Genomic DNA, 72,089 nt, shown 5'->3' on the forward strand with positions numbered 1-72,089 from the left:
CACACAGGAAAGTTGTTCAGGATGCTCAACTTGGTCGATTTGCACCGTCAAAACGCGATTTCCAGAGTTGACTATTAGAAAAACAAGATGGCCGCTCTTCCCTTTTCCCTGCCCGGGGAATAAACTTTTAAATTTTCGAGCTCCCAAAAAGCCAAATTAGCGTGATTACTTCTTGCGGATACCCCAACCGAGTGTGCCTGTGCAAATTTGAACCCCATCAATGTTTTACTTTGGCGGTAATCGACGATTTTTTGTCAAATTATGACGTCACTTTTGCACCAAAAAGTTGTAATTCCCAAGGTTTTACGAATTTTGCATGACTCCACACAGGAAAGTTGTTCAGGATGCTCAACTTGGTCGATTTGCACCGTCAAAACGCGATTTCCAGAGTTGACTCTTAGAAAAACAAGATGGCCGCTCTTCCCTTTTCCCTGCCCGGGGAATAAACTTTTTAATTTTCGAGCTCCCGAAAAGCCGAATTAGCGTGATTACTTCTTGCGGATACCCCACCCGAGTGTGCCTGTGCAAATTTGAACCCCATCAATGTTTTACTTTGGCGGTAATCGACGATTTTTTGTCAAACTATGACGTCACTTTTGCACCAAAAAGTTGTAATTCCCAAGGTTTTGCGAATTTTGCATGACTCCACACAGGAAAGTTGTTCAGGATGCTCAACTTGGTCGATTTGCACCGTCAAAACGCGATTTCCAGAGTTGACTATTAGAAAAACAAGATGGCCGCTCTTCCCTTTTCCCTGCCCGGGGAATAAACTTTTAAATTTTCGAGCTCCCAAAAAGCCAAATTAGCGTGATTACTTCTTGCGGATACCCCAACCGAGTGTGCCTGTGCAAATTTGAACCCCATCAATGTTTTACTTTGGCGGTAATCGACGATTTTTTGTCAAATTATGACGTCACTTTTGCACCAAAAAGTTGTAATTCCCAAGGTTTTACGAATTTTGCATGACTCCACACAGGAAAGTTGTTCAGGATGCTCAACTTGGTCGATTTGCACCGTCAAAACGCGATTTCCAGAGTTGACTATTAGAAAAACAAGATGGCCGCTCTTCCCTTTTCCCTGCACGGGGAATAAACTTTTTAATTTTCGAGCTCCCGAAAAGCCGAATTAGCATGATTACTTCTTGCGGATACCCCACCCGAGTGTGCCGGTGCAAATCTGAACCCCGTCAAAGTTTTACTTTGGCGGTAATCGACGATTTTTGGTCAAATAATGACGTCACTTTTGCACCAAAAAGTTGTAATTCCCTAGGTTTTGCGAATTTTGCATGACTCCACACAGGAAAGTTGTTCAGGATGCTCAACTTGGTCGATTTGCACCGTCAAAACGCGATTTCCAGAGTTGACTATTAGAAAACAAGATGGCCGCTCTTCCCTTTCCCTGCCCGGGGAATAAACTTTTTAATTTTCGAGCCACCCCGAAAAGCCGAATTAGCGTGATTACTTCTTGCGGATACCCCACCCGAGTGTGCCAATGCAAATCTGAAACCCGTCAATGTTTTACTTTGGCGGTAATCGGCGATTTTTGGACAAATTATGACGTCACTTTTGCACCAAAAAGTTGTAATTCCCAAGGTTTTACGAATTTTGCATGACTCCACACAGGAAAGTTGTTCAGGATGCTCAACTTGGTCGATTTGCACCGTCAAAACGCGATTTCCATAGTTGACTATTAGAAAAACAAGATGGCCGCTCTTCCCTTTTCCCTGCCCGGGGAATAAACTTTTTAATTTTCGAGCTCCCAAAAAGCCGAATTAGCGTGATTACTTCTTGCGGATACCCCACCCGAGTGTGCCTGTGCAAATTTGAACCCCGTCAATGTTTTACTTTGGCGGTAATCGACGAGTTTTGGTCAAATAATAACGTCACTTTTGCACCAAAAAGTTGTAATTCCCAAGGTTTTGCGAATTTTGCATGACTCCACACAGGAAAGTTGTTCAGGATGCTCAACTTGGTCGATTTGCACCGTCAAAACGCGATTTCCAGAGTTGACTTCTAGAAAAACAAGATGGCCGCACTTCCCTTTTCCCTTCCCAGGGAATAAACGTTTTAATTTTCGTGGCACCCCGAAAAGCCGAATAAGCGTGATTACTTCTTGCGAATACCCCACCCGAGTGTGCCGGTGCAAATCTGAACCCCGTCAATGTTTTACTTTGGCGGTAATCGACGATTTTTGGACAAATTATGACGTCACTTTTGCACCAAAAAGTTGTAATTCCCAAGGTTTTGCGAATTTTGCATGACTCCACACAGGAAAGTTGTTCAGGATGCTCAACTTGGTCGATTTGCACCGTCAAAACGCGATTTCCAGAGTTCAATATTTGACAAACAAGATGGGCGCTCTTCCCTTTTCCCTGCCGGGGAATAAACTTTTTAATTTTCGAGCTCCCGAAAAGCCGAAGTAGCGTGATTACTTCTTGCGGATACCCCACCCGAGTGTGCCTGTGCAAATTTGAACCCCATCAATGTTTTACTTTGTCGGTAATCGACGATTTTTGGTCAAACTATGACGTCACTTTTGCACCAAAAAGTTGTAATTCCCAAGGTTTTACGAATTTTGCATGACTCCACACAGGAAAGTTGTTCAGGATGCTCAACTTGGTCGATTTGCACCGTCAAAACGCGATTTCCAGAGTTGACTATTCGAAAAACAAGATGGCCGCTCTTCCCTTTTCCCTGCCCGGGGAATAAACTTTTTAATTTTCGAGCCATCCCGAAAAGCCGAATTAGCGTGATTACTTCTTGCGGATACCCCACCCGAGTGTGCCTGTGCAAATTTGAACCCCGTCAATGTTTTACTTTGGCGGTAATCGACGATTTTTGGTCAAATAATGACGTCACTTTTGCACCAAAAAGTTGTAATTCCCAAGGTTTTGCGAATTTTGCATGACTCCACACAGGAAAGTTGTTCAGGATGCTCAACTTGGTCGATTTGCACCGTCAAAACGCGATTTCCAGAGTTGACTATTAGAAAACAAGATGGCCGCTCTTCCCTTTTCCCTGCCCGGGGAATAAACTTTTTAATTTTCGAGCCACCCCGAAAAGCCGAATTAGCGTGATTACTTCTTGCGGATACCCCACCCGAGTGTGCCGGTGCAAATCTGAACCCCGTCAATGTTTTACTTTGGCGGTAATCGACGATTTTTGGACAAATTATGACGTCACTTTTGCACCAAAAAGTTGTAATTCCCAAGGTTTTACGAATTTTGCATGACTCCACACAGGAAAGTTGTTCAGGATGCTCAACTTGGTCGATTTGCACCGTCAAAACGCGATTTCCAGAGTTGACTATTAGAAAAACAAGATGGCCGCTCTTCCCTTTTCCCTGCCCGGGGAATAAACTTTTTAATTTTCGAGCTCCCGAAAAGCCGAATTAGCGTGATTACTTCTTGCGGATACCCCACCCGAGTGTGCCTGTGCAAATTTGAACCCCATCAATGTTTTACTTTGGCGGTAATCGACGATTTTTTGTCAAATTATGACGTCACTTTTGCACCAAAAAGTTGTAATTCCCAAGGTTTTGCGAATTTTGCATGACTCCACACAGGAAAGTTGTTCAGGATGCTCAACTTGGTCGATTTGCACCGTCAAAACGCGATTTCCAGAGTTGACTATTAGAAAACAAGATGGCCGCTCTTCCCTTTTCCCTGCCCGGGGAATAAACTTTTTAATTTTCGAGCCACCCCGAAAAGCCGAATTAGCGTGATTTCTTCTTGCGGATACCCCACCCGAGTGTGCCGGTGCAAATTTGAACCCCATCAATGTTTTACTTTGGCGGTAATCGACGATTTTTTGTCAAACTATGACGTCACTTTTGCACCAAAAAGTTGTAATTCCCAAGGTTTTGCGAGTTTTGCATGACTCCACACAGGAAAGTTGTTCAGGATGCTCAACTTGGTCGATTTGCACCGTCAAAACGCGATTTCCAGAGTTGACTATTAGAAAAACAAGATGGCCGCTCTTCCCTTTTCCCTGCCCGGGGAATAAACTTTTAAATTTTCGAGCTCCCAAAAAGCCAAATTAGCGTGATTACATCTTGCGGATACCCCAACCGAGTGTGCCTGTGCAAATTTGAACCCCATCAATGTTTTACTTTGGCGGTAATCGACGATTTTTTGTCAAATTATGACGTCACTTTTGCACCAAAAAGTTGTAATTCCCAAGGTTTTACGAATTTTGCATGACTCCACACAGGAAAGTTGTTCAGGATGCTCAACTTGGTCGATTTGCACCGTCAAAACGCGATTTCCAGAGTTGACTATTAGAAAAACAAGATGGCCGCTCTTCCCTTTTCCCTGCCCGGGGAATAAACTTTTTAATTTTCGAGCTCCCGAAAAGCCGAATTAGCGTGATTACTTCTTGCGGATACCCCACCCGAGTGTGCCTGTGCAAATTTGAACCCCATCAATGTTTTACTTTGGCGGTAATCGACGATTTTTTGTCAAATTATGACGTCACTTTTGCACCAAAAAGTTGTAATTCCCAAGGTTTTGCGAATTTTGCATGACTCCACACAGGAAAGTTGTTCAGGATGCTCAACTTGGTCGATTTGCACCGTCAAAACGCGATTTCCAGAGTTGACTATTAGAAAACAAGATGGCCGCTCTTCCCTTTTCCCTGCCCGGGGAATAAACTTTTTAATTTTCGAGCCACCCCGAAAAGCCGAATTAGCGTGATTTCTTCTTGCGGATACCCCACCCGAGTGTGCCGGTGCAAATTTGAACCCCATCAATGTTTTACTTTGGCGGTAATCGACGATTTTTTGTCAAACTATGACGTCACTTTTGCACCAAAAAGTTGTAATTCCCAAGGTTTTGCGAGTTTTGCATGACTCCACACAGGAAAGTTGTTCAGGATGCTCAACTTGGTCGATTTGCACCGTCAAAACGCGATTTCCAGAGTTGACTATTAGAAAAACAAGATGGCCGCTCTTCCCTTTTCCCTGCCCGGGGAATAAACTTTTAAATTTTGGAGCTCCCAAAAAGCCAAATTAGCGTGATTACTTCTTGCGGATACCCCAACCGAGTGTGCCTGTGCAAATTTGAACCCCATCAATGTTTTACTTTGGCGGTAATCGACGATTTTTTGTCAAATTATGACGTCACTTTTGCACCAAAAAGTTGTAATTCCCAAGGTATTACGAATTTTGCATGACTCCACACAGGAAAGTTGTTCAGGATGCTCAACTTGGTCGATTTGCACCGTCAAAACGCGATTTCCAGAGTTGACTATTAGAAAAACAAGATGGCCGCTCTTCCCTTTTCCCTGCACGGGGAATAAACTTTTTAATTTTCGAGCTCCCGAAAAGCCGAATTAGCGTGATTACTTCTTGCGGATACCCCCACCCGAATGTGCCTGTGCAAATTTGAACCCAGTCAATGATTTACTTTGGCGGTAATCGACGATTTTTGGTCAAATAATGACGTCACTTTTGCACCAAAAAGTTGTAATTCCCTAGGTTTTGCGAATTTTGCATGACTCCACACAGGAAAGTTGTTCAGGATGCTCAACTTGGTCGATTTGCACCGTCAAAACGCGATTTCCAGAGTTGACTATTAGAAAACAAGATGGCCGCTCTTCCCTTTTCCCTGCCCGGGGAATAAACTTTTTAATTTTCGAGCCACCCCGAAAAGCCGAATTAGCGTGATTACTTCTTGCGGATACCCCACCCGAGTGTGCCGGTGCAAATCTGAACCCCGTCAATGTTTTACTTTGGCGGTAATCGACGATTTTTTGGACAAATTATGACGTAACTTTTGCACCAAAAAGTTGTAATTCCCAAGGTTTTACGAATTTTGCATGACTCCACACAGGAAAGTTGTTCAGGATGCTCAACTTGGTCGATTTGCACCGTCAAAACGCGATTTCCAGAGTTGACTATTAGAAAAACAAGATGGCCGCTCTTCCCTTTTCCCTGCCCGGGGAATAAACTTTTTAATTTTCGAGCTCTCGAAAAGCCGAATTAGCATGATTACTTCTTGCGGATACCCCCACCCGAGTGTTCCTGTGCAAATTTGAACCCAGTCAATGTTTTACTTTGGCGGTAATCGACGATTTTTGGTCAAATAATGACGTCACTTTTGCACCAAAATGTTGTAATTCCCTAGGTTTTGCGAATTTTGCATGACTCCACACAGGAAAGTTGTTCAGGATGCTCAACTTGGTCGATTTGCACCGTCAAAACGCGATTTCCAGAGTTGAATATTAGAAAAACAAGATGGCCGCTCTTCCCTTTTCCCTGCCCGGGGAATAAACTTTTTAATTTTCGAGCTCCCGAAAAGCCGAATTAGCGTGATTACTTCTTGCGGATACCCCACCCGAGTGTGCCTGTGCAAATTTGAACCCCATCAATGTTTTACTTTGGCGGTAATCGACGATTTTTTGTCAAATTATGACGTCACTTTTGCACCAAAAAGTTGTAATTCCCAAGGTTTTGCGAATTTTGCATGACTCCACACAGGAAAGTTGTTCAGGATGCTCAACTTGGTCGATTTGCACCGTCAAAACGCGATTTCCAGAGTTGACTATTAGAAAACAAGATGGCCGCTCTTCCCTTTTCCCTGCCCGGGGAATAAACTTTTTAATTTTCGAGCCACCCCGAAAAGCCGAATTAGCGTGATTTCTTCTTGCGGATACCCCACCCGAGTGTGCCGGTGCAAATTTGAACCCCATCAATGTTTTACTTTGGCGGTAATCGACGATTTTTTGTCAAACTATGACGTCACTTTTGCACCAAAAAGTTGTAATTCCCAAGGTTTTGCGAGTTTTGCATGACTCCACACAGGAAAGTTGTTCAGGATGCTCAACTTGGTCGATTTGCACCGTCAAAACGCGATTTCCAGAGTTGACTATTAGAAAAACAAGATGGCCGCTCTTCCCTTTTCCCTGCCCGGGGAATAAACTTTTAAATTTTGGAGCTCCCAAAAAGCCAAATTAGCGTGATTACTTCTTGCGGATACCCCAACCGAGTGTGCCTGTGCAAATTTGAACCCCATCAATGTTTTACTTTGGCGGTAATCGACGATTTTTTGTCAAATTATGACGTCACTTTTGCACCAAAAAGTTGTAATTCCCAAGGTATTACGAATTTTGCATGACTCCACACAGGAAAGTTGTTCAGGATGCTCAACTTGGTCGATTTGCACCGTCAAAACGCGATTTCCAGAGTTGACTATTAGAAAAACAAGATGGCCGCTCTTCCCTTTTCCCTGCACGGGGAATAAACTTTTTAATTTTCGAGCTCCCGAAAAGCCGAATTAGCGTGATTACTTCTTGCGGATACCCCCACCCGAATGTGCCTGTGCAAATTTGAACCCAGTCAATGATTTACTTTGGCGGTAATCGACGATTTTTGGTCAAATAATGACGTCACTTTTGCACCAAAAAGTTGTAATTCCCTAGGTTTTGCGAATTTTGCATGACTCCACACAGGAAAGTTGTTCAGGATGCTCAACTTGGTCGATTTGCACCGTCAAAACGCGATTTCCAGAGTTGACTATTAGAAAACAAGATGGCCGCTCTTCCCTTTTCCCTGCCCGGGGAATAAACTTTTTAATTTTCGAGCCACCCCGAAAAGCCGAATTAGCGTGATTACTTCTTGCGGATACCCCACCCGAGTGTGCCGGTGCAAATCTGAACCCCGTCAATGTTTTACTTTGGCGGTAATCGACGATTTTTTGGACAAATTATGACGTAACTTTTGCACCAAAAAGTTGTAATTCCCAAGGTTTTACGAATTTTGCATGACTCCACACAGGAAAGTTGTTCAGGATGCTCAACTTGGTCGATTTGCACCGTCAAAACGCGATTTCCAGAGTTGACTATTAGAAAAACAAGATGGCCGCTCTTCCCTTTTCCCTGCCCGGGGAATAAACTTTTTAATTTTCGAGCTCTCGAAAAGCCGAATTAGCATGATTACTTCTTGCGGATACCCCCACCCGAGTGTTCCTGTGCAAATTTGAACCCAGTCAATGTTTTACTTTGGCGGTAATCGACGATTTTTGGTCAAATAATGACGTCACTTTTGCACCAAAATGTTGTAATTCCCTAGGTTTTGCGAATTTTGCATGACTCCACACAGGAAAGTTGTTCAGGATGCTCAACTTGGTCGATTTGCACCGTCAAAACGCGATTTCCAGAGTTGAATATTAGAAAAACAAGATGGCCGCTCTTCCATTTTCCCTGACCGGAGAATAACTTTTTAATTTTCAAACCACCCCGAAAAGCCGAATTAGCGTGATCACTTCTTGCGGATACCCCCACCCGAGTGTGCCGGTGCAAATCTGAACCCCGTCAATGTTTTACTTTGGCGGTAATCGACGATTTTTGGACAAATTATGACGTCACTTTTGCACCAAAAAGTTGTAATTCCCAAGGTTTTACGAATTTTGCATGACTCCACACAGGAAAGTTGTTCAGGATGCTCAACTTGGTCGATTTGCACCGTCAAAACGCGATTTCCAGAGTTGAATATTAGAAAAACAAGATGGCCGCTCTTCCATTTTCCCTGACCGGAGAATAACTTTTTAATTTTCAAACCACCCCGAAAAGCCGAATTAGCGTGATCACTTCTTGCGGATACCCCCACCCGAGTGTGCCGGTGCAAATCTGAACCCCGTCAATGCTTTAATTTGGCGGTAATCGACGATTTTTGGACAAATTATGACGTCACTTTTGCACCAAAAAGTTGTAATTCCCAAGGTTTTACGAATTTTGCATGACTCCACACAGGAAAGTTGTTCAGGATGCTCAACTTGGTCGATTTGCACCGTCAAAACGCGATTTCCAGAGTTGACTCTTAGAAAAACAAGATGGCCGCTCTTCCCTTTTCCCTGCCCGGGGAATAAACTTTTTAATTTTCGAGCTCCCGAAAAGCCGAATTAGCGTGATTACTTCTTGCGGATACCCCACCCGAGTGTGCCTGTGCAAATTTGAACCCCATCAATGTTTTACTTTGGCGGTAATCGACGATTTTTTGTCAAACTATGACGTCACTTTTGCACCAAAAAGTTGTAATTCCCAAGGTTTTGCGAGTTTTGCATGACTCCACACAGGAAAGTTGTTCAGGATGCTCAACTTGGTCGATTTGCACCGTCAAAACGCGATTTCCAGAGTTGACTATTAGAAAAACAAGATGGCCGCTCTTCCCTTTTCCCTGCCCGGGGAATAAACTTTTAAATTTTCGAGCTCCCAAAAAGCCAAATTAGCGTGATTACTTCTTGCGGATACCCCAACCGAGTGTGCCTGTGCAAATTTGAACCCCATCAATGTTTTACTTTGGCGGTAATCGACGATTTTTTGTCAAATTATGACGTCACTTTTGCACCAAAAAGTTGTAATTCCCAAGGTTTTACGAATTTTGCATGACTCCACACAGGAAAGTTGTTCAGGATGCTCAACTTGTTCGATTTGCACCGTCAAAACGCGATTTCCAGAGTTGACTATTAGAAAAACAAGATGGCCGCTCTTCCCTTTTCCCTGCCCGGGGAATAAACTTTTTAATTTTCGAGCTCTCGAAAAGCCGAATTAGCATGATTACTTCTTGCGGATACCCCCACCCGAGTGTTCCTGTGCAAATTTGAACCCCATCAATGTTTTACTTTGGCGGTAATCGACGATTTTTTGTCAAATTATGACGTCACTTTTGCACCAAAAAGTTGTAATTCCCAAGGTTTTGCGAATTTTGCATGACTCCACACAGGAAAGTTGTTCAGGATGCTCAACTTGGTCGATTTGCACCGTCAAAACGCGATTTCCAGAGTTGACTATTAGAAAACAAGATGGCCGCTCTTCCCTTTTCCCTGCCCGGGGAATAAACTTTTTAATTTTCGAGCCACCCCGAAAAGCCGAATTAGCGTGATTTCTTCTTGCGGATACCCCACCCGAGTGTGCCGGTGCAAATTTGAACCCCATCAATGTTTTACTTTGGCGGTAATCGACGATTTTTTGTCAAACTATGACGTCACTTTTGCACCAAAAAGTTGTAATTCCCAAGGTTTTGCGAGTTTTGCATGACTCCACACAGGAAAGTTGTTCAGGATGCTCAACTTGGTCGATTTGCACCGTCAAAACGCGATTTCCAGAGTTGACTATTAGAAAAACAAGATGGCCGCTCTTCCCTTTTCCCTGCCCGGGGAATAAACTTTTAAAATTTTGGAGCTCCCAAAAAGCCAAATTAGCGTGATTACTTCTTGCGGATACCCCAACCGAGTGTGCCTGTGCAAATTTGAACCCCATCAATGTTTTACTTTGGCGGTAATCGACGATTTTTTGTCAAATTATGACGTCACTTTTGCACCAAAAAGTTGTAATTCCCAAGGTATTACGAATTTTGCATGACTCCACACAGGAAAGTTGTTCAGGATGCTCAACTTGGTCGATTTGCACCGTCAAAACGCGATTTCCAGAGTTGACTATTAGAAAAACAAGATGGCCGCTCTTCCCTTTTCCCTGCACGGGGAATAAACTTTTTAATTTTCGAGCTCCCGAAAAGCCGAATTAGCGTGATTACTTCTTGCGGATACCCCCACCCGAATGTGCCTGTGCAAATTTGAACCCAGTCAATGATTTACTTTGGCGGTAATCGACGATTTTTGGTCAAATAATGACGTCACTTTTGCACCAAAAAGTTGTAATTCCCTAGGTTTTGCGAATTTTGCATGACTCCACACAGGAAAGTTGTTCAGGATGCTCAACTTGGTCGATTTGCACCGTCAAAACGCGATTTCCAGAGTTGACTATTAGAAAACAAGATGGCCGCTCTTCCCTTTTCCCTGCCCGGGGAATAAACTTTTTAATTTTCGAGCCACCCCGAAAAGCCGAATTAGCGTGATTACTTCTTGCGGATACCCCACCCGAGTGTGCCGGTGCAAATCTGAACCCCGTCAATGTTTTACTTTGGCGGTAATCGACGATTTTTTGGACAAATTATGACGTCACTTTTGCACCAAAAAGTTGTAATTCCCAAGGTTTTACGAATTTTGCATGACTCCACACAGGAAAGTTGTTCAGGATGCTCAACTTGGTCGATTTGCACCGTCAAAACGCGATTTCCAGAGTTGACTATTAGAAAAACAAGATGGCCGCTCTTCCCTTTTCCCTGCCCGGGGAATAAACTTTTTAATTTTCGAGCTCTCGAAAAGCCGAATTAGCATGATTACTTCTTGCGGATACCCCCACCCGAGTGTTCCTGTGCAAATTTGAACCCAGTCAATGTTTTACTTTGGCGGTAATCGACGATTTTTGGTCAAATAATGACGTCACTTTTGCACCAAAATGTTGTAATTCCCTAGGTTTTGCGAATTTTGCATGACTCCACACAGGAAAGTTGTTCAGGATGCTCAACTTGGTCGATTTGCACCGTCAAAACGCGATTTCCAGAGTTGAATATTAGAAAAACAAGATGGCCGCTCTTCCATTTTCCCTGACCGGAGAATAACTTTTTAATTTTCAAACCACCCCGAAAAGCCGAATTAGCGTGATCACTTCTTGCGGATACCCCCACCCGAGTGTGCCGGTGCAAATCTGAACCCCGTCAATGTTTTACTTTGGCGGTAATCGACGATTTTTGGACAAATTATGACGTCACTTTTGCACCAAAAAGTTGTAATTCCCAAGGTTTTACGAATTTTGCATGACTCCACACAGGAAAGTTGTTCAGGATGCTCAACTTGGTCGATTTGCACCGTCAAAACGCGATTTCCAGAGTTGAATATTAGAAAAACAAGATGGCCGCTCTTCCATTTTCCCTGACCGGAGAATAACTTTTTAATTTTCAAACCACCCCGAAAAGCCGAATTAGCGTGATCACTTCTTGCGGATACCCCCACCCGAGTGTGCCGGTGCAAATCTGAACCCCGTCAATGCTTTAATTTGGCGGTAATCGACGATTTTTGGACAAATTATGACGTCACTTTTGCACCAAAAAGTTGTAATTCCCAAGGTTTTACGAATTTTGCATGACTCCACACAGGAAAGTTGTTCAGGATGCTCAACTTGGTCGATTTGCACCGTCAAAACGCGATTTCCAGAGTTGACTCTTAGAAAAACAAGATGGCCGCTCTTCCCTTTTCCCTGCCCGGGGAATAAACTTTTTAATTTTCGAGCTCCCGAAAAGCCGAATTAGCGTGATTACTTCTTGCGGATACCCCACCCGAGTGTGCCTGTGCAAATTTGAACCCCATCAATGTTTTACTTTGGCGGTAATCGACGATTTTTTGTCAAACTATGACGTCACTTTTGCACCAAAAAGTTGTAATTCCCAAGGTTTTGCGAGTTTTGCATGACTCCACACAGGAAAGTTGTTCAGGATGCTCAACTTGGTCGATTTGCACCGTCAAAACGCGATTTCCAGAGTTGACTATTAGAAAAACAAGATGGCCGCTCTTCCCTTTTCCCTGCCCGGGGAATAAACTTTTAAATTTTCGAGCTCCCAAAAAGCCAAATTAGCGTGATTACTTCTTGCGGATACCCCAACCGAGTGTGCCTGTGCAAATTTGAACCCCATCAATGTTTTACTTTGGCGGTAATCGACGATTTTTTGTCAAATTATGACGTCACTTTTGCACCAAAAAGTTGTAATTCCCAAGGTTTTACGAATTTTGCATGACTCCACACAGGAAAGTTGTTCAGGATGCTCAACTTGTTCGATTTGCACCGTCAAAACGCGATTTCCAGAGTTGACTATTAGAAAAACAAGATGGCCGCTCTTCCCTTTTCCCTGCACGGGGAATAAACTTTTTAATTTTCGAGCTCCCGAAAAGCCGAATTAGCATGATTACTTCTTGCGGATACCCCACCCGAGTGTGCCGGTGCAAATCTGAACCCCGTCAATGTTTTACTTTGGCGGTAATCGACGATTTTTGGTCAAATAATGACGTCACTTTTGCACCAAAAAGTTGTAATTCCCTAGGTTTTGCGAATTTTGCATGACTCCACACAGGAAAGTTGTTCAGGATGCTCAACTTGGTCGATTTGCACCGTCAAAACGCGATTTCCAGAGTTGACTATTAGAAAACAAGATGGCCGCTCTTCCCTTTCCCTGCCCGGGGAATAAACTTTTTAATTTTCGAGCCACCCCGAAAAGCCGAATTAGCGTGATTACTTCTTGCGGATACCCCACCCGAGTGTGCCGGTGCAAATCTGAACCCCGTCAATGTTTTACTTTGGCGGTAATCGACGAGTTTTGGTCAAATAATGACGTCACTTTTGCACCAAAAAGTTGTAATTCCCAAGGTTTTGCGAATTTTGCATGACTCCACACAGGAAAGTTGTTCAGGATGCTCAACTTGGTCGATTTGCACCGTCAAAACGCGATTTCCAGAGTTGACTTCTAGAAAAACAAGATGGCCGCACTTCCCTTTTCCCTTCCCAGGGAATAAACGTTTTAATTTTCGTGGCACCCCGAAAAGCCGAATAAGCGTGATTACTTCTTGCGAATACCCCACCCGAGTGTGCCGGTGCAAATCTGAACCCCGTCAATGTTTTACTTTGGCGGTAATCGACGATTTTTGGACAAATTATGACGTCACTTTTGCACCAAAAAGTTGTAATTCCCAAGGTTTTGCGAATTTTGCATGACTCCACACAGGAAAGTTGTTCAGGATGCTCAACTTGGTCGATTTGCACCGTCAAAACGCGATTTCCATAGTTCAATATTTGACAAACAAGATGGGCGCTCTTCCCTTTTCCCTGCCGGGGAATAAACTTTTTAATTTTCGAGCTCCCGAAAAGCCGAATTAGCGTGATTACTTCTTGCGGATACCCCACCCGAGTGTGCCTGTGCAAATTTGAACCCCATCAATGTTTTACTTTGTCGGTAATCGACGATTTTTGGTCAAACTATGACGTCACTTTTGCACCAAAAAGTTGTAATTCCCAAGGTTTTACGAATTTTGCATGACTCCACACAGGAAAGTTGTTCAGGATGCTCAACTTGGTCGATTTGCACCGTCAAAACGCGATTTCCAGAGTTGACTATTCGAAAAACAAGATGGCCGCTCTTCCCTTTTCCCTGCCCGGGGAATAAACTTTTTAATTTTCGAGCCACCCCGAAAAGCCGAATTAGCGTGATTACTTCTTGCGGATACCCCACCCGAGTGTGCCTGTGCAAATCTGAACCCCGTCAATGTTTTACTTTGGCGGTAATCGACGATTTTTGGACAAATTATGACGTCACTTTTGCACCAAAAAGTTGTAATTCCCAAGGTTTTACGAATTTTGCATGACTCCACACAGGAAAGTTGTTCAGGATGCTAAACTTGGTCGATTTGCACCGTCAAAACGCGATTTCCAGAGTTGACTATTAGAAAAACAAGATGGCCGCTCTTCCCTTTTCCCTGCCCGGGGAATAAACTTTTTAATTTTCGAGCTCCCGAAAAGCCGAATTAGCGTGATTACTTCTTGCGGATACCCCACCCGAGTGTGCCTGTGCAAATTTGAACCCCGTCAATGTTTTACTTTGGCGGTAATCGACGAGTTTTGGTCAAATAATGACGTCACTTTTGCACCAAAAAGTTGTAATTCCCAAGGTTTTGCGAATTTTGCATGACTCCACACAGGAAAGTTGTTCAGGATGCTCAACTTGGTCGATTTGCACCGTCAAAACGCGATTTCCAGAGTTGACTTCTAGAAAAACAAGATGGCCGCACTTCCCTTTTCCCTTCCCAGGGAATAAACGTTTTAATTTTCGTGGCACCCCGAAAAGCCGAATAAGCGTGATTACTTCTTGCGAATACCCCACCCGAGTGTGCCGGTGCAAATCTGAACCCCGTCAATGTTTTACTTTGGCGGTAATCGACGATTTTTGGACAAATTATGACGTCACTTTTGCACCAAAAAGTTGTAATTCCCAAGGTTTTGCGAATTTTGCATGACTCCACACAGGAAAGTTGTTCAGGATGCTCAACTTGGTCGATTTGCACCGTCAAAACGCGATTTCCATAGTTCAATATTTGACAAACAAGATGGGCGCTCTTCCCTTTTCCCTGCCGGGGAATAAACTTTTTAATTTTCGAGCTCCCGAAAAGCCGAATTAGCGTGATTACTTCTTGCGGATACCCCACCCGAGTGTGCCTGTGCAAATTTGAACCCCATCAATGTTTTACTTTGTCGGTAATCGACGATTTTTGGTCAAACTATGACGTCACTTTTGCACCAAAAAGTTGTAATTCCCAAGGTTTTACGAATTTTGCATGACTCCACACAGGAAAGTTGTTCAGGATGCTCAACTTGGTCGATTTGCACCGTCAAAACGCGATTTCCAGAGTTGACTATTCGAAAAACAAGATGGCCGCTCTTCCCTTTTCCCTGCCCGGGGAATAAACTTTTTAATTTTCGAGCCATCCCGAAAAGCCGAATTAGCGTGATTACTTCTTGCGGATACCCCACCCGAGTGTGCCTGTGCAAATTTGAACCCCGTCAATGCTTTACTTTGGCGGTAATCGACGATTTTTGGTCAAATAATGACGTCACTTTTGCACCAAAAAGTTGTAATTCCCAAGGTTTTGCGAATTTTGCATGACTCCACACAGGAAAGTTGTTCAGGATGCTCAACTTGGTCGATTTGCACCGTCAAAACGCGATTTCCAGAGTTGACTATTAGAAAACAAGATGGCCGCTCTTCCCTTTTCCCTGCCCGGGGAATAAACTTTTTAATTTTCGAGCCACCCCGAAAAGCCGAATTAGCGTGATTACTTCTTGCGGATACCCCACCCGAGTGTGCCGGTGCAAATCTGAACCCCGTCAATGTTTTACTTTGGCGGTAATCGACGATTTTTGGACAAATTATGACGTCACTTTTGTACCAAAAAGTTGTAATTCCCAAGGTTTTACGAATTTTGCATGACTCCACACAGGAAAGTTGTTCAAGATGCTCAACTTGGTCGATTTGCACCGTCAAAACGCGATTTCCAGAGTTGACTATTAGAAAAACAAGATGGCCGCTCTTCCCTTTTCCCTGCCCGGGGAATAAACTTTTAAATTTTCGAGCTCCCGAAAAGCCGAATTAGCGTGATTACTTCTTGCGGATACCCCACCCGAGTGTGCCTGTGCAAATTTGAACCCCATCAATGTTTTACTTTGGCGGTAATCGACGATTTTTTGTCAAATTATGACGTCACTTTTGCACCAAAAAGTTGTAATTCCCAAGGTTTTGCGAATTTTGCATGACTCCACACAGGAAAGTTGTTCAGGATGCTCAACTTGGTCGATTTGCACCGTCAAAACGCGATTTCCAGAGTTGACTATTAGAAAACAAGATGGCCGCTCTTCCCTTTTCCCTGCCCGGGGAATAAACTTTTTAATTTTCGAGCCACCCCGAAAAGCCGAATTAGCGTGATTACTTCTTGCGGATACCCCACCCGAGTGTGCCGGTGCAAATCTGAACCCCGTCAATGTTTTACTTTGGCGGTAATCGACGATTTTTGGACAAATTATGACGTCACTTTTGCACCAAAAAGTTGTAATTCCCAAGGTTTTACGAATTTTGCATGACTCCACACAGGAAAGTTGTTCAGGATGCTCAACTTGGTCGACTTGCACCGTCAAAACGCGATTTCCAGAGTTGACTATTAGAAAAACAAGATGGCCGCTCTTCCCTTTTCCCTGCCCGGGGAATAAACTTTTTAATTTTCGAGCTCCCGAAAAGCCGAATTAGCATGATTACTTCTTGCGGATACCCCCACCCGAGTGTGCCTGTGCAAATTTGAACCCAGTCAATGTTTTACTTTGGCGGTAATCGACGATTTTTGGTCAAATAATGACGTCACTTTTGCACCAAAAAGTTGTAATTCCCTAGGTTTTGCGAATTTTGCATGACTCCACACAGGAAAGTTGTTCAGGATGCTCAACTTGGTCGATTTGCACCGTCAAAACGCGATTTCCAGAGTTGAATATTAGAAAAACAAGATGGCCGCTCTTCCATTTTCCCTGACCGGAGAATAACTTTTTAATTTTCAAACCACCCCGAAAAGCCGAATTAGCGTGATCACTTCTTGCGGATACCCCCACCCGAGTGTGCCGGTGCAAATCTGAACCCCGTCAATGTTTTACTTTGGCGGTAATCGACAATTTTTGGACAAATTATGACGTCACTTTTGCACCAAAAAGTTGTAATTCCCAAGGTTTTACGAATTTTGCATGACTCCACACAGGAAAGTTGTTCAGGATGCTCAACTTGGTCGATTTGCACCGTCAAAACGCGATTTCCAGAGTTGACTCTTAGAAAAACAAGATGGCCGCTCTTCCCTTTTCCCTGCCCGGGGAATAAACTTTTTAATTTTCGAGCTCCCGAAAAGCCGAATTAGCGTGATTACTTCTTGCGGATACCCCACCCGAGTGTGCCTGTGCAAATTTGAACCCCATCAATGTTTTACTTTGGCGGTAATCGACGATTTTTTGTCAAACTATGACGTCACTTTTGCACCAAAAAGTTGTAATTCCCAAGGTTTTGCGAGTTTTGCATGACTCCACACAGGAAAGTTGTTCAGGATGCTCAACTTGGTCGATTTGCACCGTCAAAACGCGATTTCCAGAGTTGACTATTAGAAAAACAAGATGGCCGCTCTTCCCTTTTCCCTGCCCGGGGAATAAACTTTTAAATTTTCGAGCTCCCAAAAAGCCAAATTAGCGTGATTACTTCTTGCGGATACCCCAACCGAGTGTGCCTGTGCAAATTTGAACCCCATCAATGTTTTACTTTGGCGGTAATCGACGATTTTTTGTCAAATTATGACGTCACTTTTGCACCAAAAAGTTGTAATTCCCAAGGTTTTACGAATTTTGCATGACTCCACACAGGAAAGTTGTTCAGGATGCTCAACTTGGTCGATTTGCACCGTCAAAACGCGATTTCCAGAGTTGACTATTAGAAAAACAAGATGGCCGCTCTTCCCTTTTCCCTGCACGGGGAATAAACTTTTTAATTTTCGAGCTCCCGAAAAGCCGAATTAGCATGATTACTTCTTGCGGATACCCCCACCCGAATGTGCCTGTGCAAATCTGAACCCAGTCAATGTTTTACTTTGGCGGTAATCGACGATTTTTGGTCAAACTATGACGTCACTTTTGCACCAAAAAGTTGTAATTCCCAAGGTTTTGCGAGTTTTGCATGACTCCACACAGGAAAGTTGTTCAGGATGCTCAACTTGGTCGATTTGCACCGTCAAAACGCGATTTCCAGTGTTGACTATTAGAAAAACAAGATGGCCGCTCTTCCCTTTTCCCTGCCCGGGGAATAAACTTTTTAATTTTCGAGCTCCCGAAAAGCCGAATTAGCGTGATTACTTCTTGCGGATACCCCACCCGAGTGTGCCTGTGCAAATTTGAACCCCATCAATGTTTTACTTTGGCGGTAATCGACGATTTTTTGTCAAATTATGACGTCACTTTTGCACCAAAAAGTTGTAATTCCCAAGGTTTTGCGAATTTTGCATGACTCCACACAGGAAAGTTGTTCAGGATGCTCAACTTGGTCGATTTGCACCGTCAAAACGCGATTTCCAGAGTCGACTATTAGAAAACAAGATGGCCGCTCTTCCCTTTTCCCTGCCCGGGGAATAAACTTTTTAATTTTCGAGCCACCCCGAAAAGCCGAATTAGCGTGATTACTTCTTGCGGATACCCCACCCGAGTGTGCCTGTGCAAATCTGAACCCCGTCAATGTTTTACTTTGGCGGTAATCGACGATTTTTGGACAAATTATGACGTCACTTTTGCACCAAAAAGTTGTAATTCCCAAGGTTTTACGAATTTTGCATGACTCCACACAGGAAAGTTGTTCAGGATGCTAAACTTGGTCGATTTGCACCGTCAAAACGCGATTTCCAGAGTTGACTATTAGAAAAACAAGATGGCCGCTCTTCCCTTTTCCCTGCCCGGGGAATAAACTTTTTAATTTTCGAGCTCCCGAAAAGCCGAATTAGCGTGATTACTTCTTGCGGATACCCCACCCGAGTGTGCCTGTGCAAATTTGAACCCCATCAATGTTTTACTTTGGCGGTAATCGACGATTTTTTGTCAAATTATGACGTCACTTTTGCACCAAAAAGTTGTAATTCCCAAGGTTTTGCGAATTTTGCATGACTCCACACAGGAAAGTTGTTCAGGATGCTCAACTTGGTCGATTTGCACCGTCAAAACGCGATTTCCAGAGTTGACTATTAGAAAACAAGATGGCCGCTCTTCCCTTTTCCCTGCCCGGGGAATAAACTTTTTAATTTTCGAGCCACCCCGAAAAGCCGAATTAGCATGATTACTTCTTGCGGATACCCCCACCCGAATGTGCCTGTGCAAATTTGAACCCAGTCAATGTTTTACTTTGGCGGTAATCGACGATTTTTGGACAAATTATGCCGTCACTTTTGCACCAAAAAGTTGTCATTCCCAAGGTTTTACGAATTTTGCATGACTCCACACAGGAAAGTTGTTCAGGATGCTCAACTTGGTCGATTTGCACCGTCAAAACGCGATTTCCAGAGTTGACTATTAGAAAAACAAGATGGCCGCTCTTCCCTTTTCCCTGCCCGGGGAATAAACTTTTTAATTTTCGAGCTCCCGAAAAGCCGAATTAGCGTGATTACTTCTTGCGGATACCCCACCCGAGTGTGCCTGTGCAAATTTGAACCCCATCAATGTTTTACTTTGGCGGTAATCGACGATTTTTTGTCAAATTATGACGTCACTTTTGCACCAAAAAGTTGTAATTCCCAAGGTTTTGCGAATTTTGCATGACTCCACACAGGAAAGTTGTTCAGGATGCTCAACTTGGTCGATTTGCACCGTCAAAACGCGATTTCCAGAGTTGACTCTTAGAAAAACAAGATGGCCGCTCTTCCCTTTTCCCTGCCCGGTTAATAAACTTTTTAATTTTCGAGCTCCCGAAAAGCCGAATTAGCGTGATTACTTCTTGCGGATACCCCACCCGAGTGTGCCTGTGCAAATTTGAACCCCATCAATGTTTTACTTTGGCGGTAATCGACGATTTTTTGTCAAACTATGACGTCACTTTTGCACCAAAAAGTTGTAATTCCCAAGGTTTTGTGAGTTTTGCATGACTCCACACAGGAAAGTTGTTCAGGATGCTCAACTTGGTCGATTTGCACCGTCAAAACGCGATTTCCAGAGTTGACTATTAGAAAACAAGATGGCCGCTCTTCCCTTTTCCCTGCCCGGGGAATAAACTTTTTAATTTTCGAGCTCCCGAAAAGCCGAATTAGCGTGATTACTTCTTGCGGATACCCCACCCGAGTGTGCCGGTGCAAATTTGAACCCATTTAATGTTTCACTTTAGCGGTAATCGACGACTTTTGGTCAAATTATGACGTCACTTTTGCACCAAAAAGTTGTAATTCCCAAGGTTTTACGAATTTTGCATGACTCCACACAGGAAAGTTGTTCAGGATGCTCAACTTGGTCGATTTGCACCGTCAAAACGCGATTTCCAAAGTTGACTATTAGAAAAACAAGATGGCCGCTCTTCCCTTTTCCCTGCCCGGGGAATAAACTTTTTAATTTTCGAGCTCCCGAAAAGCCGAATTAGCATGATAACTTCTTGCGGATACCCCCACCCGAGTGTGCCTGTGCAAATTTGAACCCAGTCAATGTTTTACTTTGGCGGTAATCGACGATTTTTGGTCAAATAATGACGTCACTTTTGCACCAAAAAGTTGTAATTCCCTAGGTTTTGCGAATTTTGCATGACTCCACACAGGAAAGTTGATCAGGATGCTCAACTTGGTCGATTTGCACCGTCAAAACGCGATTTCCAGAGTTAAATATTAGAAAACAAGATGGCCGCTCTTTCCTTTTCCCTGCCCGGGGAATAAACATTTTAATTTTCGAGCCACCCGAAAAGCCGAATTAGCGTGATTACTTCTTGCGGATACCCCACCCGAGTGTGCCGGTGCAAATCTGAACCCCGTCAATGTTTTACTTTGGCGGTAATCGACGATTTTTTGTCAAATTATGACGTCACTTTTGCACCAAAAAGTTGTAATTCCCAAGGTTTTACGAATTTTGCATGACTCCACACAGGAAAGTTGTTCAGGATGCTCAACTTGGTCGATTTGCACCGTCAAAACGCGATTTCCAGAGTTGACTATTAGAAAAACAAGATGGCCGCTCTTCCCTTTTCCCTGCACGGGGAATAAACTTTTTAATTTTCGAGCTCCCGAAAAGCCGAATTAGCATGATTACTTCTTGCGGATACCCCCACCCGAGTGTGCCTGTGCAAATTTGAACCCATTTAATGTTTCACTTTAGCGGTAATCGACGATTTTTGGTCAAATTATGACGTCACTTTTGCACCAAAAAGTTGTAATTTCCAAGGTTTTACGAATTTTGCATGACTCCACACAGGAAAGTTGTTCAGGATACTCAACTTGGTCGATTTGCACCGTCAAAACGCGATTTCCAGAGTTGATTATTAGAAAACAAGATGGCCGCTCTTTCCTTTTCCCTGCCCGGGGAATAAACTTTTTAATTTTCGAGCCACCCCGAAAAGCCGAATTAGCGTGATTACTTCTTGCGGATACCCCACCCGAGTGTGCCGGTGCAAATCTGAACCCCGTCAATGTTTTACTTTGGCGGTAATCGACGATTTTTGGACAAATTATGACGTCACTTTTGCACCAAAAAGTTGTAATTCCCAAGGTTTTACGAATTTTGCATGACTCCACACAGGAAAGTTGTTCAGGATGCTCAACTTGGTCGACTTGCACCGTCAAAACGCGATTTCCAGAGTTGACTATTAGAAAAACAAGATGGCCGCTCTTCCCTTTTACCTGGCCGGGGAATAAACTTTTTAATTTTCGTGGCACCCCGAAAAACCGAATTAGCGTGATTACTTCTTGCGGATACCCCACCCGAGTGTGCCGGTGCAAATTTGAACCCCGTCAATGTTTTACTTTGGCGGTAATCGACGATTTTGGGTCAAACTATGACGTCACTTTTGCACCAAAAAGTTGTAATTCCCAAGGTTTTGCGAATTTTGCATGACTCCACACAGGAAAGTTGTTCAGGATGCTCAACTTGGTCGATTTGCACCGTCAAAACGCGATTTCCAGAGTTGACTATTAGAAAACAAGATGGCCGCTCTTCCCTTTTCCCTGCCCGGGGAATAAACTTTTTAATTTTCGAGCCACCCCGAAAAGCCGAATTAGCGTGATTACTTCTTGCGGATACCCCACCCGAGTGTGCCGGTGCAAATCTGAACCCCGTCAATGTTTTACTTTGGCGGTTATCGACGATTTTTGGACAATTTATGACGTCACTTTTGCACCAAAAAGTTGTAATTCCCAAGGTGTTACGAATTTTGTATGACTCCACACAGGAAAGTTGTTCATGATGCTCAACTTGGTCGATTTGCACCGTCAAAACGCGATTTCCAGAGTTGACTATTAGAAAACAAGATGGCCGCTCTTCCCTTTTCCCTGCCCGGGGAATAAGCTTTTTCATTTTCGAGCTCCCGAAAAGCCGAATTAGCGTGATTACTTCTTGCGGATACCCCACCCGAGTGTGCCTGTGCAAATTTGAACCCCATCAATGTTTTACTTTGGCGGTAATCGACGATTTTTTGTCAAATTATGACGTCACTTTTGCACAACTTTCCTGTGTGGAGTCATGCAAAATTCGTTAAACCTTGGGAATTTCATCTTTTTGGTGCAAAAGTGACGTCATAATTTGTCCAAAAATCGTCGATTACCGCCAAAGTAAAACATTGACGGGGTTCAGATTTGCACCGGCACACTCGGGTGGGGTATCCGCAAGAAGTAATCACGCTAATTCGGCTTTTCGGGGTGGCTCGAAAATTAAAAAGTTTATTCCCCGGGCAGGGAAAAGGGAAGAGCGGCCATCTTGTTTTCTAATAGTCAACTCTGGAAATCGCGTTTTGACGGTGCAAATCGACCAAGTTGAGCATCCTGAACAACTTTCCTGTGTGGAGTCATGCAAAATTCGCAAAACCTTGGGAATTACAACTTTTTGGTGCAAAAGTGACGTCATAATTTGACCAAAAATCGTCGATTACCGCCAAAGTGAAACATTAAATGGGTTCAAATTTGCACCGGCGCACTCGGGTGGGGTATCCGCAAGAAGTAATCACGCTAATTCGGCTTTTCGGGGTGGCTCGAAAATTAAAAAGTTATTCTCCGGTCAGGGAAAATGGAAGAGCGGCCATCTTGTTTTTCTAATATTCAACTCTGGAAATCGCGTTTTGACGGTGCAAATCGACCAGGTTGAGCATCCTGAACAACTTTCCTGTGTGGAGTCATGCAAAATTCGTAAAACCTTGGGAATTACAACTTTTTGGTGCAAAAGTGACGTCATAATTTGACAAAAAATCGTCGATTACCGCCAAAGTAAAACATTGACGGGGTTCAAAATTGCACAGGCACACTCGGGTGGGGTATCCGCAAGAAGTAATCACGCTAATTCGGCTTTTCGGGAGCTCGAAAGTTAAAAAGTTTATTCCCCGGGCAGGGAAAAGGGAAGAGCGGCCATCTTGTTTTTCTAATAGTCAACTCTGGAAATCGCGTTTTGACGGTGCAAATCGACCAAGTTGAGCATCCTGAACAACTTTCCTGTGTGGAGTCATGCAAAATTCGTACAACCTTGGGAATTACAACTTTTTGGTGCAAAAGTGACGTCATAATTTGTCCAAAAATCGTCGATTACCGCCAAAGTAAAACATTGACGGGGTTCAGATTTGCACCGGCACACTCGGGTGGGGTATCCGCAAGAAGTAATCACGCTTATTCGGCTTTTCGGGGTGCCTCGAAAATTAAAAAGTTTATTCCCCGGGCAGGGAAAAGGGAAAAGCGGCCATCTTGTTTTTCTAATAGTCAACTCTGGAAATCGCGTTTTGACGGTGCAAATCGACCAAGTTGAGCATCCTGAACAACTTTCCTGTGTGGAGTCATGCAAAATTCGTAAAACCTTGGGAATTACAACTTTTTGGTGCAAAAGTGACGTCATAATTTGACAAAAAATCGTCGATTACCGCCAAAGTAAAACATTGATGGGGTTCAAATTTGCACAGGCACACTCGGGTGGGGTATCCGCAAGAAGTAATCACGCTAATTTGGCTTTTTGGGTGCTCGAAAATTAAAAAGTTTATTCCCCGGTCAGGGAAAAGGGAAGAGCGGCCATCTTGTTTTTCTAATAGTCAACTCTGGAAATCGCGTTTTGACGGTGCAAATCGACCAAGTTGAGCATCCTGAACAACTTTCCTGTGTGGAGTCATGCAAAATTCGCAAAACCTTGGGAATTACAACTTTTTGGTGCAAAAGTGACGTCATAATTTGTCCAAAAATCGTCGATTACCGCCAAAGTAAAACATTGACGGGGTTCAGATTTGCACCGGCACACTCGGGTGGGGTATCCGCAAGAAGTAATCACGCTAATTCGGCTTTTCGGGGTGGCTCGAAAATTAAAAAGTTATTCTCCGGTCAGGGAAAATGGAAGAGCGGCCATCTTGTTTGTCTTATAGTCAACTCTGGAAATCGCGTTTTGACGGTGCAAATCGACCAAGTTGAGCATCCTGAAAAACTTTTCCTGTGTGGAGTCATGCAAAATTCGTAAAACCTTGGGAATTACAACTTTTTGGTGCAAAAGTGACGTCATAATTTGACCAAAAATCGTCGATTACCGCCAATGTAAAACATTGACGGGGTTCAGATTTGCACCGGCACACTCGGGTGGGGTATCCGCAAGAAGTAATCACGCTAATTCGGCTTTTCGGGGTGGCTCGAAAATTAAAAAGTTATTCTCCGGTCAGGGAAAATGGAAGAGCGGCCATCTTGTTTTTCTAATATTCAACTCTGGAAATCGCGTTTTGACGGTGCAAATCGACCAGGTTGAGCATCCTGAACAACTTTCCTGTGTGGAGTCATGCAAAATTCGTAAAACCTTGGGAATTACAACTTTTTGGTGCAAAAGTGACGTCATAATTTGTCCGAAAATCGTCGATTACCGCCAAAGTAAAACATTGACGGGGTTCAAAATTGCACAGGCACACTCGGGTGGGGTATCCGCAAGAAGTAATCACGCTAATTCGGCTTTTTGGGAGCTCGAAAATTAAAAAGTTATTCTCCGGTCAGTGAAAATGGAAGAGCGGCCATCTTGTTTTTCTAATATTCAACTCTGGAAATCGCGTTTTGACGGTGCAAATCGACCAAGTTGAGCATCCTGAACAACTTTCCTGTGTGGAGTCATGCAAAATTCGTAAAACCTTGGGAATTACAACTTTTTGGTGCAAAAGTGACGTCATAATTTGACCAAAAATCGTCGATTACCGCCAAAGTGAAACATTAAATGGGTTCAAATTTGCACCGGCACACTCGGGTGGGGTATCCGCAAGAAGTAATCACGCTAATTCGGCTTTTCGGGAGCTCGAAAATTAAAAAGTTTATTCCCCGTGCAGGGAAAAGGGAAGAGCGTCCATCTTGTTTTTCTAAGAGTCAACTCTGGAAATCGCGTTTTGACGGTGCAAATCGACCAAGCTGAGCATCCTGAACAACTCTCCTGTGTGGAGTCATGCAAAATTCGCAAAACCTTGGGAATTACAACTTTTTGGTGCAAAAGTGACGTCATAATTTGACAAAAATCGTCGATTACCGCCAAAGTGAAACATTAAATGGGTTCAAATTTGCACCGGCACACTCGGGTGGGGTATCCGCAAGAAGTAATCACGCTAATTCGGCTTTTCGGGAGCTCGAAAATTAAAAAGTTTATTCCCCGGGCAGGGAAAAGGGAAGAGCGGCCATCTTGTTTTTCTAATAGTCAACTCTGGAAATCGCGTTTTAACGGTGCAAATCGACCAAGTTGAGCATCCTGAACAACTTTCCTGTGTGGAGTCATGCAAAATTCGTAAAACCTTGGGAATTTCAACTTTTTGGTGCAAAAGTGACGTCATAATTTGACAAAAAATCGTCGATTACCGCCAAAGTGAAACATTAAATGGGTTCAAATTTGCACCGGCACACTCGGGTGGGGTATCCGCAAGAAGTAATCACGCTAATTCGGCTTTTCGGGAGCTCGAAAATTAAAAAGTTTATTCCCCGGGCAGGGAAAAGGGAAGAGCGGCCATCTTGTTTTTCTAATAGTCAACTCTGGAAATCGCGTTTTGACGGTGCAAATCGACCAAGTTGAGCATCCTGAACAACTTTCCTGTGTGGAGTCATGCAAAATTCGTAAAACCTTGGGAATTACAACTTTTTGGTGCAAAAGTGACGTCATAATTTGTCCAAAAATCGTCGATTACCGCCAATGTAAAACATTGACGGGGTTCAGATTTGCACCGGCACACTCGGGTGGGGTATCCGCAAGAAGTAATCACGCTAATTCGGCTTTTCGGGGTGGCTCGAAAATTAAAAAGTTATTCTCCGGTCAGGGAAAATGGAAGAGCGGCCATCTTGTTTTTCTAATATTCAACTCTGGAAATCGCGTTTTGACGGTGCAAATCGACCAGGTTGAGCATCCTGAACAACTTTCCTGTGTGGAGTCATGCAAAATTCGTAAAACCTTGGGAATTACAACTTTTTGGTGCAAAAGTGACGTCATAATTTGTCCGAAAATCGTCGATTACCGCCAAAGTAAAACATTGACGGGGTTCAAAATTGCACAGGCACACTCGGGTGGGGTATCCGCAAGAAGTAATCACGCTAATTCGGCTTTTCGGGGTGACTCGAAAATTAAAAAGTTATTCTCCGGGCAGGGAAAAGGGAAGAGCGGCCATCTTGTTTTCTAATAGTCAACTCTGGAAATCGCGTTTTGACGGTGCAAATCGACCAAGTTGAGCATCCTGAACAACTTTCCTGTGTGGAGTCCTGCAAAATTCGTAAAACCTTGGGAATTTCAACTTTTTGGTGCAAAAGTGACGTCATAATTTGACCAAAAATCGTCGATTACCGCCAAAGTGAAACATTAAATGGGTTCAAATTTGCACCGGCACACTCGGGTGGGGTATCCGCAAGAAGTAATCACGCTAATTCGGCTTTTCGGGAGCTCGAAAATTAAAAAGTTTATTCCCCGGGCAGGGAAAAGGGAAGAGCGGCCATCTTGTTTTTCTAATAGTCAACTCTGGAAATCGCGTTTTGACGGTGCAAATCGACCAAGTTGAGCATCCTGAACAACTTTCCTGTGTGGAGTCATGCAAAATTCGTAAAACCTTGGGAATTACAACTTTTTGGTGCAAAAGTGACGTCATAATTTGTCCAAAAATCGTCGATTACCGCCAATGTAAAACATTGACGGGGTTCAGATTTGCACCGGCACACTCGGGTGGGGTATCCGCAAGAAGTAATCACGCTAATTCGGCTTTTCGGGGTGGCTCGAAAATTAAAAAGTTATTCTCCGGTCAGGGAAAATGGAAGAGCGGCCATCTTGTTTTTCTAATATTCAACTCTGGAAATCGCGTTTTGACGGTGCAAATCGACCAGGTTGAGCATCCTGAACAACTTTCCTGTGTGGAGTCATGCAAAATTCGTAAAACCTTGGGAATTACAACTTTTTGGTGCAAAAGTGACGTCATAATTTGTCCGAAAATCGTCGATTACCGCCAAAGTAAAACATTGACGGGGTTCAAAATTGCACAGGCACACTCGGGTGGGGTATCCGCAAGAAGTAATCACGCTAATTCGGCTTTTTGGGAGCTCGAAAATTAAAAAGTTATTCTCCGGTCAGTGAAAATGGAAGAGCGGCCATCTTGTTTTTCTAATATTCAACTCTGGAAATCGCGTTTTGACGGTGCAAATCGACCAAGTTGAGCATCCTGAACAACTTTCCTGTGTGGAGTCATGCAAAATTCGTAAAACCTTGGGAATTACAACTTTTTGGTGCAAAAGTGACGTCATAATTTGACCAAAAATCGTCGATTACCGCCAAAGTGAAACATTAAATGGGTTCAAATTTGCACCGGCACACTCGGGTGGGGTATCCGCAAGAAGTAATCACGCTAATTCGGCTTTTCGGGAGCTCGAAAATTAAAAAGTTTATTCCCCGTGCAGGGAAAAGGGAAGAGCGTCCATCTTGTTTTTCTAAGAGTCAACTCTGGAAATCGCGTTTTGACGGTGCAAATCGACCAAGCTGAGCATCCTGAACAACTCTCCTGTGTGGAGTCATGCAAAATTCGCAAAACCTTGGGAATTACAACTTTTTGGTGCAAAAGTGACGTCATAATTTGACAAAAATCGTCGATTACCGCCAAAGTGAAACATTAAATGGGTTCAAATTTGCACCGGCACACTCGGGTGGGGTATCCGCAAGAAGTAATCACGCTAATTCGGCTTTTCGGGAGCTCGAAAATTAAAAAGTTTATTCCCCGGGCAGGGAAAAGGGAAGAGCGGCCATCTTGTTTTTCTAATAGTCAACTCTGGAAATCGCGTTTTAACGGTGCAAATCGACCAAGTTGAGCATCCTGAACAACTTTCCTGTGTGGAGTCATGCAAAATTCGTAAAACCTTGGGAATTTCAACTTTTTGGTGCAAAAGTGACGTCATAATTTGACCAAAAATCGTCGATTACCGCCAAAGTGAAACATTAAATGGGTTCAAATTTGCACCGGCACACTCGGGTGGGGTATCCGCAAGAAGTAATCACGCTAATTCGGCTTTTCGGGAGCTCGAAAATTAAAAAGTTTATTCCCCGGGCAGGGAAAAGGGAAGAGCGGCCATCTTGTTTTTCTAATAGTCAACTCTGGAAATCGCGTTTTGACGGTGCAAATCGACCAAGTTGAGCATCCTGAACAACTTTCCTGTGTGGAGTCATGCAAAATTCGTAAAACCTTGGGAATTACAACTTTTTGGTGCAAAAGTGACGTCATAATTTGTCCAAAAATCGTCGATTACCGCCAATGTAAAACATTGACGGGGTTCAGATTTGCACCGGCACACTCGGGTGGGGTATCCGCAAGAAGTAATCACGCTAATTCGGCTTTTCGGGGTGGCTCGAAAATTAAAAAGTTATTCTCCGGTCAGGGAAAATGGAAGAGCGGCCATCTTGTTTTTCTAATATTCAACTCTGGAAATCGCGTTTTGACGGTGCAAATCGACCAGGTTGAGCATCCTGAACAACTTTCCTGTGTGGAGTCATGCAAAATTCGTAAAACCTTGGGAATTACAACTTTTTGGTGCAAAAGTGACGTCATAATTTGTCCGAAAATCGTCGATTACCGCCAAAGTAAAACATTGACGGGGTTCAAAATTGCACAGGCACACTCGGGTGGGGTATCCGCAAGAAGTAATCACGCTAATTCGGCTTTTTGGGAGCTCGAAAAGTAAAAAGTTTATTCCCCGGGCAGGGAAAAGGGAAGAGCGGCCATCTTGTTTTTCTAATAGTCAACTCTGGAAATCGCGTTTTGACGGTGCAAATCGACCAGGTTGAGCATCCTGAACAACTTTCCTGTGTGGAGTCATGCAAAATTCGTAAAACCTTGGGAATTACAACTTTTTGGTGCAAAAGTGACGTCATAATTTGTCCGAAAATCGTCGATTACCGCCAAAGTAAAACATTGACGGGGTTCAAATTTGCACCGGCACACTCGGGTGGGGTATCCGCAAGAAGTAATCACGCTAATTCGGCTTTTCGGGGTGGCTCGAAAATTAAAAAGTTATTCTCCGGGCAGGGAAAAGGGAAGAGCGGCCATCTTGTTTTCTAATAGTCAACTCTGGAAATCGCGTTTTGACGGTGCAAATCGACCAAGTTGAGCATCCTGAACAACTTTCCTGTGTGGAGTCATGCAAAATTCGAATTACAACTTTTTGGTGCAAAAGTGACGTCATAATTTGACAAAAAATCGTCGATTACCGCCAAAGTAAAACATTGATGGGGTTCAAATTTGCACAGGCACACTCGGGTGGGGTATCCGCAAGAAGTAATCACGCTAATTCGGCTTTTCGGGAGCTCGAAAATTAAAAAGTTTATTCCCCGGGCAGGGAAAAGGGAAGAGCGGCCATCTTGTTTTTCTAATAGTCAACTCTGGAAATCGCGTTTTGACGGTGCAAATCGACCAAGTTGAGCATCCTGAACAACTTTCCTGTGTGGAGTCATGCAAAATTCGTAAAACCTTGGGAATTTCAACTTTTTGGTGCAAAAGTGACGTCATAATTTGACCAAAAATCGTCGATTACCGCCAAAGTGAAACATTAAATGGGTTCAAATTTGCACCGGCACACTCGGGTGGGGTATCCGCAAGAAGTAATCACGCTAATTCGGCTTTTCGGGAGCTCGAAAATTAAAAAGTTTATTCCCCGGGCAGGGAAAAGGGAAGAGCGGCCATCTTGTTTTTCTAATAGTCAACTCTGGAAATCGCGTTTTGACGGTGCAAATCGACCAAGTTGAGCATCCTGAACAACTTTCCTGTGTGGAGTCATGCAAAATTCGTAAAACCTTGGGAATTACAACTTTTTGGTGCAAAAGTGACGTCATAATTTGTCCAAAAATCGTCGATTACCGCCAATGTAAAACATTGACGGGGTTCAGATTTGCACCGGCACACTCGGGTGGGGTATCCGCAAGAAGTAATCACGCTAATTCGGCTTTTCGGGGTGGCTCGAAAATTAAAAAGTTATTCTCCGGTCAGGGAAAATGGAAGAGCGGCCATCTTGTTTTTCTAATATTCAACTCTGGAAATCGCGTTTTGACGGTGCAAATCGACCAGGTTGAGCATCCTGAACAACTTTCCTGTGTGGAGTCATGCAAAATTCGTAAAACCTTGGGAATTACAACTTTTTGGTGCAAAAGTGACGTCATACTTTGTCCGAAAATCGTCGATTACCGCCAAAGTAAAACATTGACGGGGTTCAAAATTGCACAGGCACACTCGGGTGGGGTATCCGCAAGAAGTAATCACGCTAATTCGGCTTTTTGGGAGCTCGAAAATTAAAAAGTTATTCTCCGGTCAGTGAAAATGGAAGAGCGGCCATCTTGTTTTTCTAATATTCAACTCTGGAAATCGCGTTTTGACGGTGCAAATCGACCAAGTTGAGCATCCTGAACAACTTTCCTGTGTGGAGTCATGCAAAATTCGTAAAACCTTGGGAATTACAACTTTTTGGTGCAAAAGTGACGTCATAATTTGACCAAAAATCGTCGATTACCGCCAAAGTGAAACATTAAATGGGTTCAAATTTGCACCGGCACACTCGGGTTGGGTATCCGCAAGAAGTATTCACGCTAATTTGGCTTTTCGGGAGCTCGAAAATTAAAAAGTTTATTCCCCGTGCAGGGAAAAGGGAAGAGCGTCCATCTTGTTTTTCTAAGAGTCAACTCTGGAAATCGCGTTTTGACGGTGCAAATCGACCAAGCTGAGCATCCTGAACAACTTTCCTGTGTGGAGTCATGCAAAATTCGTAAAACCTTGGGAATTTCAACTTTTTGGTGCAAAAGTGACGTCATAATTTGACCAAAAATCGTCGATTACCGCCAAAGTGAAACATTAAATGGGTTCAAATTTGCACCGGCACACTCGGGTGGGGTATCCGCAAGAAGTAATCACGCTAATTCGGCTTTTCGGGAGCTCGAAAATTAAAAAGTTTATTCCCCGGGCAGGGAAAAGGGAAGAGCGGCCATCTTGTTTTTCTAATAGTCAACTCTGGAAATCGCGTTTTGACGGTGCAAATCGACCAAGTTGAGCATCCTGAACAACTTTCCTGTGTGGAGTCATGCAAAATTCGTAAAACCTTGGGAATTACAACTTTTTGGTGCAAAAGTGACGTCATAATTTGTCCAAAAATCGTCGATTACCGCCAATGTAAAACATTGACGGGGTTCAGATTTGCACCGGCACACTCGGGTGGGGTATCCGCAAGAAGTAATCACGCTAATTTGGCTTTTCGGGGTGGCTCGAAAATTAAAAAGTTATTCTCCGGGCAGGGAAAAGGGAAGAGCGGCCAGCTTGTTTTCTAATAGTCAACTCTGGAAATCGCGTTTTGACGGTGCAAATCGACCAAGTTGAGCATCCTGAACAACTTTACTGTGTGGAGTCATGCAAAATTCGCAAAACCTTGGGAATTACAACTTTTTGGTGCAAAAGTGACGTCATAATTTGACAAAAAATCGTCGATTACCGCCAAAGTAAAACATTGATGGGGTTCAAATTTGCACAGGCACACTCGGGTGGGGTATCCGCAAGAAGTAATCACGCTAATTCGGCTTTTCGGGAGCTCGAAAATTAAAAAGTTTATTCCCCGGGCAGGGAAAAGGGAAGAGCGGCCATCTTGTTTTTCTAATAGTCAACTCTGGAAATCGCGTTTTGACGGTGCAAATCGACCAAGTTGAGCATCCTGAACAACTTTCCTGTGTGGAGTCATGCAAAATTCGTAAAACCTTGGGAATTACAACTTTTTGGTGCAAAAGTGACGACATAATTTGACCAAAAATCGTCGATTACCGCCAAAGTGAAACATTAAATGGGTTCAAATTTGCAGCGGCACACTAGGGTGGGGTATCCGCAAGAAGTAATCACGCTAATTAGGCTTTTCGGGAGCTCGAAAATTAAAAAGTTTATTCCCCGTGCAGGGAAAAGGGAAGAGCGTCCATCTGGTTTTTCTAAGAGTCAACTCTGGAAATCGCGTTTTGACGGTGCAAATCGACCAAGTTGAGCATCCTGAACAACTCTCCTGTGTGGAGTCATGCAAAATTCGCAAAACCTTGGGAATTACAACTTTTTGGTGCAAAAGTGACGTCATAATTTGACAAAAAATCGTCGATTACCGCCAAAGTGAAACATTAAATGGGTTCAAATTTGCACAGGCACACTCGGGTGGGGGTATCCGCAAGAAGTAATCACGCTAATTCGGCTTTTCGGGAGCTCGAAAATTAAAAAGTTTATTCCCCGGGCAGGGAAAAGGGAAGAGCGGCCATCTTGTTTTTCTAATATTCAACTCTGGAAATCGCGTTTTGACGGTGCAAATCGACCAAGTTGAGCATCCTGAACAACTTTCCTGTGTGGAGTCATGCAAAATTCGCAAAACCTAGGGAATTACAACTTTTTGGTGCAAAAGTGACGTCATTATTTGACCAAAAATCGTCGATTACCGCCAAAGTAAAACATTGACTGGGTTCAAATTTGCACAGGCACACTCGGGTGGGGGTATCCGCAAGAAGTAATCACGCTAATTCGGCTTTTCGGGAGCTCGAAAATTAAAAAGTTTATTCCCCGGGCAGGGAAAAGGGAAGAGCGGCCATCTTGTTTTTCTAATAGTCAACTCTGGATATCGCGTTTTGACGGTGCAAATCGACCAAGTTGAGCATCCTGAACAACTTTCCTGTGTGGAGTCATGCAAAATTCGTAAAACCTTGGGAATTACAACTTTTTGGTGCAAAAAGTGACGTCATAATTTGACAAAAAAATCGTCGATTACCGCCAAAGTAAAACATTGACGGGGTTCAAATTTGCACCGGCACACTCGGGTGGGGTATCCGCAAGAAGTAATCACGCTAATTCGGCTTTTCGGGGTGGCTCGAAAATTAAAAAGTTATTCTCCGGGCAGGGAAAAGGGAAGAGCGGCCATCTTGTTTTCTAATAGTCAACTCTGGAAATCGCGTTTTGACGGTGCAAATCGACCAAGTTGAGCATCCTGAACAACTTTCCTGTGTGGAGTCATGCAAAATTCGCAAAACTTTGGGAATTACAACTTTTTGGTGCAAAAGTGACGTCACAATTTGACCAAAAATCGTCGATTACCGCCAAAGTAAAACATTGATGGGGTTCAAATTTGCACAGGCACACTCGGGTGGGGTATCCGCAAGAAGTTATCACGCTAATTCGGCTTTTCGGGAGCTCGAAAATTAAAAAGGTTATTCCCCGGGCAGGGAAAAGGGAAGAGCGGCCATCTTGTTTTTCTAATAGTCAACTCTGGAAATCGCGTTTTGACGGTGCAAATCGACAAAGTTGAGCATCCTGAACAACTTTCCTGTGTGGAGTCATGCAAAATTCGTAAAACCTTGGGAATTACAACTTTTTGGTGCAAAAGTGACGTCATAATTTGACCAAAAATCGTCGATTACCGCCAAAGTGAAACATTAAATGGGTTCAAATTTGCACCGGCACACTCGGGTGGGGTATCCGCAAGAAGTAATCACGCTAATTCGGCGTTTCGGGAGCTCGAAAATTAAAAAGTTTATTCCCCGGGCAGGGAAAAGGAAAGAGCGGCCATCTTGTTTTTCTAATAGTCAACTCTGGAAATCGCGTTTTGACGGTGCAAATCGACCAAGTTGAGCATCCTGAACAACTTTCCTGTGTGGAGTCATGCAAAATTCGTAAAACCTTGGGAATTACAACTTTTTGGTGCAAAAGTGACGTCATAATTTGACCAAAAATCGTCGATTACCGCCAATGTAAAACATTGACGGGGTTCAGATTTGCACCGGCACACTCGGGTGGGGTATCCGCAAGAAGTAATCACGCTAATTCGGCTTTTCGGGGTGGCTCGAAAATTAAAAAGTTATTCTCCGGGCAGGGAAAAGAGAAGAGCGGCCATCTTGTTTTCTAATAGTCAACTCTGGGAATCGCGTTTTGACGGTGCAAATCGACCAAGTTGAGCATCCTGAACAACTTTCCTGTGTGGAGTCATGCAAAATTCGCAAAACCTTGGGAATTACAACTTTTTGGTGCAAAAGTGACGTCATAATTTGACAAAAAATCGTCGATTACCGCCAAAGTAAAACATTGATGGGGTTCAAATTTGCACAGGCACACTCGGGTGGGGTATCCGCAAGAAGTAATCACGCTAATTCGGCTTTTCGGGAGCTCGAAAATTAAAAAGTTTATTCCCCGGGCAGGGAAAAGGGAAGAGCGGCCATCTTGTTTTTCTAATAGTCAACTCTGGAAATCGCGTTTTGACGGTGCAAATCGACCAAGTTGAGCATCCTGAACAACTTTCCTGTGTGGAGTCATGCAAAATTCGCAAAACCTTGGGAATTGGGTTCAAATTTGCAGCGGCACACTAGGGTGGGGTATCCGCAAGAAGTAATCACGCTAATTAGGCTTTTCGGGAGCTCGAAAATTAAAAAGTTTATTCCCCGTGCAGGGAAAAGGGAAGAGCGTCCATCTTGTTTTTCGAAGAGTCAACTCTGGAAATCGCGTTTTGACGGTGCAAATCGACCAAGTTGAGCATCCTGAACAACTCTCCTGTGTGGAGTCATGCAAAATTCGCAAAACCTTGGGAATTACAAATTTTTGGTGCAAAAGTGACGTCATCATTTGACAAAAAATCGTCGATTACCGCCAAAGGAAAACATTGATGGGGTTCAAATTTGCACAGGCACACTCGGGTGGGGTATCCGCAAGAAGTAATCACGCTAATCTGGCTTTTTGGGAGCTCGAAAATTAAAAAGTTTATTCCCCGGGCAGGGAAAAGGGAAGAGCGGCCATCTTGTTTTTCTAATAGTCAACTCTGGAAATCGCGTTTTGACGGTGCAAATCGACCAAGTTGAGCATCCTGAACAACTTTCCTGTGTGGAGTCATGCAAAATTCGTAAAACCTTGGGAATTACAACTTCTTGGTGCAAAAGTGACGTCATAATTTGTCCAAAAATCGTCGATTACCGCCAATGTAAAACATTGACGGGGTTCAGATTTGCACCGGCACACTCGGGTGGGGTATCCGCAAGAAGTAATCACGCTAATTCGGCTTTTCGGGGTGGCTCGAAAATTAAAAAGTTATTCTCCGGTCAGGGAAAATGGAAGAGCGGCCATCTTGTTTTTCTAATATTCAACTCTGGAAATCGCGTTTTGACGGTGCAAATCGACCAGGTTGAGCATCCTGAACAACTTTCCTGTGTGGAGTCATGCAAAATTCGTAAAACCTTGGGAATTACAACTTTTTGGTGCAAAAGTGACGTCATAATTTGTCCAAAAATCGTCGATTACCGCCAAAGTAAAACATTGACGGGGTTCAAATTTGCACAGGCACACTCGGGTGGGGTATCCGCAAGAAAAAATCACGCTAATTTGGCTTCTTGGGAGCTCGAAAATTAAAAAGTTTATTCCCCGGGCAGGGAAAAGGGAAGAGCGGCCATTTTGTTTTTCTAAGAGTCAACTCTGGAAATCGCGTTTTGACGGTGCAAATCGACCAAGTTGAGCATCCTGAACAACTTTCCTGTGTGGAGTCATGCAAAATTCGTAAAACCTTGGGAATTACAACTTCTTGGTGCAAAAGTGACGTCATAATTTGACAAAAAAATCGTCGATTACCGCCAAAGTAAAACATTGACTGGGTTCAAATTTGCACCGGCACACTCGGGTGGGGTATCCGCAAGAAGTAATCACGCTAATTCGGCTTTTCGGGGTGGCTCGAAAATTAAAAAGTTATTCTCCGGGCAGGGAAAAGGGAAGAGCGGCCATCTTGTTTTTCTAATATTCAACTCTGGAAATCGCGTTTTGACGGTGCAAATCGACCAAGTTGAGCATCCTGAACAACTTTCCTGTGTGGAGTCATGCAAAATTCGCAAAACCTAGGGAATTACAACTTTTTGGTGCAAAAATGACGTCATTATTTGACCAAAAATCGTCGATTACCGCCAAAGTAAAACATTGACTGGGTTCAAATTTGCACAGGCACACTCGGGTGGGGGTATCCGCAAGAAGTAATCACGCTAATTCGGCTTTTCGGGAGCTCGAAAATTAAAAAGTTTATTCCCCGGGCAGGGAAAAGGGAAGAGCGGCCATTTTGTTTTTCTAAGAGTCAACTCTGGAAATCGCGTTTTGACGGTGCAAATCGACCAAGTTGAGCATCCTGAACAACTTTCCTGTGTGGAGTCATGCAAAATTCGCAAAACCTTGGGAATTACAACTTTTTGGTGCAAAAGTGACGTCATCATTTGACAAAAAATCGTCGATTACCGCCAATGTAAAACATTGACGGGGTTCAGATTTGCACCGGCACACTCGGGTGGGGTATCCGCAAGAAGTAATCACGCTAATTCGGCTTTTCGGGGTGGCTCGAAAATTAAAAAGTTATTCTCCGGTCGTGGAAAATGGAAGAGCGGCCATCTTGTTTTTCTAATATTCAACTCTGGAAATCGAGTTTTGACGGTGCAAATCGACCAAGTTGAGCATCCTGAACAACTTTCCTGTGTGGAGTCATGCAAAATTCGTAAAACCTTGGGAATTACAACTTTTTGGTGCAAAAGTGACGTCATAATTTGTCCAAAAATCGTCGATTACCGCCAAAGTAAAACATTGACGGGGTTCAAATTTGCACAGGCACACTCGGGTGGGGTATCCGCAAGAAGTAATCACGCTAATTTGGCTTTTTGGGAGCTCGAAAATTAAAAAGTTATTCTCCGGGCAGGGAAAATGGAAGAGCGGCCATCTTGTTTTTCTAATATTCAACTCTGGAAATCGCGTTTTGACGGTGCAAATCGACCAAGTTGAGCATCCTGAACAACTTTCCTGTGTGGAGTCATGCAAAATTCGCAAAACCTACGGAATTACAACTTTTTGGTGCAAAAGTGACGTCATTATTTGACCAAAAATCGTCGATTACCGCCAAAGTAAAACATTGACTGGGTTCAAATTTGCACCGGCACACTCGGGTGGGGTATCCGCAAGAAGTAATCACGCTAATTCGGCTTTTCGGGAGCTCGAAAAGTAAAAAATTTATTCCCCGGGCAGGGAAAAGGGAAGAGCGGCCATCTTGTTTTTCTAATAGTCAACTCTGGAAATCGCGTTTTGACAGTGCAAATCGACCAAGTTGAGCATCCTGAACAACTTTCCTGTGTGGAGTCATGCAAAATTCGCAAAACCTTGGGAATTACAACTTTTTGGTGCAAACAGTGACGTCATAATTTGACAAAAAAATCGTCGATTACCGCCAAAGTAAAACATTGACGGGGTTCAAATTTGCACCGGCACACTCGGGTGGGGTATCCGCAAGAAGTAATCACGCTAATTCGGCTTTTCGGGGTGGCTCGAAAATTAAAAAGTTATTCTCCGGGCAGGGGAAAGGGAAGAGCGGCCATCTTGTTTTTCTAAGAGTCAACTCTGGAAATCGCGTTTTGACGGTGCAAATCGACCAAGTTGAGCATCCTGAACAACTTTCCTGTGTGGAGTCATGCAAAATTCGCAAAACCTAGGGAATTACAACTTTTTGGTGCAAAAGTGACGTCATTATTTGACCAAAAATCGTCGATTACCGCCAAAGTAAAACATTGACTGGGTTCAAATTTGCACAGGCACACTCGGGTGGGGGTATCCGCAAGAAGTAATCACGCTAATTCGGCTTTTCGGGGTGGCTCGAAAATTAAAAAGTTATTCTATGGGCAGGGAAAAGGGAAGAGCGGCCATCTTGTTTTTCTAAGAGTCAACTCTGGAAATCGCGTTTTGACGGTGCAAATCGACCAAGTTGAGCATCCTGAACAACTTTCCTGTGTGGAGTCATGCAAAATTCGCAAAACCTAGGGAATTACAACTTTTTGGTGCAAAAGTGACGTCATAATTTGACAAAAAATCGTCTATTACCGCCAAAGTAAAACATTGATGGGGTTCAAATTTGCATAGGCACACTTGGGTGGGGTATCCGCAAGAAGTAATCACGCTAATCTGGCTTTTTGGGAGCTCGAAAATTAAAAAGTTTATTCCCCGGGCAGGGAAAAGGGAAGAGCGGCCATCTTGTTTTTCTAATAGTCAACTCTGGATATCGCGTTTTGACGGTGCAAATCGACCAAGTTGAGCATCCTGAACAACTTTCCTGTGTGGAGTCATGCAAAATTCGTAAAACCTTGGGAATTACAACTTTTTGGTGCAAAAGTGACGTCATAATTTGACCAAAAATCGTCGATTACCGCCAAAGTGAAACATTAAATGGGTTCAAATTTGCACCGGCACACTCGGGTGGGGTATCCGCAAAAAGTAATCACGCTAATTCGGCTTTTCGGGAGCTCGAAAATTAAAAAGTTTATTCCCCGGGCAGGGAAAAGGGAAGAGCGGCCATCTTGTTTTTCTAATAGTCAACTCTGGAAATCGCGTTTTGACGGTGCAAATCGACCAAGTTGAGCATCCTGAACAACTTTCCTGTGTGGAGTCATGCAAAATTCGTAAAACCTTGGGAATTAAAACTTTTTGGTGCAAAAGTGACGTCATAATTTGTCCAAAAATCGTCGATTACCGCCAATGTAAAACATTGACGGGGTTCAGATTTGCACCGGCACACTCGGGTGGGGTATCCGCAAGAAGTAATCACGCTAATTCGGCTTTTCGGGGTGGCTCGAAAATTAAAAAGTTATTCTCCGGTCAGGGAAAATGGAAGAGCGGCCATCTTGTTTTTCTAATATTCAACTCTGGAAATCGAGTTTTGACGGTGCAAATCAACCAAGTTGAGCATCCTGAACAACTTTCCTGTGTGGAGTCATGCAAAATTCGCAAAACCTAGGGAATTACAACTTTTTGGTGCAAAAGTGACGTCATTATTTGACCAAAAATCGTCGATTACCGCCAAAGTAAAACATTGACTGGGTTCAAATTTGCACAGGCACACTCGGGTGGGGTATCCGCAAGAAGTAATCACGCTAATTCGGCTAATCGGGAGCTCGAAAATTAAAAAGTTTATTCCCCGGGCAGGGAAAAGGGAAGAGCGGCCATCTTGTTTTTCTAATATTCAACTCTGGAAATCGCGTTTTGACGGTGCAAATCGACCAAGTTGAGCATCCTGAACAACTTTCCTGTGTGGAGTCATGCAAAATTCGCAAAACCTTGGGAATTACAACTTTTTGGTGCAAAAAGTGACGTCATAATTTGACAAAAAAATCGTCGATTACCGCCAAAGTAAAACATTGACGGGGTTCAAATTTGCACCGGCACACTCGGGTGGGGTATCCGCAAGAAGTAATCACGCTAATTCGGCTTTTCGGGGTGGCTCGAAAATTAAAAAGTTATTCTCCGGGCAGGGAAAAGGGAAGAGCGGCCATCTTGTTTTTCTAAGAGTCAACTCTGGAAATCGCGTTTTGACGGTGCAAATCGACCAAGTTGAGCATCCTGAACAACTTTCCTGTGTGGAGTCATGCAAAATTCGCAAAACCTAGGGAATTACAACTTTTTGGTGCAAAAGTGACGTCATAATTTGACCAAAAATCGTCGATTACCGCCAAAGTAAAACATTGATGGGGTTCAAATTTACACAGGCACACTCGGGTGGGGTATCCGCAAGAAGTAATCACGCTAATCTGGCTTTTTGGGAGCTCGAAAATTAAAAAGTTTATTCCCCGGGCAGGGAAAAGGGAAGAGCGGCCATCTTGTTTTTCTAATAGTCAACTCTGGAAATCGCGTTTTGACGGTGCAAATCGACCAAGTTGAGCATCCTGAACAACTTTCCTGTGTAGAGTCATGCAAAATTCGTAAAACCTTGGGAATTAAAACTTTTTGGTGCAAAAGTGACGTCATAATTTGTCCAAAAATCGTCGATTACCGCCAATGTAAAACATTGACGGGGTTCAGATTTGCACCGGCACACTCGGGTGGGGTATCCGCAAGAAGTAATCACGCTAATTCGGCTTTTCGGGGTGGCTCGAAAATTAAAAAGTTATTCTCCGGTCAGGGAAAATGGAAGAGCGGCCATCTTGTTTTTCTAATATTCAACTCTGGAAATCGAGTTTTGACGGTGCAAATCGACCAAGTTGAGCATCCTGAACAACTTTCCTGTGTGGAGTCATGCAAAATTCGCAAAACCTAGGGAATTACAACTTTTTGGTGCAAAAGTGACGTCATTATTTGACCAAAAATCGTCGATTACCGCCAAAGTAAAACATTGACTGGGTTCAAATTTGCACAGGCACACTCGGGTGGGGTATCCGCAAGAAGTAATCACGCTAATTCGGCTAATCGGGAGCTCGAAAATTAAAAAGTTTATTCCCCGGGCAGGGAAAAGGGAAGAGCGGCCATCTTGTTTTTCTAATATTCAACTCTGGAAATCGCGTTTTGACGGTGCAAATCGACCAAGTTGAGCATCCTGAACAACTTTCCTGTGTGGAGTCATGCAAAATTCGCAAAACCTAGGGAATTACAACTTTTTGGTGCAAAAATGACGTCATTATTTGACCAAAAATCGTCGATTACCGCCAAAGTAAAACATTGACTGGGTTCAAATTTGCACAGGCACACTCGGGTGGGGGTATCCGCAAGAAGTAATCACGCTAATTCGGCTTTTCGGGAGCTCGAAAATTAAAAAGTTTATTCCCCGGGCAGGGAAAAGGGAAGAGCGGCCATTTTGTTTTTCTAAGAGTCAACTCTGGAAATCGCGTTTTGACGGTGCAAATCGACCAAGTTGAGCATCCTGAACAACTTTCCTGTGTGGAGTCATGCAAAATTCGCAAAACCTTGGGAATTACAACTTTTTGGTGCAAAAGTGACGTCATCATTTGACAAAAAATCGTCGATTACCGCCAATGTAAAACGTTGACGGGGTTCAGATTTGCACCGGCACACTCGGGTGGGGTATCCGCAAGAAGTAATCACGCTAATTCGGCTTTTCGGGGTGGCTCGAAAATTAAAAAGTTATTCTCCGGTCGTGGAAAATGGAAGAGCGGCCATCTTGTTTTTCTAATATTCAACTCTGGAAATCGAGTTTTGACGGTGCAAATCGACCAAGTTGAGCATCCTGAACAACTTTCCTGTGTGGAGTCATGCAAAATTCGTAAAACCTTGGGAATTACAACTTTTTGGTGCAAAAGTGACGTCATAATTTGTCCAAAAATCGTCGATTACCGCCAAAGTAAAACATTGACGGGGTTCAAATTTGCACAGGCACACTCGGGTGGGGTATCCGCAAGAAGTAATCACGCTAATTTGGCTTTTTGGGAGCTCGAAAATTAAAAAGTTATTCTCCGGGCAGGGAAAATGGAAGAGCGGCCATCTTGTTTTTCTAATATTCAACTCTGGAAATCGCGTTTTGACGGTGCAAATCGACCAAGTTGAGCATCCTGAACAACTTTCCTGTGTGGAGTCATGCAAAATTCGCAAAACCTACGGAATTACAACTTTTTGGTGCAAAAGTGACGTCATTATTTGACCAAAAATCGTCGATTACCGCCAAAGTAAAACATTGACTGGGTTCAAATTTGCACCGGCACACTCGGGTGGGGTATCCGCAAGAAGTAATCACGCTAATTCGGCTTTTCGGGAGCTCGAAAAGTAAAAAATTTATTCCCCGGGCAGGGAAAAGGGAAGAGCGGCCATCTTGTTTTTCTAATAGTCAACTCTGGAAATCGCGTTTTGACAGTGCAAATCGACCAAGTTGAGCATCCTGAACAACTTTCCTGTGTGGAGTCATGCAAAATTCGCAAAACCTTGGGAATTACAACTTTTTGGTGCAAACAGTGACGTCATAATTTGACAAAAAAATCGTCGATTACCGCCAAAGTAAAACATTGACGGGGTTCAAATTTGCACCGGCACACTCGGGTGGGGTATCCGCAAGAAGTAATCACGCTAATTCGGCTTTTCGGGGTGGCTCGAAAATTAAAAAGTTATTCTCCGGGCAGGGGAAAGGGAAGAGCGGCCATCTTGTTTTTCTAAAGAGTCAACTCTGGAAATCGCGTTTTGACGGTGCAAATCGACCAAGTTGAGCATCCTGAACAACTTTCCTGTGTGGAGTCATGCAAAATTCGCAAAACCTAGGGAATTACAACTTTTTGGTGCAAAAGTGACGTCATTATTTGACCAAAAATCGTCGATTACCGCCAAAGTAAAACATTGACTGGGTTCAAATTTGCACAGGCACACTCGGGTGGGGGTATCCGCAAGAAGTAATCACGCTAATTCGGCTTTTCGGGGTGGCTCGAAAATTAAAAAGTTATTCTATGGGCAGGGAAAAGGGAAGAGCGGCCATCTTGTTTTTCTAAGAGTCAACTCTGGAAATCGCGTTTTGACGGTGCAAATCGACCAAGTTGAGCATCCTGAACAACTTTCCTGTGTGGAGTCATGCAAAATTCGCAAAACCTAGGGAATTACAACTTTTTGGTGCAAAAGTGACGTCATAATTTGACAAAAAATCGTCTATTACCGCCAAAGTAAAACATTGATGGGGTTCAAATTTGCATAGGCACACTTGGGTGGGGTATCCGCAAGAAGTAATCACGCTAATCTGGCTTTTTGGGAGCTCGAAAATTAAAAAGTTTATTCCCCGGGCAGGGAAAAGGGAAGAGCGGCCATCTTGTTTTTCTAATAGTCAACTCTGGATATCGCGTTTTGACGGTGCAAATCGACCAAGTTGAGCATCCTGAACAACTTTCCTGTGTGGAGTCATGCAAAATTCGTAAAACCTTGGGAATTACAACTTTTTGGTGCAAAAGTGACGTCATAATTTGACCAAAAATCGTCGATTACCGCCAAAGTGAAACATTAAATGGGTTCAAATTTGCACCGGCACACTCGGGTGGGGTATCCGCAAAAAGTAATCACGCTAATTCGGCTTTTCGGGAGCTCGAAAATTAAAAAGTTTATTCCCCGGGCAGGGAAAAGGGAAGAGCGGCCATCTTGTTTTTCTAATAGTCAACTCTGGAAATCGCGTTTTGACGGTGCAAATCGACCAAGTTGAGCATCCTGAACAACTTTCCTGTGTGGAGTCATGCAAAATTCGTAAAACCTTGGGAATTAAAACTTTTTGGTGCAAAAGTGACGTCATAATTTGTCCAAAAATCGTCGATTACCGCCAATGTAAAACATTGACGGGGTTCAGATTTGCACCGGCACACTCGGGTGGGGTATCCGCAAGAAGTAATCACGCTAATTCGGCTTTTCGGGGTGGCTCGAAAATTAAAAAGTTATTCTCCGGTCAGGGAAAATGGAAGAGCGGCCATCTTGTTTTTCTAATATTCAACTCTGGAAATCGAGTTTTGACGGTGCAAATCAACCAAGTTGAGCATCCTGAACAACTTTCCTGTGTGGAGTCATGCAAAATTCGCAAAACCTAGGGAATTACAACTTTTTGGTGCAAAAGTGACGTCATTATTTGACCAAAAATCGTCGATTACCGCCAAAGTAAAACATTGACTGGGTTCAAATTTGCACAGGCACACTCGGGTGGGGTATCCGCAAGAAGTAATCACGCTAATTCGGCTAATCGGGAGCTCGAAAATTAAAAAGTTTATTCCCCGGGCAGGGAAAAGGGAAGAGCGGCCATCTTGTTTTTCTAATATTCAACTCTGGAAATCGCGTTTTGACGGTGCAAATCGACCAAGTTGAGCATCCTGAACAACTTTCCTGTGTGGAGTCATGCAAAATTCGCAAAACCTTGGGAATTACAACTTTTTGGTGCAAAAAGTGACGTCATAATTTGACAAAAAAATCGTCGATTACCGCCAAAGTCACATTGACGGGGTTCAAATTTGCACCGGCACACTCGGGTGGGGTATCCGCAAGAAGTAATCACGCTAATTCGGCTTTTCGGGGTGGCTCGAAAATTAAAAAGTTATTCTCCGGGCAGGGAAAAGGGAAGAGCGGCCATCTTGTTTTTCTAAGAGTCAACTCTGGAAATCGCGTTTTGACGGTGCAAATCGACCAAGTTGAGCATCCTGAACAACTTTCCTGTGTGGAGTCATGCAAAATTCGCAAAACCTAGGGAATTACAACTTTTTGGTGCAAAAGTGACGTCATAGTTTGACCAAAAATCGTCGATTACCGCCAAAGTAAAACATTGATGGGGTTCAAATTTGCACAGGCACACTCGGGTGGGGTATCCGCAAGAAGTAATCACGCTAATCTGGCTTTTTGGGAGCTCGAAAATTAAAAAGTTTATTCCCCGGGCAGGGAAAAGGGAAGAGCGGCCATCTTGTTTTTCTAATAGTCAACTCTGGAAATCGCGTTTTGACGGTGCAAATCGACCAAGTTGAGCATCCTGAACAACTTTCCTGTGTAGAGTCATGCAAAATTCGTAAAACCTTGGGAATTAAAACTTTTTGGTGCAAAAGTGACGTCATAATTTGTCCAAAAATCGTCGATTACCGCCAATGTAAAACATTGACGGGGTTCAGATTTGCATAGGCACACTTGGGTGGGGTATCCGCAAGAAGTAATCACGCTAATCTGGCTTTTTGGGAGCTCGAAAATTAAAAAGTTTATTCCCCGGGCAGGGAAAAGGGAAGAGCGGCCATCTTGTTTTTCTAATAGTCAACTCTGGATATCGCGTTTTGACGGTGCAAATCGACCAAGTTGAGCATCCTGAACAACTTTCCTGTGTGGAGTCATGCAAAATTCGTAAAACCTTGGGAATTACAACTTTTTGGTGCAAAAGTGACGTCATAATTTGACCAAAAATCGTCGATTACCGCCAAAGTGAAACATTAAATGGGTTCAAATTTGCACCGGCACACTCGGGTGGGGTATCCGCAAAAAGTAATCACGCTAATTCGGCTTTTCGGGAGCTCGAAAATTAAAAAGTTTATTCCCCGGGCAGGGAAAAGGGAAGAGCGGCCATCTTGTTTTTCTAATAGTCAACTCTGGAAATCGCGTTTTGACGGTGCAAATCGACCAAGTTGAGCATCCTGAACAACTTTCCTGTGTGGAGTCATGCAAAATTCGTAAAACCTTGGGAATTAAAACTTTTTGGTGCAAAAGTGACGTCATAATTTGTCCAAAAATCGTCGATTACCGCCAATGTAAAACATTGACGGGGTTCAGATTTGCACCGGCACACTCGGGTGGGGTATCCGCAAGAAGTAATCACGCTAATTCGGCTTTTCGGGGTGGCTCGAAAATTAAAAAGTTATTCTCCGGTCAGGGAAAATGGAAGAGCGGCCATCTTGTTTTTCTAATATTCAACTCTGGAAATCGAGTTTTGACGGTGCAAATCAACCAAGTTGAGCATCCTGAACAACTTTCCTGTGTGGAGTCATGCAAAATTCGCAAAACCTAGGGAATTACAACTTTTTGGTGCAAAAGTGACGTCATTATTTGACCAAAAATCGTCGATTACCGCCAAAGTAAAACATTGACTGGGTTCAAATTTGCACAGGCACACTCGGGTGGGGTATCCGCAAGAAGTAATCACGCTAATTCGGCTAATCGGGAGCTCGAAAATTAAAAAGTTTATTCCCCGGGCAGGGAAAAGGGAAGAGCGGCCATCTTGTTTTTCTAATATTCAACTCTGGAAATCGCGTTTTGACGGTGCAAATCGACCAAGTTGAGCATCCTGAACAACTTTCCTGTGTGGAGTCATGCAAAATTCGCAAAACCTTGGGAATTACAACTTTTTGGTGCAAAAAGTGACGTCATAATTTGACAAAAAAATCGTCGATTACCGCCAAAGTCACATTGACGGGGTTCAAATTTGCACCGGCACACTCGGGTGGGGTATCCGCAAGAAGTAATCACGCTAATTCGGCTTTTCGGGGTGGCTCGAAAATTAAAAAGTTATTCTCCGGGCAGGGAAAAGGGAAGAGCGGCCATCTTGTTTTTCTAAGAGTCAACTCTGGAAATCGCGTTTTGACGGTGCAAATCGACCAAGTTGAGCATCCTGAACAACTTTCCTGTGTGGAGTCATGCAAAATTCGCAAAACCTAGGGAATTACAACTTTTTGGTGCAAAAGTGACGTCATAGTTTGACCAAAAATCGTCGATTACCGCCAAAGTAAAACATTGATGGGGTTCAAATTTGCACAGGCACACTCGGGTGGGGTATCCGCAAGAAGTAATCACGCTAATCTGGCTTTTTGGGAGCTCGAAAATTAAAAAGTTTATTCCCCGGGCAGGGAAAAGGGAAGAGCGGCCATCTTGTTTTTCTAATAGTCAACTCTGGAAATCGCGTTTTGACGGTGCAAATCGACCAAGTTGAGCATCCTGAACAACTTTCCTGTGTAGAGTCATGCAAAATTCGTAAAACCTTGGGAATTAAAACTTTTTGGTGCAAAAGTGACGTCATAATTTGTCCAAAAATCGTCGATTACCGCCAATGTAAAACATTGACGGGGTTCAGATTTGCACCGGCACACTCGGGTGGGGTATCCGCAAGAAGTAATCACGCTAATTCGGCTTTTCGGGGTGGCTCGAAAATTAAAAAGTTATTCTCCGGTCAGGGAAAATGGAAGAGCGGCCATCTTGTTTTTCTAATATTCAACTCTGGAAATCGAGTTTTGACGGTGCAAATCGACCAAGTTGAGCATCCTGAACAACTTTCCTGTGTGGAGTCATGCAAAATTCGCAAAACCTAGGGAATTACAACTTTTTGGTGCAAAAGTGACGTCATTATTTGACCAAAAATCGTCGATTACCGCCAAAGTAAAACATTGACTGGGTTCAAATTTGCACAGGCACACTCGGGTGGGGTATCCGCAAGAAGTAATCACGCTAATTCGGCTAATCGGGAGCTCGAAAATTAAAAAGTTTATTCCCCGGGCAGGGAAAAGGGAAGAGCGGCCATCTTGTTTTTCTAATATTCAACTCTGGAAATCGCGTTTTGACGGTGCAAATCGACCAAGTTGAGCATCCTGAACAACTTTCCTGTGTGGAGTCATGCAAAATTCGCAAAACCTTGGGAATAACAACTTTTTGGTGCAAAAAGTGACGTCATAATTTGACAAAAAAATCGTCGATTACCGCCAAAGTAAAACATTGACGGGGTTCAAATTTGCACCGGCACACTCGGGTGGGGTATCCGCAAGAAGTAATCACGGTAATTCGGCTTTTCGGGGTGGCTCGAAAATTAAAAAGTTATTCTCCGGGCAGGGAAAAGGGAAGAGCGGCCATCTTGTTTTTCTAAGAGTCAACTCTGGAAATCGCGTTTTGACGGTGCAAATCGACCAAGTTGAGCATCCTGAACAACTTTCCTGTGTGGAGTCATGCAAAATTCGCAAAACCTAGGGAATTACAACTTTTTGGTGCAAAAGTGACGTCATAATTTGACAAAAAATCGTCGATTACCGCCGAAGTAAAACATTGATGGGGTTCAAATTTGCACAGGCACACTCGGGTGGGGTATCCGCAAGAAGTAATCACGCTAATCTGGCTTTTTGGGAGCTCGAAAATTAAAAAGTTTATTCCCCGGGCAGGGAAAAGGGAAGAGCGGCCATCTTGTTTTTCTAATAGTCAACTCTGGATATCGCGTTTTGACGGTGCAAATCGACCAAGTTGAGCATCCTGAACAACTTTCCTGTGTGGAGTCATGCAAAATTCGTAAAACCTTGGGAATTACAACTTTTTGGTGCAAAAGTGACGTCATAATTTGACCAAAAATCGTCGATTACCGCCAAAGTGAAACATTAAATGGGTTCAAAGTTGCACCGGCACACTCGGGTGGGGTATCCGCAAGAAGTAATCACGCTAATTCGGCTTTTCGGGAGCTCGAAAATTAAAAAGTTTATTCCCCGGGCAGGGAAAAGGGAAGAGCGGCCATCTTGTTTTTCTAATAGTCAACTCTGGAAATCGCGTTTTGACGGTGCAAATCGACCAAGTTGAGCATCCTGAACAACTTTCCTGTGTGGAGTCATGCAAAATTCGTAAAACCTTGGGAATTAAAACTTTTTGGTGCAAAAGTGACGTCATAATTTGACCAAAAATCGTCGATTACCGCCAAAGTAAAACATTGATGGGGTTCAAATTTGCATAGGCACACTCGGGTGGGGTATCCGCAAAAAGTAATCACGCTAATCTGGCTTTTTGGGAGCTCGAAAATTAAAAAGTTTATTTTCCGGGCAGGGAAAAGGGAAGAGCGGCCATCTTGTTTTTCTAATAGTCAACTCTGGAAATCGCGTTTTGACGGTGCAAATCGACCAAGTTGAGCATCCTGAACAACTTTCCTGTGTGGAGTCATGCAAAATTCGCAAAACCTTGGGAATTACAACTTTTTGGTGCAAAAAGTGACGTCATAATTTGACAAAAAAATCGTCGATTACCGCCAAAGTAAAACATTGACTGGGTTCAAATTTGCACCGGCACACTCGGGTGGGGTATCCGCAAGAAGTAATCACGCTAATTCGGCTTTTCGGGGTGGCTCGAAAATTAAAAAGTTATTCTCCGGGCAGGGAAAAGGGAAGAGCGGCCATCTTGTTTTTCTAATATTCAACTCTGGAAATCGCGTTTTGACGGTGCAAATCGACCAAGTTGAGCATCCTGAACAACTTTCCTGTGTGGAGTCATGCAAAATTCGCAAAACCTAGGGAATTACAACTTTTTGGTGCAAAAGTGACGTCATTATTTGACCAAAAATCGTCGATTACCGCCAAAGTAAAACATTGACTGGGTTCAAATTTGCACAGGCACACTCGGGTGGGGGTATCCGCAAGAAGTAATCACGCTAATTCGGCTTTTCGGGAGCTCGAAAATTAAAAAGTTTATTCCCCGGGCAGGGAAAAGGGAAGAGCGGCCATTTTGTTTTTCTAAGAGTCAACTCTGGAAATCGCGTTTTGACGGTGCAAATCGACCAAGTTGAGCATCCTGAACAACTTTCCTGTGTGGAGTCATGCAAAATTCGCAAAACCTTGGGAATTACAACTTTTTGGTGCAAAAGTGACGTCATCATTTGACAAAAAATCGTCGATTACCGCCAATGTAAAACATTGACGGGGTTCAGATTTGCACCGGCACACTCGGGTGGGGTATCCGCAAGAAGTAATCACGCTAATTCGGCTTTTCGGGGTGGCTCGAAAATTAAAAAGTTATTCTCCGGTCGTGGAAAATGGAAGAGCGGCCATCTTGTTTTTCTAATATTCAACTCTGGAAATCGAGTTTTGACGGTGCAAATCGACCAAGTTGAGCATCCTGAACAACTTTCCTGTGTGGAGTCATGCAAAATTCGTAAAACCTTGGGAATTACAACTTTTTGGTGCAAAAGTGACGTCATAATTTGTCCAAAAATCGTCGATTACCGCCAAAGTAAAACATTGACGGGGTTCAAATTTGCACAGGCACACTCGGGTGGGGTATCCGCAAGAAGTAATCACGCTAATTTGGCTTTTCGGGAGCTCGAAAATTAAAAAGTTATTCTCCGGGCAGGGAAAATGGAAGAGCGGCCATCTTGTTTTTCTAATATTCAACTCTGGAAATCGCGTTTTGACGGTGCAAATCGACCAAGTTGAGCATCCTGAACAACTTTCCTGTGTGGAGTCATGCAAAATTCGCAAAACCTACGGAATTACAACTTTTTGGTGCAAAAGTGACGTCATTATTTGACCAAAAATCGTCGATTACCGCCAAAGTAAAACATTGACTGGGTTCAAATTTGCACCGGCACACTCGGGTGGGGGTATCCGCAAGAAGTAATCACGCTAATTCGGCTTTTCGGGAGCTCGAAAAGTAAAAAATTTATTCCCCGGGCAGGGAAAAGGGAAGAGTGGCCATCTTGTTTTTCTAATAGTCAACTCTGGAAATCGCGTTTTGACAGTGCAAATCGACCAAGTTGAGCATCCTGAACAACTTTCCTGTGTGGAGTCATGCAAAATTCGCAAAACCTAGGGAATTACAACTTTTTGGTGCAAAAAGTGACGTCATAATTTGACAAAAAAATCGTCGATTACCGCCAAAGTAAAACATTGACGGGGTTCAAATTTGCACCGGCACACTCGGGTGGGGTATCCGCAAGAAGTAATCACGCTAATTCGGCTTTTCGGGGTGGCTCGAAAATTAAAAAGTTATTCTCCGGGCAGGGAAAAGGGAAGAGCGGCCATCTTGTTTTTCTAAGAGTCAACTCTGGAAATCGCGTTTTGACGGTGCAAATCGACCAAGTTGAGCATCCTGAACAACTTTCCTGTGTGGAGTCATGCAAAATTCGCAAAACCTAGGGAATTACAACTTTTTGGTGCAAAAGTGACGTCATTATTTGACCAAAAATCGTCGATTACCGCCAAAGTAAAACATTGACTGGGTTCAAATTTGCACAGGCACACTCGGGTGGGGGTATCCGCAAGAAGTAATCACGCTAATTCGGCTTTTCGGGGTGGCTCGAAAATTAAAAAGTTATTCTATGGGCAGGGAAAAGGGAAGAGCGGCCATCTTGTTTTTCTAAGAGTCAACTCTGGAAATCGCGTTTTGACGGTGCAAATCGACCAAGTTGAGCATCCTGAACAACTTTCCTGTGTGGAGTCATGCAAAATTCGCAAAACCTAGGGAATTACAACGTTTTGGTGCAAAAGTGACGTCATAATTTGACAAAAAATCGTCTATTACCGCCAAAGTAAAACATTGATGGGGTTCAAATTTGCATAGGCACACTTGGGTGGGGTATCCGCAAGAAGTAATCACGCTAATCTGGCTTTTTGGGAGCTCGAAAATTAAAAAGTTTATTCCCCGGGCAGGGAAAAGGGAAGAGCGGCCATCTTGTTTTTCTAATAGTCAACTCTGGATATCGCGTTTTGACGGTGCAAATCGACCAAGTTGAGCATCCTGAACAACTTTCCTGTGTGGAGTCATGCAAAATTCGTAAAACCTTGGGAATTACAACTTTTTGGTGCAAAAGTGACGTCATAATTTGACCAAAAATCGTCGATTACCGCCAAAGTGAAACATTAAATGGGTTCAAATTTGCACCGGCACACTCGGGTGGGGTATCCGCAAGAAGTAATCACGCTAATTCGGCTTTTCGGGAGCTCGAAAATTAAAAAGTTTATTCCCCGGGCAGGGAAAAGGGAAGAGCGGCCATCTTGTTTTTCTAATAGTCAACTCTGGAAATCGCGTTTTGACGGTGCAAATCGACCAAGTTGAGCATCCTGAACAACTTTCCTGTGTGGAGTCATGCAAAATTCGTAAAACCTTGGGAATTAAAACTTTTTGGTGCAAAAGTGACGTCATAATTTGTCCAAAAATCGTCGATTACCGCCAATGTAAAACATTGACGGGGTTCAGATTTGCACCGGCACACTCGGGTGGGGTATCCGCAAGAAGTAATCACGCTAATTCGGCTTTTCGGGGTGGCTCGAAAATTAAAAAGTTATTCTCCGGTCAGGGAAAATGGAAGAGCGGCCATCTTGTTTTTCTAATATTCAACTCTGGAAATCGAGTTTTGACGGTGCAAATCGACCAAGTTGAGCATCCTGAACAACTTTCCTGTGTGGAGTCATGCAAAATTCGCAAAACCTAGGGAATTACAACTTTTTGGTGCAAAAGTGACGTCATTATTTGACCAAAAATCGTCGATTACCGGCAAAGTAAAACATTGACTGGGTTCAAATTTGCACAGGCACACTCGGGTGGGGTATCCGCAAGAAGTAATCACGCTAATTCGGCTAATCGGGAGCTCGAAAATTAAAAAGTTTATTCCCCGGGCAGGGAAAAGGGAAGAGCGGCCATCTTGTTTTTCTAATATTCAACTCTGGAAATCGCGTTTTGACGGTGCAAATCGACCAAGTTGAGCATCCTGAACAACTTTCCTGTGTGGAGTCATGCAAAATTCGCAAAACCTTGGGAATTACAACTTTTTGGTGCAAAAAGTGACGTCATAATTTGACAAAAAAATCGTCGATTACCGCCAAAGTAAAACATTGACGGGGTTCAAATTTGCACCGGCACACTCGGGTGGGGTATCCGCAAGAAGTAATCACGCTAATTCGGCTTTTCGGGGTGGCTCGAAAATTAAAAAGTTATTCTCCGGGCAGGGAAAAGGGAAGAGCGGCCATCTTGTTTTTCTAAGAGTCAACTCTGGAAATCGCGTTTTGACGGTGCAAATCGACCAAGTTGAGCATCCTGAACAACTTTCCTGTGTGGAGTCATGCAAAATTCGCAAAACCTAGGGAATTACAACTTTTTGGTGCAAAAGTGACGTCATAATTTGACAAAAAATCGTCGATTACCGCCAAAGTAAAACATTGATGGGGTTCAAATTTGCACAGGCACACTCGGGTGGGGTATCCGCAAGAAGTAATCACGCTAATCTGGCTTTTTGGGAGCTCGAAAATTAAAAAGTTTATTCCCCGGGCAGGGAAAAGGGAAGAGCGGCCATCTTGTTTTTCTAATAGTCAACTCTGGATATCGCGTTTTGACGGTGCAAATCGACCAAGTTGAGCATCCTGAACAACTTTCCTGTGTGGAGTCATGCAAAATTCGTAAAACCTTGGGAATTACAACTTTTTGGTGCAAAAGTGACGTCATAATTTGACCAAAAATCGTCGATTACCGCCAAAGTGAAACATTAAATGGGTTCAAATTTGCACCGGCACACTCGGGTGGGGTATCCGCAAGAAGTAATCACGCTAATTCGGCTTTTCGGGAGCTCGAAAATTAAAAAGTTTATTCCCCGGGCAGGGAAAAGGGAAGAGCGGCCATCTTGTTTTTCTAATAGTCAACTCTGGAAATCGCGTTTTGACGGTGCAAATCGACCAAGTTGAGCATCCTGAACAACTTTCCTGTGTGGAGTCATGCAAAATTCGTAAAACCTTGGGAATTAAAACTTTTTGGTGCAAAAGTGACGTCATAATTTGACCAAAAATCGTCGATTACCGCCAAAGTAAAACATTGATGGGGTTCAAATTTGCATAGGCACACTCGGGTGGGGTATCCGCAAAAAGTAATCACGCTAATCTGGCTTTTTGGGAGCTCGAAAATTAAAAAGTTTATTTTCCGGGCAGGGAAAAGGGAAGAGCGGCCATCTTGTTTTTCTAATAGTCAACTCTGGAAATCGCGTTTTGACGGTGCAAATCGACCAAGTTGAGCATCCTGAACAACTTTCCTGTGTGGAGTCATGCAAAATTCGTAAAACCTTGGGAATTAAAACTTTTTGGTGCAAAAGTGACGTCATAATTTGTCCAAAAATCGTCGATTACCGCCAATGTAAAACATTGACGGGGTTCAGATTTGCACCGGCACACTCGGGTGGGGTATCCGCAAGAAGTAATCACGCTAATTCGGCTTTTCGGGGTGGCTCGAAAATTAAAAAGTTATTCTCCGGTCAGGGAAAATGGAAGAGCGGCCATCTTGTTTTTCTAATATTCAACTCTGGAAATCGAGTTTTGACGGTGCAAATCGACCAAGTTGAGCATCCTGAACAACTTTCCTGTGTGGAGTCATGCAAAATTCGCAAAACCTAGGGAATTACAACTTTTTGGTGCAAAAGTGACGTCATTATTTGACCAAAAATCGTCAATTACCGCCAAAGTAAAACATTGACTGGGTTCAAATTTGCACAGGCACACTCGGGTGGGGTATCCGCAAGAAGTAATCACGCTAATTCGGCTAATCGGGAGCTCGAAAATTAAAAAGTTTATTCCCCGGGCAGGGAAAAGGGAAGAGCGGCCATCTTGTTTTTCTAATATTCAACTCTGGAAATCGCGTTTTGACGGTGCAAATCGACCAAGTTGAGCATCCTGAACAACTTTCCTGTGTGGAGTCATGCAAAATTCGCAAAACCTTGGGAATTACAACTTTTTGGTGCAAAAAGTGACGTCATAATTTCACAAAAAAATCGTCGATTACCGCCAAAGTAAAACATTGACGGGGTTCAAATTTGCACCGGCACACTCGGGTGGGGTATCCGCAAGAAGTAATCACGCTAATTCGGCTTTTCGGGGTGGCTCGAAAATTAAAAAGTTATTCTCCGGGCAGGGAAAAGGGAAGAGCGGCCATCTTGTTTTTCTAAGAGTCAACTCTGGAAATCGCGTTTTGACGGTGCAAATCGACCAAGTTGAGCATCCTGAACAACTTTCCTGTGTGGAGTCATGCAAAATTCGCAAAACCTAGGGAATTACAACTTTTTGGTGCAAAAGTGACGTCATAATTTGACAAAAAATCGTCGATTACCGCCAAAGTAAAACATTGATGGGGTTCAAATTTGCACAGGCACACTCGGGTGGGGTATCCGCAAGAAGTAATCACGCTAATCTGGCTTTTTGGGAGCTCGAAAATTAAAAAGTTTATTCCCCGGGCAGGGAAAAGGGAAGAGCGGCCATCTTGTTTTTCTAATAGTCAACTCTGGATATCGCGTTTTGACGGTGCAAATCGACCAAGTTGAGCATCCTGAACAACTTTCCTGTGTGGAGTCATGCAAAATTCGTAAAACCTTGGGAATTACAACTTTTTGGTGCAAAAGTGACTTCATAATTTGACCAAAAATCGTCGATTACCGCCAAAGTGAAACATTAAATGGGTTCAAATTTGCACCGGCACACTCGGGTGGGGTATCCGCAAGAAGTAATCACGCTAATTCGGCTTTTCGGGAGCTCGAAAATTAAAAAGTTTATTCCCCGGGCAGGGAAAAGGGAAGAGCGGCCATCTTGTTTTTCTAATAGTCAACTCTGGAATTCGCGTTTTGACGGTGCAAATCGACCAAGTTGAGCATCCTGAACAACTTTCCTGTGTGGAGTCATGCAAAATTCGTAAAACCTTGGGAATTAAAACTTTTTGGTGCAAAAGTGACGTCATAATTTGACCAAAAATCGTCGATTACCGCCAAAGTAAAACATTGATGGGGTTCAAATTTGCATAGGCACACTCGGGTGGGGTATCCGCAAAAAGTAATCACGCTAATCTGGCTTTTTGGGAGCTCGAAAATTAAAAAGTTTATTTTCCGGGCAGGGAAAAGGGAAGAGCGGCCATCTTGTTTTTCTAATAGTCAACTCTGGAAATCGCGTTTTGACGGTGCAAATCGACCAAGTTGAGCATCCTGAACAACTTTCCTGTGTGGAGTCATGCAAAATTCGCAAAACCTTGGGAATTACAACTTTTTGGTGCAAAAAGTGACGTCATAATTTGACAAAAAAATCGTCGATTACCGCCAAAGTAAAACATTGACGGGGTTCAAATTTGCACCGGCACACTCGGGTGGGGTATTCGCAAGAAGTAATCACGCTAATTCGGCTTTTCGGGGTGGCTCGAAAATTAAAAAGTTATTCTCCGGTCAGGAAAAATGGAAGAGCGGCCATCTTGTTTTTCTAATATTCAACTCTGGAAATCGAGTTTTGACGGTGCAAATCGACCAAGTTGAGCATCCTGAACAACTTTCCTGTGTGGAGTCATGCAAAATTCGCAAAACCTAGGGAATTACAACTTTTTGGTGCAAAAGTGACGTCATTATTTGACCAAAAATCGTCGATTACCGCCAAAGTAAAACATTGACTGGGTTCAAATTTGCACAGGCACACTCGGGTGGGGTATCCGCAAGAAGTAATCACGCTAATTCGGCTTTTCGGGAGCTCGAAAATTAAAAAGTTTATTCCCCGGGCAGGGAAAAGGGAAGAGCGGCCATCTTGTTTTACTAATATTCAACTCTGGAAATCGCGTTTTGACGGTGCAAATCGACCAAGTTGAGCATCCTGAACAACTTTCCTGTGTGGAGTCATGCAAAATTCGCAAAACCTTGGGAATTACAACTTTTTGGTGCAAAAAGTGACGTCATAATTTGACAAAAAAATCGTCGATTACCGCCAAAGTAAAACATTGACGGGGTTCAAATTTGCACCGGCACACTCGGGTGGGGTATCCGCAAGAAGTAATCACGCTAATTCGGCTTTTCGGGGTGGCTCGAAAATTAAAAAGTTATTCTCCGGGCAGGGAAAAGGGAAGAGCGGCCATCTTGTTTTTCTAAGAGTCAACTCTGGAAATCGCGTTTTGACGGTGCAAATCGACCAAGTTGAGCATCCTGAACAACTTTCCTGTGTGGAGTCATGCAAAATTCGCAAAACCTAGGGAATTACAACTTTTTGGTGCAAAAGTGACGTCATAATTTGACAAAAAATCGTCGATTACCGCCAAAGTAAAACATTGATGGGGTTCAAATTTGCACAGGCACACTCGGGTGGGGTATCCGCAAGAAGTAATCACGCTAATCTGGCTTTTTGGGAGCTCGAAAATTAAAAAGTTTATTCCCCGGGCAGGGAAAAGGGAAGAGCGGCCATCTTGTTTTTCTAATAGTCAACTCTGGATATCGCGTTTTGACGGTGCAAATCGACCAAGTTGAGCATCCTGAACAACTTTCCTGTGTGGAGTCATGCAAAATTCGTAAAACCTTGGGAATTACAACTTTTTGGTGCAAAAGTGACGTCATAATTTGACCAAAAATCGTCGATTACCGCCAAAGTGAAACATTAAATGGGTTCAAATTTGCACCGGCACACTCGGGTGGGGTATCCGCAAGAAGTAATCACGCTAATTCGGCTTTTCGGGAGCTCGAAAATTAAAAAGTTTATTCCCCGGGCAGGGAAAAGGGAAGAGCGGCCATCTTGTTTTTCTAATAGTCAACTCTGGAAATCGCGTTTTGACGGTGCAAATCGACCAAGTTGAGCATCCTGAACAACTTTCCTGTGTGGAGTCATGCAAAATTCGTAAAACCTTGGGAATTAAAACTTTTTGGTGCAAAAGTGACGTCATAATTTGACCAAAAATCGTCGATTACCGCCAAAGTAAAACATTGATGGGGTTCAAATTTGCATAGGCACACTCGGGTGGGGTATCCGCAAAAAGTAATCACGCTAATCTGGCTTTTTGGGAGCTCGAAAATTAAAAAGTTTATTTTCCGGGCAGGGAAAAGGGAAGAGCGGCCATCTTGTTTTTCTAATAGTCAACTCTGGAAATCGCGTTTTGACGGTGCAAATCGACCAAGTTGAGCATCCTGAACAACTTTCCTGTGTGGAGTCATGCAAAATTCGCAAAACCTTGGGAATTACAACTTTTTGGTGCAAAAAGTGACGTCATAATTTGACAAAAAAATCGTCGATTACCGCCAATGTAAAACATTGACGGGGTTCAAATTTGCACCGGCACACTCGGGTGGGGTATTCGCAAGAAGTAATCACGCTAATTCGGCTTTTCGGGGTGGCTCGAAAATTAAAAAGTTATTCTCCGGTCAGGAAAAATGGAAGAGCGGCCATCTTGTTTTTCTAATATTCAACTCTGGAAATCGAGTTTTGACGGTGCAAATCGACCAAGTTGAACATCCTGAACAACTTTCCTGTGTGGAGTCATGCAAAATTCGCAAAACCTAGGGAATTACAACTTTTTGGTGCAAAAGTGACGTCATTATTTGACAAAAAATCGTCGATTACCGCCAAAGTAAAACATTGACTGGGTTCAAATTTGCACAGGCACACTCGGGTGGGGTATCCGCAAGAAGTAATCACGCTAATTCGGCTTTTCGGGAGCTCGAAAATTAAAAAGTTTATTCCCCGGGCAGGGAAAAGGGAAGAGCGGCCATCTTGTTTTTCTAATATTCAACTCTGGAAATCGCGTTTTGACGGTGCAAATCGACCAAGTTGAGCATCCTGAACAACTTTCCCGTGTGGAGTCATGCAAAATTCGCAAAACCTTGGGAATTACAACTTTTTGGTGCAAAAAGTGACGTCATAATTTGACAAAAAAATCGTCGATTACCGCCAAAGTAAAACATTGACGGGGTTCAAATTTGCACCGGCACACTCGGGTGGGGTATCCGCAAGAAGTAATCACGCTAATTCGGCTTTTCGGGGTGGCTCGAAAATTAAAAAGTTATTCTCCGGGCAGGGAAAAGGGAAGAGCGGCCATCTTGTTTTTCTAAGAGTCAACTCTGGATATCGCGTTTTGACGGTGCAAATCGACCAAGTTGAGCATCCTGAACAACTTTCCTGTGTGGAGTCATGCAAAATTCGTAAAACCTTGGGAATTACAACTTTTTGGTGCAAAAGTGACGTCATAATTTGACCAAAAATCGTCGATTACCGCCAAAGTGAAACATTAAATGGGTTCAAATTTGCACCGGCACACTCGGGTGGGGTATCCGCAAGAAGTAATCACGCTAATTCGGCTTTTCGGGAGCTCGAAAATTAAAAAGTTTATTCCCCGGGCAGGGAAAAGGGAAGAGCGGCCATCTTGTTTTTCTAATAGTCAACTCTGGAAATCGCGTTTTGACGGTGCAAATCGACCAAGTTGAGCATCCTGAACAACTTTCCTGTGTGGAGTCATGCAAAATTCGTAAAACCTTGGGAATTAAAACTTTTTGGTGCAAAAGTGACGTCATAATTTGACCAAAAATCGTCGATTACCGCCAAAGTAAAACATTGATGGGGTTCAAATTTGCATAGGCACACTCGGGTGGGGTATCCGCAAGAAGTAATCACGCTAATCTGGCTTTTTGGGAGCTCGAAAATTAAAAAGTTTATTTTCCGGGCAGGGAAAAGGGAAGAGCGGCCATCTTGTTTTTCTAATAGTCAACTCTGGATATCGCGTTTTGACGGTGCAAATCGACCAAGTTGAGCATCCTGAACAACTTTCCTGTGTGGAGTCATGCAAAATTCGCAAAACCTTGGGAATTACAACTTTTTGGTGCAAAAAGTGACGTCATAATTTGACAAAAAAATCGTCGATTACCGCCAAAGTAAAACATTGACCGGGTTCAAATTTGCACCGGCACACTCGGGTGGGGTATTCGCAAGAAGTAATCACGCTAATTCGGCTTTTCGGGGTGGCTCGAAAATTAAAAAGTTATTCTCCGGGCAGGGAAAAGGGAAGAGCGGCCATCTTGTTTTTCTAAGAGTCAACTCGGGAAATCGCGTTTTGACGGTGCAAATCGACCAAGTTGAGCATCCTGAACAACTTTCCTGTGTGGAGTCATGCAAAATTCGCAAAACCTAGGGAATTACAACTTTTTGGTGCAAAAGTGACGTCATTATTTGACCAAAAATCGTCGATTACCGCCAAAGTAAAACATTGACTGGGTTCAAATTTGCACAGGCACACTCGGGTGGGGGTATCCGCAAGAAGTAATCACGCTAATTCGGCTTTTCGGGAGCTCGAAAATTAAAAAGTTTATTTTCCGGGCAGGGAAAAGGGAAGAGCGGCCATCTTGTTTTTCTAATAGTCAACTCTGGATATCGCGTTTTGACGGTGCAAATCGACCAAGTTGAGCATCCTGAACAACTTTCCTGTGTGGAGTCATGCAAAATTCGCAAAACCTTGGGAATTACAACTTTTTGGTGCAAAAAGTGACGTCATAATTTGACAAAAAAATCGTCGATTACCGCCAAAGTAAAACATTGACGGGGTTCAAATTTGCACCGGCACACTCGGGTGGGGTATTCGCAAGAAGTAATCACGCTAATTCGGCTTTTCGGGGTGGCTCGAAAATTAAAAAGTTATTCTCCGGGCAGGGAAAAGGGAAGAGCGGCCATCTTGTTTTTCTAAGAGTCAACTCTGGAAATCGCGTTTTGACGGTGCAAATCGACCAAGTTGAGCATCCTGAACAACTTTCCTGTGTGGAGTCATGCAAAATTCGCAAAACCTAGGGAATTACAACTTTTTGGTGCAAAAGTGACGTCATAATTTGACAAAAAATCGTCGATTACCGCCAAAGTGAAACATTAAATGGGTTCAAATTTGCATAGGCACACTCGGGTGGGGTATCCGCAAGAAGTAATCACGCTAATTCGGCTTTTCGGGAGCTCGAAAATTAAAAAGTTTATTCCCCGGGCAGGGAAAAGGGAAGAGCGGCCATCTTGTTTTTCTAATAGTCAACTCTGGAAATCGCGTTTTGACGGTGCAAATCGACCAAGTTGAGCATCCTGAACAACTTTCCTGTGTGGAGTCATGCAAAATTCGTAAAACCTTGGGAATTAAAACTTTTTGGTGCAAAAGTTACGTCATAATTTGACCAAAAATCGTCGATTACCGCCAAAGTAAAACATTGATGGGGTTCAAATTTGCATAGGCACACTCGGGTGGGGTATCCGCAAGAAGTAATCACGCTAATTCGGCTTTTCGGGAGCTCGAAAATTAAAAAGTTTATTTTCCGGGCAGGGAAAAGGGAAGAGCGGCCATCTTGTTTTTCTAATAGTCAACTCTGGATATCGCGTTTTGACGGTGCAAATCGACCAAGTTGAGCATCCTGAACAACTTTCCTGTGTGGAGTCATGCAAAATTCGCAAAACCTTGGGAATTACAACTTTTTGGTGCAAAAAGTGACGTCATAATTTGACAAAAAAATCGTCGATTACCGCCAAAGTAAAACATTGACGGGGTTCAAATTTGCACCGGCACACTCGGGTGGGGTATTCGCAAGAAGTAATCACGCTAATTCGGCTTTTCGGGGTGGCTCGAAAATTAAAAAGTTATTCTCCGGGCAGGGAAAAGGGAAGAGCGGCCATCTTGTTTTTCTAAGAGTCAACTCTGGAAATCGCGTTTTGACGGTGCAAATCGACCAAGTTGAGCATCCTGAACAACTTTCCTGTGTGGAGTCATGCAAAATTCGCAAAACCTAGGGAATTACAACTTTTTGGTGCAAAAGTGACGTCATAATTTGACAAAAAATCGTCGATTACCGCCAAAGTAAAACATTGATGAGGTTCAAATTTGCATAGGCACACTCGGGTGGGGTATCCGCAAGAAGTAATCACGCTAATCTGGCTTTTTGGGAGCTCGAAAATTAAAAAGTTTATTCCCCGGGCAGGGAAAAGGGAAGAGCGGCCATCTTGTTTTTCTAATAGTCAACTCTGGATATCGCGTTTTGACGGTGCAAATCGACCAAGTTGAGCATCCTGAACAACTTTCCTGTGTGGAGTCATGCAAAATTCGTAAAACCTTGGGAATTACAACTTTTTTGTGCAAAAGTGACGTCATAATTTGACCAAAAATCGTCGATTACCGCCAAAGTGAAACATTAAATGGGTTCAAATTTGCACCGGCACACTCGGGTGGGGTATCCGCAAGAAGTAATCACGCTAATTCGGCTTTTCGGGAGCTCGAAAATTAACAAGTTTATTCCCCGGGCAGGGAAAAGGGAAGAGCGGCCATCTTGTTTTTCTAATAGTCAACTCTGGATATCGCGTTTTGACGGTGCAAATCGACCAAGTTGAGCATCCTGAACAACTTTCCTGTGTGGAGTCATGCAAAATTCGTAAAACCTTGGGAATTACAACTTTTTGGTGCAAAAGTGACGTCATAATTTGACCAAAAATCGTCGATTACCGCCAAAGTGAAACATTAAATGGGTTCAAATTTGCACCGGCACACTCGGGTGGGGTATCCGCAAGAAGTAATCACGCTAATTCGGCTTTTCGGGAGCTCGAAAATTAAAAAGTTTATTCCCCGGGCAGGGAAAAGGGAAGAGCGGCCATCTTGTTTTTCTAATAGTCAACTCTGGAAATCGCGTTTTGACGGTGCAAATCGACCAAGTTGAGCATCCTGAACAACTTTCCTGTGTGGAGTCATGCAAAATTCGTAAAACCTTGGGAATTAAAACTTTTTGGTGCAAAAGTGACGTCATAATTTGTCCAAAAATGGTCGATTACCGCCAATGTAAAACATTGACGGGGTTCAGATTTGCACCGGCACACTCGGGTGGGGTATCCGCAAGAAGTAATCACGCTAATTCGGCTTTTCGGGGTGGCTCGAAAATTAAAAAGTTATTCTCCGGTCAGGGAAAATGGAAGAGCGGCCATCTTGTTTTTCTAATATTCAACTCTGGAAATCGAGTTTTGACGGTGCAAATCGACCAAGTTGAGCATCCTGAACAACTTTCCTGTGTGGAGTCATGCAAAATTCGCAAAACCTAGGGAATTACAACTTTTTGGTGCAAAAGTGACGTCATTATTTGACCAAAAATCGTCGATTACCGCCAAAGTAAAACATTGACTGGGTTCAAATTTGCACAGGCACACTCGGGTGGGGTATCCGCAAGAAGTAATCACGCTAATTCGGCTTTTCGGGAGCTCGAAAATTAAAAAGTTTATTCCCCGGGCAGGGAAAAGGGAAGAGCGGCCATCTTGTTTTTCTAATATTCAACTCTGGAAATCGCGTTTTGACGGTGCAAATCGACCAAGTTGAGCATCCTGAACAACTTTCCTGTGTGGAGTCATGCAAAATTCGCAAAACCTTGGGAATTACAACTTTTTGGTGCAAAAAGTGACGTCATAATTTGACAAAAAAATCGTCGATTACCGCCAAAGTAAAACATTGACGGGGTTCAAATTTGCACCGGCACACTCGGGTGGGGTATCCGCAAGGAGTATAATCACGCTAATTCGGCTTTTCGGGGTGGCTCGAAAATTAAAAAGTTATTCTCCGGGCAGGGAAAAGGGAAGAGCGGCCATCTTGTTTTTCTAAGAGTCAACTCTGGAAATCGCGTTTTGACGGTGCAAATCGACCAAGTTGAGCATCCTGAACAACTTTCCTGTGTGGAGTCATGCAAAATTCGCAAAACCTAGGGAATTACAACTTTTTGGTGCAAAAGTGACGTCATAATTTGACAAAAAATCGTCGATTACCGCCAAAGTAAAACATTGATGGGGTTCAAATTTGCATAGGCACACTCGGGTGGGGTATCCGCAAGAAGTAATCACGCTAATCTGGCTTTTTGGGAGCTCGAAAATTAAAAGGTTTATTCCCCGGGCAGGGAAAAGGGAAGAGCGGCCATCTTGTTTTTCTAATAGTCAACTCTGGATATCGCGTTTTGACGGTGCAAATCGACCAAGTTGAGCATCCTGAACAACTTTCCTGTGTGGAGTCATGCAAAATTCGTAAAACCTTGGGAATTACAACTTTTTGGTGCAAAAGTGACGTCATAATTTGACCAAAAATCGTCGATTACCGCCAAAGTAAAACATTAAATGGGTTCAAATTTGCACCGGCACACTCGGGTGGGGTATCCGCAAGAAGTAATCACGCTAATTCGGCTTTTCGGGAGCTCGAAAATTAAAAAGTTTATTCCCCGGGCAGGGAAAAGGGAAGAGCGGCCATCTTGTTTTTCTAATAGTCAACTCTGGAAATCGCGTTTTTACGGTGCAAATCGACCAAGTTGAGCATCCTGAACAACTTTCCTGTGTGGAGTCATGCAAAATTCGTAAAACCTTGGGAATTAAAACTTTTTGGTGCAAAAGTGACGTCATAATTTGTCCAAAAATCGTCGATTACCGCCAATGTAAAACATTGACGGGGTTCAGATTTGCACCGGCACACTCGGGTGGGGTATCCGCAAGAAGTAATCACGCTAATTCGGCTTTTCGGGGTGGCTCGAAAATTAAAAAGTTATTCTCCGGTCAGGGAAAATGGAAGAGCGGCCATCTTGTTTTTCTAATATTCAACTCTGGAAATCTAGTTTTGACGGTGCAAATCGACCAAGTTGAGCATCCTGAACAACTTTCCTGTGTGGAGTCATGCAAAATTCGCAAAACCTAGGGAATTACAACTTTTTGGTGCAAAAGTGACGTCATTATTTGACCAAAAATCGTCGATTACCGCCAAAGTAAAACATTGACTGGGTTCAAATTTGCACAGGCACACTCGGGTGGGGTATCCGCAAGAAGTAATCACGCTAATTCGGCTTTTCGGGAGCTCGAAAATTAAAAAGTTTATTCCCCGGGCAGGGAAAAGGGAAGAGCGGCCATCTTGTTTTTCTAATATTCAACTCTGGAAATCGCGTTTTGACGGTGTAAATCGACCAAGTTGAGCATCCTGAACAACTTTCCTGTGTGGAGTCATGCAAAATTCGCAAAACCTTGGGAATTACAACTTTTTGGTGCAAAAAGTGACGTCATAATTTGACAAAAAAATCGTCGATTACCGCCAAAGTAAAACATTGACGGGGTTCAAATTTGCACCGGCACACTCGGGTGGGGTATCCGCAAGAAGTAATCACGCTAATTCGGCTTTTCGGGGTGGCTCGAAAATTAAAAAGTTATTCTCCGGGCAGGGAAAAGGGAAGAGCGGCCATCTTGTTTTTCTAAGAGTCAACTCTGGAAATCGCGTTTTGACGGTGCAAATCGACCAAGTTGAGCATCCTGAACAACTTTCCTGTGTGGAGTCATGCAAAATTCGCAAAACCTAGGGAATTACAACTTTTTGGTGCAAAAGTGACGTCATAATTTGACAAAAAATCGTCGATTACCGCCAAAGTAAAACATTGATGGGGTTCAAATTTGCATAGGCACACTCGGGTGGGGTATCCGCAAGAAGTAATCACGCTAATCTGGCTTTTTGGGAGCTCGAAAATTAAAAAGTTTATTCCCCGGGCAGGGAAAAGGGAAGAGCGGCCATCTTGTTTTTCTAATAGTCAACTCTGGATATCGCGTTTTGACGGTGCAAATCGACCAAGTTGAGCATCCTGAACAACTTTCCTGTGTGGAGTCATGCAAAATTCGTAAAACCTTGGGAATTACAACTTTTTGGTGCAAAAGTGACGTCATAATTTGACCAAAAATCGTCGATTACCGCCAAAGTGAAACATTAAATGGGTTCAAATTTGCACCGGCACACTCGGGTGGGGTATCCGCAAGAAGTAATCACGCTAATTCGGCTTTTCGGGAGCTCGAAAATTAAAAAGTTTATTCCCCGGGCAGGGAAAAGGGAAGAGCGGCCATCTTGGTTTTCTAATAGTCAACTCTGGAAATCGCGTTTTGACGGTGCAAATCGACCAAGTTGAGCATCCTGAACAACTTTCCTGTGTGGAGTCATGCAAAATTCGTAAAACCTTGGGAATTAAAACTTTTTGGTGCAAAAGTGACGTCATAATTTGTCCAAAAATCGTCGATTACCGCCAATGTAAAACATTGACGGGGTTCAGATTTGCACCGGCACACTCGGGTGGGGTATCCGCAAGAAGTAATCACGCTAATTCGGCTTTTCGGGGTGGCTCGAAAATTAAAAAGTTATTCTCCGGTCAGGGAAAATGGAAGAGCGGCCATCTTGTTTTTCTAATATTCAACTCTGGAAATCGAGTTTTGACGGTGCAAATGGACCAAGTTGAGCATCCTGAACAACTTTCCTGTGTGGAGTCATGCAAAATTCGCAAAACCTAGGGAATTACAACTTTTTGGTGCAAAAGTGACGTCATTATTTGACCAAAAATCGTCGATTACCGCCAAAGTAAAACATTGACTGGGTTCAAATTTGCACAGGCACACTCGGGTGGGGTATCCGCAAGAAGTAATCACGCTAATTCGGCTTTTCGGGAGCTCGAAAATTAAAAAGTTTATTCCCCGGGCAGGGAAAAGAGAAGAGCGGCCATCTTGTTTTTCTAATATTCAACTCTGGAAATCGCGTTTTGACGGTGCAAATCGACCAAGTTGAGCATCCTGAACAACTTTCCTGTGTGGAGTCATGCAAAATTCGCAAAACCTTGGGAATTACAACTTTTTGGTGCAAAAAGTGACGTCATAATTTGACAAAAAAATCGTCGATTACCGCCAAAGTAAAACATTGACGGGGTTCAAATTTGCACCGGCACACTCGGGTGGGGTATCCGCAAGAAGTAATCACGCTAATTCGGCTTTTCGGGGTGGCTCGAAAACTAAAAAGTTATTCTCCGGGCAGGGAAAAGGGAAGAGCGGCCATCTTGTTTTTCTAAGAGTCAACTCTGGAAATCGCGTTTTGACGGTGCAAATCGACCAAGTTGAGCATCCTGAACAACTTTCCTGTGTGGAGTCATGCAAAATTCGCAAAACCTAGGGAATTACAACTTTTTGGTGCAAAAGTGACGTCATAATTTGACAAAAAATCGTCGATTACCGCCAAAGTAAAACATTGATGGGGTTCAAATTTGCATAGGCACACTCGGGTGGGGTATCCGCAAGAAGTAATCACGCTAATCTGGCTTTTTGGGAGCTCGAAAATTAAAAAGTTTATTCCCCGGGCAGGGAAAAGGGAAGAGCGGCCATCTTGTTTTTCTTATAGTCAACTCTGGATATCGCGTTTTGACGGTGCAAATCGACCAAGTTGAGCATCCTGAACAACTTTCCTGTGTGGAGTCATGCAAAATTCGTAAAACCTTGGGAATTACAACTTTTTGGCGCAAAAGTGACGTCATAATTTGACCAAAAATCGTCGATTACCGCCAAAGTGAAACATTAAATGGGTTCAAATTTGCACCGGCACACTCGGGTGGGGTATCCGCAAGAAGTAATCACGCTAATTCGGCTTTTCGGAGCTCGAAAATTAAAAAGTTTATTCCCCGGGCAGGGAAAAGGGAAGAGCGGCCATCTTGTTTTTCTAATAGTCAACTCTGGAAATCGCGTTTTGACGGTGCAAATCGACCAAGTTGAGCATCCTGAACAACTTTCCTGTGTGGAGTCATGCAAAATTCGTAAAACCTTGGGAATTAAAACTTTTTGGTGCAAAAGTGACGTCATAATTTGTCCAAAAATCGTCGATTACCGCCAATGTAAAACATTGACGGGGTTCAGATTTGCACCGGCACACTCGGGTGGGGTATCCGCAAGAAGTAATCACGCTAATTCGGCTTTTCGGGGTGGCTCGAAAATTAAAAAGTTATTCTCCGGTCAGGGAAAATGGAAGAGCGCCATCTTGTTTTTCTAATATTCAACTCTGGAAATCGAGTTTTGACGGTGCAAATCGACCAAGTTGAGCATCCTGAACAACTTTCCTGTGTGGAGTCATGCAAAATTCGTAAAACCTTGGGAATTACAACTTTTTGGTGCAAAAGTGACGTCATTATTTGACCAAAAATCGTCGATTACCGCCAAAGTAAAACATTGACTGGGTTCAAATTTGCACCGGCACACTCGGGTGGGGTATCCGCAAGAAGTAATCACGCTAATTCGGCTTTTCGGGGTGGCTCGAAAATTAAAAAGTTATTCTCCGGGCAGGGAAAAGGGAAGAGCGGCCATCTTGTTTTTCTAAGAGTCAACTCTGGAAATCGCGTTTTGACGGTGCAAATCGACCAAGTTGAGCATCCTGAACAACTTATCTGTGTGGAGTCATGCAAAATTCGCAAAACCTAGGGAATTACAACTTTTTGGTGCAAAAGTGACGTCATTATTTGACCAAAAATCGTCGATTACCGCCAAAGTAAAACATTGACTGGGTTCAAATTTGCACAGGCACACTCGGGTGGGGGTATCCGCAAGAAGTAATCACGCTAATTCGGCTTTTCGGGAGCTCGAAAATTAAAAAGTTTATTTTCCGGGCAGGGAAAAGGGAAGAGCGGCCATCTTGTTTTTCTAAGAGTCAACTCTGGAAATCGCGTTTTGACGGTGCAAATCGACCAAGTTGAGCATCCTGAACAACTTTCCTGTGTGGAGTCATGCAAAATTCGCAAAACCTTGGGAATTACAACTTTTTGGTGCAAAAAGTGACGTCATAATTTGACAAAAAAATCGTCGATTACCGCCAAAGTAAAACATTGACGGGGTTCAAATTTGCACCGGCACACTCGGGTGGGGTATTCGCAAGAAGTAATCACGCTAATTCGGCTTTTCGGGGTGGCTCGAAAATTAAAAAGTTATTCTCCGGGCAGGGAAAAGGGAAGAGCGGCCATCTTGTTTTTCTAAGAGTCAACTCTGGAAATCGCGTTTTGACGGTGCAAATCGACCAAGTTGAGCATCCTGAACAACTTTCCTGTGTGGAGTCATGCAAAATTCGCAAAACCTAGGGAATTACAACTTTTTGGTGCAAAAGTGACGTCATTATTTGACCAAAAATCGTCGATTACCGCCAAAGTAAAACATTGACTGGGTTCAAATTTGCACAGGCACACTCGGGTGGGGGTATCCGCAAGAAGTAATCACGCTAATTCGGCTTTTCGGGAGCTCGAAAATTAAAAAGTTTATTCCCCGGGCAGGGAAAAGGGAAGAGCGGCCATCTTGGTTTTCTAATAGTCAACTCTGGAAATCGCGTTTTGACGGTGCAAATCGACCAAGTTGAGCATCCTGAACAACTTTCCTGTGTGGAGTCATGCAAAATTCGTAAAACCTTGGGAATTAAAACTTTTTGGTGCAAAAGTGACGTCATAATTTGTCCAAAAATCGTCGATTACCGCCAATGTAAAACATTGACGGGGTTCAGATTTGCACCGGCACACTCGGGTGGGGTATCCGCAAGAAGTAATCACGCTAATTCGGCTTTTCGGGGTGGCTCGAAAATTAAAAAGTTATTCTCCGGTCAGGGAAAATGGAAGAGCGGCCATCTTGTTTTTCTAATATTCAACTCTGGAAATCGAGTTTTGACGGTGCAAATGGACCAAGTTGAGCATCCTGAACAACTTTCCTGTGTGGAGTCATGCAAAATTCGCAAAACCTAGGGAATTACAACTTTTTGGTGCAAAAGTGACGTCATTATTTGACCAAAAATCGTCGATTACCGCCAAAGTAAAACATTGACTGGGTTCAAATTTGCACAGGCACACTCGGGTGGGGTATCCGCAAGAAGTAATCACGCTAATTCGGCTTTTCGGGAGCTCGAAAATTAAAAAGTTTATTCCCCGGGCAGGGAAAAGAGAAGAGCGGCCATCTTGTTTTTCTAATATTCAACTCTGGAAATCGCGTTTTGACGGTGCAAATCGACCAAGTTGAGCATCCTGAACAACTTTCCTGTGTGGAGTCATGCAAAATTCGCAAAACCTTGGGAATTACAACTTTTTGGTGCAAAAAGTGACGTCATAATTTGACAAAAAAATCGTCGATTACCGCCAAAGTAAAACATTGACGGGGTTCAAATTTGCACCGGCACACTCGGGTGGGGTATCCGCAAGAAGTAATCACGCTAATTCGGCTTTTCGGGGTGGCTCGAAAACTAAAAAGTTATTCTCCGGGCAGGGAAAAGGGAAGAGCGGCCATCTTGTTTTTCTAAGAGTCAACTCTGGAAATCGCGTTTTGACGGTGCAAATCGACCAAGTTGAGCATCCTGAACAACTTTCCTGTGTGGAGTCATGCAAAATTCGCAAAACCTAGGGAATTACAACTTTTTGGTGCAAAAGTGACGTCATAATTTGACAAAAAATCGTCGATTACCGCCAAAGTAAAACATTGATGGGGTTCAAATTTGCATAGGCACACTCGGGTGGGGTATCCGCAAGAAGTAATCACGCTAATCTGGCTTTTTGGGAGCTCGAAAATTAAAAAGTTTATTCCCCGGGCAGGGAAAAGGGAAGAGCGGCCATCTTGTTTTTCTTATAGTCAACTCTGGATATCGCGTTTTGACGGTGCAAATCGACCAAGTTGAGCATCCTGAACAACTTTCCTGTGTGGAGTCATGCAAAATTCGTAAAACCTTGGGAATTACAACTTTTTGGCGCAAAAGTGACGTCATAATTTGACCAAAAATCGTCGATTACCGCCAAAGTGAAACATTAAATGGGTTCAAATTTGCACCGGCACACTCGGGTGGGGTATCCGCAAGAAGTAATCACGCTAATTCGGCTTTTCGGGAGCTCGAAAATTAAAAAGTTTATTCCCCGGGCAGGGAAAAGGGAAGAGCGGCCATCTTGTTTTTCTAATAGTCAACTCTGGAAATCGCGTTTTGACGGTGCAAATCGACCAAGTTGAGCATCCTGAACAACTTTCCTGTGTGGAGTCATGCAAAATTCGTAAAACCTTGGGAATTAAAACTTTTTGGTGCAAAAGTGACGTCATAATTTGTCCAAAAATCGTCGATTACCGCCAATGTAAAACATTGACGGGGTTCAGATTTGCACCGGCACACTCGGGTGGGGTATCCGCAAGAAGTAATCACGCTAATTCGGCTTTTCGGGGTGGCTCGAAAATTAAAAAGTTATTCTCCGGTCAGGGAAAATGGAAGAGCGCCATCTTGTTTTTCTAATATTCAACTCTGGAAATCGAGTTTTGACGGTGCAAATCGACCAAGTTGAGCATCCTGAACAACTTTCCTGTGTGGAGTCATGCAAAATTCGTAAAACCTTGGGAATTACAACTTTTTGGTGCAAAAGTGACGTCATTATTTGACCAAAAATCGTCGATTACCGCCAAAGTAAAACATTGACTGGGTTCAAATTTGCACCGGCACACTCGGGTGGGGTATCCGCAAGAAGTAATCACGCTAATTCGGCTTTTCGGGGTGGCTCGAAAATTAAAAAGTTATTCTCCGGGCAGGGAAAAGGGAAGAGCGGCCATCTTGTTTTTCTAAGAGTCAACTCTGGAAATCGCGTTTTGACGGTGCAAATCGACCAAGTTGAGCATCCTGAACAACTTTCCTGTGTGGAGTCATGCAAAATTCGCAAAACCTAGGGAATTACAACTTTTTGGTGCAAAAGTGACGTCATTATTTGACCAAAAATCGTCGATTACCGCCAAAGTAAAACATTGACTGGGTTCAAATTTGCACAGGCACACTCGGGTGGGGGTATCCGCAAGAAGTAATCACGCTAATTCGGCTTTTCGGGAGCTCGAAAATTAAAAAGTTTATTTTCCGGGCAGGGAAAAGGGAAGAGCGGCCATCTTGTTTTTCTAAGAGTCAACTCTGGAAATCGCGTTTTGACGGTGCAAATCGACCAAGTTGAGCATCCTGAACAACTTTCCTGTGTGGAGTCATGCAAAATTCGCAAAACCTTGGGAATTACAACTTTTTGGTGCAAAAAGTGACGTCATAATTTGACAAAAAAATCGTCGATTACCGCCAAAGTAAAACATTGACGGGGTTCAAATTTGCACCGGCACACTCGGGTGGGGTATTCGCAAGAAGTAATCACGCTAATTCGGCTTTTCGGGGTGGCTCGAAAATTAAAAAGTTATTCTCCGGGCAGGGAAAAGGGAAGAGCGGCCATCTTGTTTTTCTAAGAGTCAACTCTGGAAATCGCGTTTTGACGGTGCAAATCGACCAAGTTGAGCATCCTGAACAACTTTCCTGTGTGGAGTCATGCAAAATTCGCAAAACCTAGGGAATTACAACTTTTTGGTGCAAAAGTGACGTCATTATTTGACCAAAAATCGTCGATTACCGCCAAAGTAAAACATTGACTGGGTTCAAATTTGCACAGGCACACTCGGGTGGGGGTATCCGCAAGAAGTAATCACGCTAATTCGGCTTTTCGGGAGCTCGAAAATTAAAAAGTTTATTTTCCGGGCAGGGAAAAGGGAAGAGCGGCCATCTTGTTTTTCTAAGAGTCAACTCTGGAAATCGCGTTTTGACGGTGCAAATCGACCAAGTTGAGCATCCTGAACAACTTTCCTGTGTGGAGTCATGCAAAATTCGCAAAACCTTGGGAATTACAACTTTTTGGTGCAAAAAGTGACGTCATAATTTGACAAAAAAATCGTCGATTACCGCCAAAGTAAAACATTGACGGGGTTCAAATTTGCACCGGCACACTCGGGTGGGGTATTCGCAAGAAGTAATCACGCTAATTCGGCTTTTCGGGGTGGCTCGAAAATTAAAAAGTTATTCTCCGGGCAGGGAAAAGGGAAGAGCGGCCATCTTGTTTTTCTAAGAGTCAACTCTGGAAATCGCGTTTTGACGGTGCAAATCGACCAAGTTGAGCATCCTGAACAACTTTCCTGTGTGGAGTCATGCAAAATTCG

This window comes from Asterias amurensis, chromosome 15 (genome assembly GCF_032118995.1).
Source record: "Asterias amurensis chromosome 15, ASM3211899v1".
NCBI lineage: Eukaryota > Metazoa > Echinodermata > Asteroidea > Forcipulatida > Asteriidae > Asterias > Asterias amurensis.